The sequence below is a fragment of the Marmota flaviventris genome, chromosome 18, assembly GCF_047511675.1.
Source record: "Marmota flaviventris isolate mMarFla1 chromosome 18, mMarFla1.hap1, whole genome shotgun sequence".
NCBI lineage: Eukaryota > Metazoa > Chordata > Mammalia > Rodentia > Sciuridae > Marmota > Marmota flaviventris.
The window spans coordinates 22036516-22108324 of NC_092515.1; the positions used below are offsets into that span (position 1 = coordinate 22036516).

General features: G+C 44.5%; 1 protein-coding gene and 1 long non-coding RNA gene across 3 annotated transcripts; one reads left to right on the forward strand and one right to left on the reverse strand.

Moving 5' to 3' along the window:
- The first annotated feature begins 35452 nt into the window (after nt 1–35452).
- Nucleotides 35453–38911, forward strand: LOC114097501 (uncharacterized). The gene is made up of 4 exons (XR_003583593.3): nt 35453–35529; nt 37033–37797; nt 38555–38658; nt 38749–38911. It is a non-coding gene; the product is annotated as an uncharacterized lncRNA (long non-coding RNA).
- A 6462-nt stretch (nt 38912–45373) lies between these two features.
- Ccne1 (cyclin E1) lies at nt 45374–55354 on the reverse strand. Of its 2 annotated transcripts, none has more exons than XM_027941398.2 (12): nt 55190–55354; nt 54654–54710; nt 54458–54545; nt 54168–54227; nt 50614–50759; nt 50363–50498; nt 47797–47943; nt 47128–47223; nt 46825–46959; nt 46606–46717; nt 46351–46508; nt 45374–46046 (listed from the first exon to the last, which is right to left on the reverse strand). In XM_027941398.2, the coding sequence occupies exons 2-12, from the start codon at nt 54674–54676 to the stop codon at nt 45924–45926; spliced, it is 1224 nt and encodes a 407-aa protein (XP_027797199.1). In that variant the 5' UTR covers nt 54677–54710; nt 55190–55354; the 3' UTR covers nt 45374–45923. The 2 variants fall into 2 exon arrangements, with proteins under 2 accessions (XP_027797199.1, XP_027797198.1); XM_027941397.2 differs by having other exon boundaries at nt 54168–54236.
- Nucleotides 55355–71809: the final 16455 nt, after the last annotated feature.

Consider the following 71809-nt stretch of genomic DNA (forward strand, 5'->3'; position numbering starts at 1 on the left):
CAGACTGCAGGCCCCTGTGCCCAGGGTAAGGGGACTGTTGCCTTTTCTGGAGCTTCCTCAGCCAGAGGCAGTGCACGGTTTAGGAACGGAGTGAGCGGAAAGTTCCACAGCTCCTTAGGGGGGTGACTTAGGTCAGCAGAGAAGTGGACCCAGGGACTCCAACCGTGACATTAAAACTCATTGTCATGATCGGCTCGGTTGTCCTCAAATTTGGTTTCTTTCCCAATTTTCCCCCAGTTGTGTCAAAGATGACGGTAGCTCCAGGCTTGAGGAAGACTTCCCACAAGGAGAGATCCTCATTAAGTAGTTCCCTTCGGATTCGTTCAGCTTATCCTACTGCCCAATCCAGAGCCAATCAGGGTGGCCAGCCCACGGTTCTCGCCTCTCATTGGCCAGACACATGCCCCCTCCTCCACTGAGGCACAGGGTACCTCTATCCAAATCACTTGGTTTGCCACTGAACGGTGAGTCCCCCAAAGGAAAAACAGGTGTGGAGGAAAAAGGAAAGAACAAGACCATCCAGTATAGTAAGGAGGAGAGACGTATAAGGGAGAAAACCAAAATTGCAATGGAAAGGAAGTATCAGAAGGGAAGTGTTAAAGTTCAAAAATGGATCCTTCACCAACTGATCTGGAAGGATGTCACCAAAGGGGTGACATCTGGATGGTTTTAAAGACTTAGTTCTTGTGAATGGTACCACTAGCCCGTTTTCTACTCTATTCTTTTGCTCTTCTGCAGGTGCCTTTTTCTTAATTACACCCAGAGAGCATAGGAAAGTGGATGCCAGCGATATTTATTTTCTGCTCTGAGCCCAGCACAGGTAACTCACCAGGGGCATCTTTCTTAATGAGGGAAGAAAAATGTCAGAACAGCGATCAGCCACGTTGCACCCAATGGACTTAAAAATAAGCAAAAATAACATGAAAATTCATTTTGCATTAGCTGGCTGTATATATCATTCCAAGATTAGGAGAGTAAGATTTTCTTTGTATCATGATGAGATCTGTTATTACGGGTTCCCTCACAAATGGACGTTCTTCACAGAAGAGATATTCATTCTGTGGATTATCTTATTCAATTTTCAAACTAGAGCTGAAGCTGGAGGTCCAAGACCCTGTCTGTTCCAGGGGATGTGCCCGAGCCCCCTGGTGTCTCCAGTCTATACCCTCACCCCTTCTCTGTGTTGCCTTCTCACTCCACCCTCAAAAAGTTAGACCTTTTGTGTATGTTGGGTAAGGAGGAAGGGCCAAAGTCCATGTCACTTAATAATATCAGCAATGCTCTGTGAGCTTTATTACCCTTATGCAATCATGTGAGATATGAATTGCCATCTCTGTGTAATGGAAGGGGAAATTGAGGCTTATCCACTCAAATGGCTTCTCCCTTATGTAACACAGCCTTCCTGTCTGCTTTGTCAAGAGATGAGACTGGGCCCTTCATTGCTGTAAACATACCTGGTTATGCCCTGGCTGGCATGGATCCTGCATGAATCCTGTCCAACAACCGACTGAATAGGGGACTAAGTGAATTGGTTACTGAGTGAATGGGTTGTGGGAACACCCCTCCTGCCTCCTTCTTGACTGTGTGCTAGCACCCTTAAATCATTTCTGCGGCTGGGCACACAGTAGGAGCTCTGGATAAGGGCTTGACAGTGGCCAGAGGAGCTGCCAGGAGCAGGGAACTAACTCCTCCTTGCTAATTCCAGGCCAAAGCAGGGTTAGGGATGAAAGGAGGTGGATGAGGAAGTCCTTGAAGTAATGAAAAGAAAGTAATCCTGATTGGCTTCATTTAGAGCAGCTCAGAGACAGAAGAGCCCAGAATCAAATGAAGTCATCCCCAGGGCTTCGCAGCTCCCCCTCTCTGGCAGTGGCAGGCAACACCAGAGAGTCCTTTTGAGCTCCAATGTGACCAGGTCACCTGGGAAAGGGGGATGACACCCACCCCCAGCTCCTTTGCAGCACAGAGAAGTGGGAAGGAGGTCACTAGGGAGAAAGAGGGAAGTGAGGCAGTGAGAGACAGAGATGGGGAGACAGAAAGAGAACAGTGAGGGCACAGAGACACAGGAGTCGAAGGTAGTGGGGAGGAGCTGAGAGAAGGAGCTGTCCATCTCCCCTCCACCCTGTACACCCCTCTGCACCCTTCTCCACCTGCTCTGTGTACCTTGCCCCGACAGAAAAGATATTCCCCATGTGGAAGTTTCATTCTGCTTTGTGAGTGGGTTAACCCTGACAGGAGATGGGATAGGGAAACAGGAGTGTAGTTGGGGTGGCCAAATCGCAGGTCCCTATTCCAGAGGTCACTGTTCCTCTGCAGCCACCTAAGACCTACAGATTCAGGTAACCATGCCTCACCTGGTCTGCAGCCCCAGAATGAGAACAGCCCTACTGCTTCTAGACCTAGAGATTCTGCCCTTCCTCCCAGTGTCCCTCTTTGTAAATAATCCCTTAAATCCTGCTAGATCCTGGATAATACAGGAACTTCCTGGGCTTCTAATGCTGAGGGGAAAGGACCCATAGGTGGAGAAGAGAGGCCTTTACCTGTATACTATAAGCTCAAAGCTCAAAGCTCAAAGGGCATACTTGGGAGCAGAGCACAGCTTCCCCAGCTCTTTCACATTTTTAATTTTGAGACAGGATCTTGTTTACTTGCTGGGGTCTTGGTCTCTAAGTTGCTGAAGCTGGCGTCGAACTTTTGATCCTCCTGCCTCAGCCTCCCCAATTGCTGGGATTACAAGCATGCCCACTCCACCCAGCCATGTTCTCTTTTGGAATGCAGCAGCCAGCACAGACTTCCCAGCTTTCTCTACGCACCTGAACACCCACAACTGGCTGTTTGATGAGTGTATCTTCAGGCTCCATTGCAGCTGTCCCCAGAGGACGGCTCTCAAGATAAATAAATAAAGCCTTTGCTGACTGTACATGCCAGTGTCCGGGCTTCACATCCTATTTTTAGAATGTAGGACAACTTTCTCCCAGAATAGACAAGACAGCTAATCCAGGAGGGAGGCCTGAGAGAGATGAAGACGTCGAGTCTAGATATGAATTAGTAGTGAGTATATTATTTGAAGAAATGTTGAACAGCTAGGCAAATATTTGATACCTTTGAATTGGAGCCTACGTTTTTCACAGGCAGAGCAGTGTCAGCAGCTGCTTGAGACATCTCGCTTCCTCGAGAATGTACCTGGCTGTCACACCCAGTTCTGTAGGCCACCTCTTGCTGCATACTCAGAGGTAATTAAAGTTGCATGCCTCCTAAAATTAAGAGCCATTCTGGGTCTCAGGGACAGTAGATCCAAATAAATTCTTCTTTTCAAAGGGGTATTTATTTTCCTTAAATCTACCATCATCTTATAAAAGGGATAGGATCTCTGTTTGAAAAGTTTCAGAGAAACAATTCCTGATTGGACTTTTAGTCTGTGACTCTGTAGAGAAGTTTCCCAAAAAAACAGCTACTCAGGCCCCTGTAACCCAGAAGGTGAGCCTTGCCCATAAAACTTGAGGCCAGGGGCAGAGCTTCCAGATTTGGGCTTAGCTTCCAGATTTGGGCTTAGTCTTTGCAGGAGGGCATCTTCTGGGAGCCTGCGGGTGGAAGGCCCTGGAGACCCACGATGCCAGGTAGATTTGTCCACAGAGTGGCTGAGTCATCTTTTTACCTCATCTAGTAATGGAGGCAAGCCCATTGGCATCTCCTAATTTACAGACGGGAAAACAGAAAATCCATGATATCGCCCGCGTTTTGCCCTGGTGAGAGTCTGAGGCGGTCCCCATGGGGTTTTTACGGGAGCAACAGCTAAGTATTAGGCGTGCACATGCCATGTGCTTAGAGCTTCGCATGCATACACCCAGGCAATCATTGCAAACCCTCCAGGAATGCACTTCCACTAATCCCACTTTACAGATGAGAAAAATGGGATTCCGAAAAGAAAAAGGCCCTGCCGCAAACCACCCAAGTGGGGTGTGGCGAGCCTGACCCAAGCGCTAACCACTGTGTATGTTCCTTGGCGACATGTATTACTCGCGTTCTGCTTGGAAAATACCAAACAGCACCGGAGGTGGAGGCGCTGAGCTTCCTGTCGCTCGGGTCTGCGAGGCTCTAGGTGGGGGATCTGCAAACCCTGGTCCAGGGCCCTGGGCCGGGCCTCCCCGCGCTGTGCCGCAGCTGCTCGAGAGCCGCCACCAGATGGCAGCAGACGCCTTGCGATCGGGCCGCTGGGAGGGAGCCAGGCCAGGGCACCGGCCTGTGGAGGCCACCCGCGGCGCGTCCCTGGGAGCAGGATTGCCGCCTACCGGACCTGAGGTGCCCGCAGCCTGGAACTCTGGACACCAGAGTCGGCCCAGAAGCCCCCGCCGCTTCCCGGGGCCTGCCGCCTCATGCTGTTCCCGGCGCTAGCATGCTGATTGGCTTGGGCTGAAGCCGGGGGAGCCCGACGAGCAATCAACCCCCGCGGGGACCGGGCGCGGGGCGGGGGGGCCCCCGGGAGCTGCCGGAGGAGAGGCTCGCCTGCCCGCCAGCCGCCCCTGGGAGCGCTCCCCCGACCCCTGGCCAGCCCATCTCATACGCCTCTAGTTTCACGCCTGAGAGGGAGGGCGGGGGATCTGTCACCTCACTCGACCTCCAAGGAAATTGGCTCAGACGAGTGGCAGATGGCAGAGCGCGACCCTGCCTGAGGTTTCCCTGCTCCAAGGCTCAAGTTGGGCCCCCACCAAACCCCATACCCGATGGCGCCCAGACCCGGCCCGGCGTGCTGGAAATGATGCGCTTGGCTAAGAGTGGGTGCAGGCCTCAGGCAGTTACGGGCACAGTATGAGCTAATTTGGGGTGGATTCTGTGGAAGTCTGGGATGCAGAGAAAGGAACGGAGAGCCAGGCTTCCACCTCGAGCAGCTGGAGGCCTCGTCAGGCCATTTGCTATCCAGAGCAATGCACTGCTGGGGCCAGAACTTACCTGGGGCTAAGGCGAAATGATCCTTTGCAACAGGAAACTGGGGCCAAGAAGTCAGGGGTGCCCGGGACCCTCTAGCCTGACTTCATTCTACAGACCAGGAAACTGAAGCCCCGGGAGTCACAGGCACTCCAGGAGTTCAAGCGGAAGATGGAGGAAGAGCCAGAGAAAGTGAGGAGGGCGGTTCCTGCTGTAGCCTTTAAGGAGCTAAAGCATAAAGTGCCTCAAGGTTAACGGTACAAAAACTGCTAATAAGAAGACAGCCTCGGTCATGCCATAGAAAGCCCACCTGGCCTTGTGCACTTGTGCCCAGTCCTTGCTTCCCTTTGCTGCCCTCAGCCTGCAGCCAACACAGGGATAGGTTGGAGGACCCCACAGCTGCATGTGCAGCTCCAGGGGCTGCCACATGCCACCAGACTTCAGGGCGTGTCAGCCAGGCCCAAAGGCCTAGGATCAGAAGCTAGGGCTTCACTGGTAGCCCACACCTATTGTGTGAAATCTGCAGTTGAACACATTTATTCTCCAGTGCTTAGGAAAGAATCAACAATGAAGTAAAACAATGCTTTGGGCTCTCAGTATCTTTTAGTTCACCCATGGATTCAACCAACTGCAGATGGAAAATATTCCCACCCCCACTTCATCTGCACTGAACATATACTCTTTTCCTTGTCATCCCCCCCCCAAATACAATACAGCAACCATTTACATTGCATTTGCATTGTATTAGGTATCAGAAGTAATCTAGAGATGATTTAAAGTATGGGGAGGAGGTACAAAAGTTATATGCAGATACTGTACCATTATATAAGGAATTTGGGGGGGTTATTTAAGGGATTTTGACACCTCAGGATGGTCCTGGAACCAACCCTCCACATTATACCACTGTATAATGAAGGAAAAGAATACATAAGACAGTGACGTGGAGTCATTCCTGGCTCTGTCACTCCTCCTTCTCCACTGGATAACTTTGCCTCTCTTGGTTTCCCTGGACCACTGGTTAAACAGGAATATTAATGCACACTCACAGGACTGCTGTGGGCTGGAAAGGGAGGAAGCACAGGACAGGGTGTGGAAACATGAAACGTTTTACCCCAGGACATGGTGCCTTTGTCTTATATTTTCTCAATTCATTAGTATTTTACTTTTTATTGTATTTTATTGCACTAATTTCATTGTTTACTTTCTTTTTCTGAGCACCCAACCATAATGCTGACCTGCCCCCCATCTTGCACAGTCCTCCTCTCTCCCATCCCCAAATCTTGAACCATCCTTAGGTTGTGGGATCCTGAGCCCTTGGGTCTTTCAGTCAATCTGATCTGCCCCTTGCTTCAGGAAGAACCCAAAAGCTCAGCCCTTTGTGATCTATCCCTATTCATTTGCTCAGCCTCACTTACCAGGCCTTCTTGACCTCTAATAAACAAAGGGCCACCTACAAATTGAAAATAAACATGCAAAACCCTAATAGAAAAAAAAAATGGACCTACATAGGACCAGAAATTCATACAAGGTGAGCTGCAAATGTCCTATAAGTATGTGAAAAAACCTGTGCTGGGAATATTCAAATGAAGACAGCATCCACAACTGTAATAAAAATTCAAAAGAGCAGCAACATTCAGAGCTAGTGGGGATATGGGGCAGTAGACACCTACCCCAGTCACTGTTGATGGGAGGATAAATTGCTACATATTTTGCAGAGTAACTGAACATTATTTATTACAATTAAAAATGTGACAGGAGAGTTTTACATACTAACCCATGTTTTTCCCCCCACCTGTTATTTTCCCATCCCCATCCTCTCCTACCCTCCCCCAATGCAGGCAGCTAAGCCATTCCTTGATCATTATCATCTCAGTAAAGAAGCCAGAGAAGGGAAGGCTGCAAGTATTTTTCCAGCTTTGGAAAATACAATCCCTTAAGAGAGAAAATGGTTTGAGGAAGGAAGCTCCTTCCCAACCTTCAGAGATTTCCCTGGGTTGGGGAACTACATGAGTGGCCTGCAGGGGGAGAGGAATATGCCATAAGATATATCAGGGGCCATGACACTGGCCCAGGGAGGACAAGGAAGGGATGCTGGGTGCCCATGCCTTCCTGTAGTAGGCATCCCTTCTCCTAGAAATGCTGGACTGTGGCTGTGGGGTGGCAAGAAGACCTCTGACCATCTCCCCAACCCACTCCCAAACCTCTCCATCCCCCAATCACACAGAGCCAAGGCTGAAGTACCAATTAGCTGGCTGCACTGCTGAAGCCCCAAGAACCAATGACAGAGAAACACACATTCTCACTACACCACAATGCCTGGGCATTTTTGAGGACCTGAGTGATTGGAATTGTATTGGTCTCCTTTTTCACATAAGCCACTTGTTTCATTTTCTTCTCTTATTGCATTGGCAGGTTCTCTGAAACAATGTGGAATAAGCCGTCCTTCTAAGGGCAGATCATCTATTGCCATTTCAACTCTTTTATGGTTCTTTATCTGCTAACACGTTTCTACCTATTATTGAGACAACCTGGGTAATGTATATTTTTCTAGAAATTATCCTTTTTATTTTTTGGTTCTGAGGATTGAACCATGGTATTACACTTCTCACATGCTCTTTCATTGATCTATACTCCTGGCCCCTGTAACTACTTTCTTATTTCTAATAATGTTTTTGCTTTTTTCCTTTCCTTTGAAAAAGGAAGGACTCCCTTGAGGGGAGTCCATGTAATTAATTTTTTTTAATAAAGCATCATATTTGGGTTTATTTATATTATTTTGTTTTCTTTCTCATTATTTTCAACATTTACCTTTATTAATTCCCTTCTACTGTGTGTCCTTTTGTATTATTTTAATTTCCTAAGTTAAATACATAAGTGGAATTTTCGCATTTTATTTTTAATGACAAAATAATTTATGTACTGTAAATTTTCCTCTGATTGCAGCTTTATCTATGTCCCTTAGGTTTTGATGTAGTTCCTTTTGTGATTCCTTAATGATTTGGGGGGAAGATCATTTTTTTCTTAAACTCTTGACTTCTGTTTTGCTGAGATATGATCAGAGACTGTGACATGTAGAATCTTGATTTCACTGAGACTGTCTAAAGTTTTGCTTGTGGACAAGAACATGCTTGATGTTGGGGAACATAAGAGAAGAAGGGATATTCTCTGCTTACAGAGTAAAACCTATAACAATTAAACTAAGCTCCTAACTCAATTGTTCAAATCTTGTCTACTAAGATCTTCTATTTTCTGGAAGACATAGGACATCATCATAACCCAAGAACACTTGTACTAGAAGAAAACTCTCTATAGTGAATCTACTGAGGGAAGGGCAAAATTTCATTCATAAGGCAAAAAGACTTTATTGCTATTATATACTGAGAAGTAAAACTAAATATTGTAAAAATGTAATTATCCAATATTACTGAAATTTAGATTAAAATGTAAAAATGTAACAATTTTTAAAACAAATATAAATTCAGTGTACTTTTTCATATGTATCCTATACTTGTTATACTTCTTATTTTTAAGTTTTTGCTTTGCATAAAAGCAATAAACCTCAGCTGAAAACAGTGGCACACATCTGTAAGCTCAGCAACTCAGGAGCCTGAGGCAGGAGGATCACAAGTTCGAGGCCAACCTCAGTAACTCAGTGAGGCCCTAAACAATGTAGGGAGACTCTGTCTCAAAGTAAAAATAAAAAGGGTTGAAGATGTGGCTCAGTGTTTATGCACCCCTGGGTTCCATCCCCAGTATCAAAACAACAACAACAAAACAATAAACCTCATAATGACTTTCTGAAGTATAATGTATCTTATAAAATTGTGTGATAACATGACAAGACAACCTTCGGTTCACATTTGACTTTGGCAATACTATTATGTTTTACAAAAGGGAATTTATGGTTTTAGCTATTGTCCTAAGGGCCTCTCAATCCTTTGCAGTCAGGATTGCACTCCACAGAAACCCAATTTAGAAACTTAAACAAGATAGGCACTTATTTTTCTCGTATGAAAAAAAAAAAAAAAATCCAAAGGCAAACAGATGAGCCAGTGCTGTCGCTTATGGAAAGAACTGCAAATTCAGTTCCTCTAGGTCCTGGCTCTGCTCTCTTTAAGTTGCTTCTTTCTCCTTGCCTTCTCATGATGGCTGCTACATCTCCAGACATCATACCCACATTCTGATTCAAAGAAGCAGGCAGGACCCGAGGGGAAAGAAAAAGTTCAAGACAGCTTACTCTCCTCCTTACTTATCAGGAAAAGTTTCACAGAAGCCCCACAACCAGACCAAAACATGGCCAAAACATGATCCCATGGTTATCCTAACTGCAAAAAGAGTATGGGAGGTGAGAATTTTTAACTGAGCACATCATCACTCTGAGCAAAAATTGGTTCCAGTCAGAAAGAGAGAATGAATTTTGGATAGCAATTACAACTTCTGACATAATAATAAAACCATTTAAAAATATTTCCTTTATATTTCTGGTAAGACTTCTCTGTTGCTTACTAATCTCTGTTGGTCAGTGGTTTTGCATGTAACCTAGCAATTCTCCAATATATCTTCTTAAAACATCCTAAAATACTACTATTTTCAAAACTCATGGTTTCATTTGCAATTAACTTGGATTATTATGTATTATGTGGTTATTTCTACAATCATTGAGAGGCTGATCATCAAAAATATTGATGCATTTGCTTGGGATAGACAAGTAACCTGAAGGGATGTTTGAGCAGACAATAATTTTGTAGAAGCTCAGTTTATTGGTACCTGAATTCAAACTGTGGCTAAATCTCTTACTAGCTATGAAAATTTGGGCAACTTTTTCAACCCTTCTATGTCTGTCTGTTTCTTCATTTGCAAAATGGGGAGGGTTTATCAATCATCTATTTCTGCAAAAGAAATCACTCCCAAAACTTTAAACAACCACCATTTTATTTTCTCATGATTCTATGAATGAACAATTTGGACTAGGCTCTGCTGATCTTCATGCAGCCATGGTCATCTGGAACTCAACCAGGGCTGGCTGATCTAAGACAGCTCACTCACACATCTGGTGATTGGTGTTGGATCACAAGTCTTCAAAAGGCTGAACTTACCTTTTTAACATGATGGTGGAAATGTTTAAGTGTTCTAAGCAAGAATGCAAGATGCAAAGTCTCTTGAGACCTAGCTCAGAAGTCACAAAAAGTAACTTATACTACATTCCATCATCGAAGCAAGTCACAAAGCCAGATCAGATTCACGGGGTGAAAAAAAATAGATTTCTCCGCTTAAGAGGAGAAACGGTAAAGTCACATTGAAAAGGTTGTGTGTACAAAGGTGGAAAGAATGATGATTACAGTCACTTTGTCAAAGAGAAGGTAATAATCATGACACACAGTTTGTGGGAAGGACTGAAAGAATTAAGACCTAAGGTCTTAGAACCTTGACAAGCACATATTAAGTGCTCAATGTGTGGTTTTTTTTATTATCATCATCATTGTCATTGTTATTGTACTAGAAGTACTCTTGTTTCCCAAAGCAACCTCTTAATTGAAGAGACTTGAATAACAGAATGTCAGATCATTCGCCCTTTGTATCAAAACATCCTATTGTAATTGTATTTTCCCTGAAGAGTCCTATGCTTTATGTGTTTGCTTACCAAATTATTTGGTACATATGTGTTTATGAAGGTTTTTAGTTTCTCAGTGAATAGTCCTTCCAAGTTTCACAATTTCCTTCTCTGTCGTGTTCAATACTTTACCCCTTGAATTCCATATTGATGGATAATCGAACTGTCACCTTACTTGCTTTTTGTCTGAATTTTTCTGGTATCTCTTTGCTCAACAATTAATTTGTATCTTTATTTTTGATGCATCTTCTGTAAACAGAATCTACTTGAATTTTCTTTTTTTCTAATTTCATAGGAAAATTTGTAATTTTATTTATTTATTTATTTCACTACTGGAGATTAAACCCAGATGCACTCTACCACTAAGCTACAACCCTTTTTATTTTTTATTTTGGGACAGGGTTTCACTAAGGTGCTAGGGCTGGTCTTGAACTTGCAATCCTCCTGCCTCAGCCTCCAGAGTTGCTACGTTACTGGCATATGCCACAATACCAGTCAGAAAATTCCCAATTTATTATGGTAGATGATATATATTAGGTTAAACTACCTGAATTTTATTTTATGTTTACTAATTTTAGTATATACTTTATATATTATGCTTATTAAATTATTGTCATTTTTCTCTTTCCTCTTTACCGTCTTCTGCTGGCTGCCTAAGGTTTATCACCACTTTTTAAAAAATCCCATGATACTTTCATCCCCAGAACAGTTACCTTGCTCTCCCTAACAATTGTAGAAAGCTCTATTTATATAAAGAAATGTCTATTTTAATTGTTTATTTGTTCTTTTTAATTATATATGACAGTAGAAAGTATTTCATCATATTATACATAAATGGAGTATAGCTTCCCATTCTTGTGGCTGTACATGATCTGGAGTTATACAGTTCATATATTCATATATGAACACAGGAAATTTGTGTCTTCCCTTCATTTCCCCTTTGTCTCATCCAAAGAACTTCTATTCTTCCCTCCACCCCTGACAGTATCTGCATATCAGATACTGTGAGTCAGTATCTGCATATCAGAGAGAAATTTTGGCTTTTGGATTGGCTTTTGGATTTTGAGGATTGGCTTATTTCACTTAGCATGATAGTCTCCAGTTCCATCCATTTACCAGTAAATGCTATAATTTCATTCTTCTCTATGGCTGAGTACATATTATGTATTTCTGTGTAACAAAGTACTCCAAAATATAGCTGCTTAAAATAATAGTCATTAGTTACCGGATAATTTCAGGAGTCCTGGAGCAGCTCAGCTGAAGAGTCCTGGCTCAGGGTCTTTCATTAGCCTCTATCAAGTGTCCACCAAGGATGCAGTCATCTGGGCTTGACTGGGACTGGAGGGTCCTTTCCAAGCTCACTCATGTGGCGGTTGGCAAGAGGCTACAGTTCCTTGTCTCAAGGACCTCCCTCCATGGGGCTGCTCACAACATGGATCAAGTGATGTGAGAGAGAGACAGAGAGAGGTATTGGTGACTTTTATACCTACTCTTGTTCACACTTAATTGCTGTTTTAGGTTCTCTTGATTAAAGTGGGTCCCTAGGTTCCCCCCCAAATTCCTAAGAAAAAGAAATTAAGGTCTATCTCTTGAATAGAAGATCATCAAAGAATTCGTGGACATATTTCCTAAGCTATCACATAGATATACCAATTTCAAATAACCACCCTCCCATCTAGATGTTTTTCTTGCGGTTCACTAAGATAGAAAGAAGCCCTACCTTGCCCTCTTCCCTATACCATGCTCCACCCCTCCTTCATCCCAGTGTCTAGCCTCATTCCAAATTCCACTTCCAGGTCATTTCTTGGTTTTTCTTATTGTGCCCCAATTCATCTGATTTGGGGGTATGGTATTTCTCCAGTTTTTTACTTAGACAGGGTACAAGACTTTGCCTGCTCTTCAATCCCTTGCCATTGCCCTGATATGTGAATGATGACTTATGTGGAAATAGGATTCTTGGGTCCCTGTCCTTGTCCTTCAAGAGTGAAATCAGTGCCCACTCTCAGGTCTTCCATTTTCCAAGGCAGCAGACAAGAAAGCCTATATTAACCTGTTTTTTTTTCCCCCTTTGTAAGGAACCCTCCTTTTTGTCTGGAAGTTTATAATTCAGGAATTACACCAGGGTCTGTCTATGTCTTTTTTTAATTAATCCTTCTTGGAACTCTATCAGCCTCTTTAATCAAGGCTTTCTTCAGCTCAGAAAATGTTCTTTAATTAATTGTTCAATTATTGTCTTTCCTTTATATGTTCTTCTTTTTCCCTCCTTTTTTCTTTTTCTAAAAGCCCCTCTCCTTTGAATGTTAGATCCCTGGATTTGTCCTCCAAATCTCTTTCTGGTTTTGCACTGTGGTGAGATTTTTCGTGCACTTTAACTCTCAGGACATTGACTTATTTCCTGCAATGATCATTCTCTTTCTGAGTTCATTGGCTGAATTTTTAAACTGAGAAAAGCTTTCTCAGGTCCTGACAATCCTCTCCCACCATCAGTTCATCTCCCTGAGAATTTTTTTTTTTTTTTTTTTGCTATAGTTCTCTTCTCTCCTCAGTAGTGCCCACTCTTCTGGTTTGTCAGTTTGGACTTCCTCCCTTGGGTTCCTGGATTCTCAGATCGGATGCTAGTTTACCTAGCTGGGGGTACCTTGACACCCATGCACGGTAGGCTGCAGGTATTCTCTGGGCAGCAACAAACCAGCATGCAGTTTCAGGCAGTTTGAAATCTTATCTGAGCAACGAGCAAACTGGTACATGTCCCCCTTCTGCCGAGGGCTGGTGGTATCCTGAGATTTCCTGAGGCCAGCAGTGATCCACTGACTGCCAAATTCCTTTTTCCAGGGGTGAAAGACACAGGACAGAGAGAGGTCCCTGCATGATAGGAAGAAATCCTGCTCGTTCTCCAGCACTCCCCTGCAAATTGGCCTCACTGCACTTTGCAGGCAGAGGGGCATTTAGGAGAGGAAATCAAGGAGAAAGGCTGCATTCTCCATTTCAGGGTGTGCGGGGGGGGGTGGAACCAAGAGAAGACCAGGAATTCTTCAGGGGCTGGAAATCTGAACCAGAAGGCTTGGGGCATATTAGAATTGCCTGCAAGCTTCTAAAATAGATTAAACACAGGCCACATTCCAGACCAATTAAATCGGAATCTCTAGAGATGGGCGCTTCAGCATCAGCATTTTAAAAGCTCTACAGCAGGTGGATTCTACTGGACAGCCAGGCTAGAACCACTGGTCTAAGATTGTTTGAATCAGTCTTACCTAAATCTTGAAGGTGGCGTGTTCCACCCCCTCCCAATGTGCTGATTGCATTTACCTGTTGCCATGGTTTTAAGATGGTTTGCCTCCACCAAAAACTCTTGTTGAGACTTAAGTCCTCAATGCAGCAGGGTTAGAATGTGGAGTATCACGGAAGGTGTTCTGGTCAGGAGACAAAATCCTCATTACTAGATTAAATTCCTCTGGTGGGAGAGATATCCTGCTTTGTAGAACTGGAATGGTTACCTCAAGAGCAGATTCTTGTATAGCAAGAGTACCCCTTATGCTTTGGCTCTTCTGCACATGCCCGTTTGCCCTTCCACTTTTCTGCCATGCATGAAGCAGCTTTCACCAGAAGCTTTCATCAGAAACTTTCACCAGAAGCCAATCAGATGCAACTGAACTTGGACTTTACAAGCCTTCAGAACCATGAACCATATGAGTCCTTTTTTTTTTTTTTTTTTTTTTAGTGACTCAGTGACTCAGTTTCAGGCATTCTGTTAATAGCAACAGAAAATGGACTAAGCCACCTGTTTGCGTAGCTGTGAAGGTACTATTTCTTCCTGTGTCCCAGAACCTGGCACAGTGCCTGACACGTGACATCAAATGTAAAAAATCAATGACTAAATCTGTAAAAATCTGTAACTTAACATGACTGTAAAACTAAATCACTAAAAAGGCACTTCCAGCCCATTCAGTCAACAAGACCCATGTAAAAAGTTTACAGTTAGAAAAATTAAGGCCAAGGGAGAAGCCAGAATTCCCACAGCACAGCATGCAGGCCTAGAGGTCTCCAGGAAGCCCATCTTTGCTTCTCTTATTTTTGGTTTCTTTCATGTTCTCTAGAAGGCTGTGTATATGTGTGGAGAGGTTGGGAAGTATAGTTACCACTTTGCTTTCCCTCTCTACAAATTCAGTTTCATGCCTGTGTTCCGGGAATGAGTCTAAATTTATATTAAATTAGCCTCATCTATTCAACAAATATTTATCAAATGCATGCTATGTGCCAGGAACTGTTCCAGTATCAATTGTTGTTTTTCCTTTATATGTTCTTTTTTTCCTCCTTTTTTCTTTTGTGATACATCAATGAATAAAGAAGAATAAAAAAATCCTTACCCTCATGGGGATGCACGCTAGTACGGTGTGGTAGATGGTCTCCAAAGATGGCAGCCAACAACTCTACCACACCTGCCTGTATATGATGCTCCTTCCATCAAGAGGTGGAGTCTAATTTCCCTCCCTTTGAATATGAGCTGACTTTGATTAATAGAATATTACAGAAGTGAGGCTGTGCCAGTTTGGGGCCTAGCCCTTGAGAGAACTGGCTGCTTTTGATTTGGGTCTCTTGAAGACCACACTACAATATGAGAAGTACAAAACCTGCCCAGAAAGAGACCTACACAGTGGTCAACCAGTCAGCCTCCCCAGCAAAGGCACTGACACAAGAGTAATATGAACTTGATATTCCAGCTCAGCCAAGCCCCAAGTTGAACGCAGCCATCTGAGTGACCCCAGCCGACATTATGTGGAATAGAACTGCCCAGGGAAGTTCAGCCATCCACAGAGTCATTAGAAATAATAAATCACTGTTGCTTGAAGCTACTAACTTATGGGATGGTTGCACCAATAGAAAACTGAAACATTACGATATTCAGACAATAATAAGCATAGTAGGTATTATTTACTATAACCCATTTGATTTGTTATCAATTATCAGTGACTCACAATTCTTTGGCTTGAGATCCATGAATATTTTCCTTCGCTTCTCTTTGAGGTAAACCTCCCCATACTCAGAACCTTCCTCACAAATCTCCTTTTGGGGGGCATGGTCAGGTGGATGAATAGTCAGCCCAGGAGGTCTCCCCCAAATCTCACAAGTGTGTCTGCCTGGTACATTGTAGGTGCTTTCTCAATAAATTGGGCTGGTTCTGTCAGAAACCCTCCATTGCCTCCTCTCAGTCCACATCATGTAACTGCCCCGATAGAAGCGCCTGCCATCAAGGGAAGAAATAAATAACCAAATCCCAATGTTTCTCTAGTCTGGAATACATAATTTGTCCAAGCTTTCTCCCTTCCTGAGGCAGCCTCACCCCCTACTTCCCTCGCTTGGAGGGGACCCTCTGGGTAAAACTTCCAGGGTGGGAAGGTTTTTAGGCTGTGTCACTATGGTCACTTGCTTCTCCTTTCTGCTCCCATCCACTCAATATCCCTGTGAGAAGAACACTGTGGCCTTGCTTGGGGAAACTTCCTCTATCCAGTGCACTTACTCCACATCCCTCATCCCGAGTGCACACACCTCAACTGAGCCTATGTACATATTCCAACCACTGCCAGTGATTGGTTCAGGAACAGCATATAACTAAAGTTCATCCAATCAGAGCTGATGCTAGAACTTCTGTGCTTCCAATAGGAAGAAAACTTCCTTCTTTCACTGGAATATCTTTTTTGTAAGAATAATGTAAACTTGAAGCCGCTGGGGCTGCAACAAAAGGAAGCTTTGTTGGGGGAATGAAATCAACATAGAAAAAGCAGAGCCAAAGTTCAGACAGTGACATCATTTGGGCCCCTGGATCCAGCAGTTCCAGGAGCATGCAGATCTCATCAGCAGGAGTAAGAGATGTCAGAGGGACTCATTCTTTCAGGCTCAGATGCCTTCTTTCATTCTGAAAGACAGAGGGCATATTCAAGGAACCTAAACATAGTTTGCTGGCAAGTCTCTAAGCTACTCATAAGTATCGTGTCCAGTTAAATAATTAAGTTATTTTTATCAGCATATAAGCTAGATGACTGCAATCGGGGTGTGTGTATTGATCAAACCTCTTTGGTTGCAAGTGACAGGAAACTGATTCCAATTGGTGTAAACACACAGGGAACTTATTGACTCACCTATCCTAACACAGAAAAAAACAGGGTAGTTCTGTCTTTGGGAACAGCTGGATGCAGAGATCAGAGCACTGTGGGACTGTCTTGAGCTTTCTCTTTTCTCTTTGTGTGTCAGATTCACTGTATTTTAAGACTGGTTTCTCTTAGTGGCAGGGAACATGGCCTCAGGCAGTCTTAGCATACTTCCTCAGACAGAGCCAGAGAGAACAATCAGAGCTGATGGCTATCCCTCTAACTTCAGTTACAAAAATCCTGGGGAAGGTTTCTGATTGGCCCAGTCTGGGTCACATATCTACCTGTGTAGCTAGGGCCAAAATACGTCATCACAGGCAGGAAGACTGGTGCAGATCTGGCTTCCAAGGGGGCCCAGCAGCAAGTCTTGCTTGTGTCAACTTGAAGAGGAGAGGGAAAGAGAAAAAAAAGACAGGAGAGCTCTTTGGGTGGCCACGGAGGGAACTCTGTCTACAGCACAGTCAGTCTGACATCTAATCAAACAACAGTGTCCAGGACATGGGATATCCTGAGTCTCAGAATTCAGAGTGAGTTTCCTTCTTGCCAGCCAGGAGGACTGATAGTTCTGTTAGGAGGAGGGTTAGGAGCATAGAGAGAAGGCTGGCTTGCCTTTGAATTATGCAAAGTGGAGTGTCATGGTAGCTTTGATGGTGTTTAATTAAATATTTGGCACATTTAATTAATTAAATATTTAAACATTAAATACAGAATCGGATGTGACTTAGTGGACATTATATCTCAATAGCCATTAGTCATTCAACAGCTCTCTGAATGGAGCCTCTGTGGCCTTAGCCTCCCTCTCCTGCATGAAGAAGGACTCCGGGAGACACCTGGGGAGCATCATTAATTAATTAATGATTGCGACTGCACTGGGCTCTGCTGTTTTTAGAATATCATGTGTCACACAGGCAAGTGCCTCTCCTGTTGGGTCTCAGGGCCAGATACAGGAAGGTGGAATAGGCCAGGAGCCTAGGGGTGGCAAATGAGCCCATGCCTCTGGGCGGAAAAATCTATGCCCAATTTACACATACATCTGTCCCCTCATCCATCCAGAACAGCCTAGATTCGCCAAGTACAGACTGTTTCCTTGGTTCCAGGCCATCTCCCCTTCCCTTGACCTGCCACCTACTAAGGAGGGACTGTGGGCTCCTTAATAGTCACAAAAGAGGAAATGCTGCCCCCATGTGGGGGAACATGCTCCCTCCACATGGCCCAGGATGAAGTGAGAAGTCTTCAATTTCCCCTTTGTATAATGCTCCAGGATCCTCTGAGGTACCTATGACCACCCACCAAAGCAATGGGAGTGGTTCTGCAGTGTCTTCTGGAAACTTCCTTGGGAATGGCAAAGTTATCTATACTTTGCTGTCCTTGGAACCGAAGGACATGCAGCTCCTCTCTGCCCGTGTCAGGTGGGAGGAGGCATGGATGTGTCAGTGGGTGGAGGATGGGGGGATAATGAGATGACAGGTCAGTGATCTTTCCAAAGAGTAAAAAAATACTGCCCTTGAGACAAAGTCCAGACTCCACGGAGGTGGCCCTGGTCCAGCTGCTCCTAGGAGCATCAGGCATCATCTTGACTCCCAGTCCCTCTCCTATCCCAATATTCTACATTCCAGACTCAGTAGCACCATGTCAATTCTGGAAAGAACCAGGGTCTGGGTTCTCTGGATCCTAGTATATTCTGTTCCCTTTGACTGAAATACTTTGTCGTCTTTCAGGTCTCACTTAAGATGGAATGCTGAAGGGACCCTGAAACCTGGGTCCACATCCTCCTTGTACAGATTTAAGATGCCAATTTCTCCAGGAAATTGCCTTTAGCATGGAAACAGGGACGGGAGGGGTAGGGAAGACAGTCTAGAGAAGGGGCAGATAGATGGCCAATAGTTTCCAGACACATCCCAGGGACTGGATGTCAGGAGCTTCCCGCAAGCACCTGAGACTCAGTGGCAGTGACTTGAGGGGATGGGTGACTTGAGTGAAAGCAGGGTGGCCAAGTGGAAAGCTCAGAACTGCCACCTACTGGCCACTGAGAGAAAGGGTCTGAAAATGCTCTAGAAACAGCAGACCTAAATAATCCCTGGATCCCCCAGGGGCATGGGAAAGGAGAAGCCCATCCACACTGAGGTTTCCAGGATATGTAAAAAGAGTGGGGGCGGGGGGTGGGTGGTGCCAAAACAGGGTCACAAAAACCATAGCCTATTTAAAATGGAAAATTTAACAGTTTTTACACCAAAATATATACAGCACAATGCAAGTAGGATTTTCACTAAATAAATGAAGGATTTAATCTAAGAAATATTTGCTCATGAACCAGTACAGGTGTTCTGGAAAGGCAGTCACACCTCTAAAGTAATTGGATGGATGCCAGCTTCTCTCCCTCCTTTTCCTCTGACAATGTGTAACTCCATTTGGAGCTGGCAGTCCCTTTGGGACCCTGAAACCTGAGTCCACATGCTCCTTGTGCAGATTTGAAAACCAAGGCTCAGAACAGGGAGACTCCTAGAATATTCTAGCCCAAATGGGGCCTCGCAGAGCAGCCTGTCCCCCACCCCAGCAATTCTTTCCAGGCTCCACAGAACTCTGCACCCCACTCTGAGCTTGCAGCCCCGGCACAAACATGACTTTCCAGGATCCGGGGGTCTGGCCACGCTGCCCACCTCCCCAGGCGCTTCACCATCCAGTGTCCTCTGCCTCGTTTCCCTACCCTTTATAAATATGCATTGGGTCTGAGAGATGGGGGGAGGACTCTTTTTGAGGGAAAATTAGGCACAATGACAAACTTAGTTATTCATGCAAACCATCAGCCTGTTATCCCTGATTATGCAGGATGCAAACTGTGAGTATCTGAGTGACTGAGCGCGCTCATCAAAGGCGCCACCGGGCAGCAGGGCTGCTCCCAGCCCAGCCCACCTTGCCCGCCGCCTGCCTTTGTACTCTCTTCTCAGCCCCAGCGCAGGCCAACGGGCCGCCTCCCTCTGACAGCGCGCGTTCCTGACGCAGGGACCCCTCCGCGCTCTATTTTAAAGGATTAATTAACCTTGTGAGATTGGCGGGGAAAACTCCACCTGGCTATCTACTGCATGAAAGCATCCGCTCACCAGAGTATTTTAAGCTCACAGTGCAGACCATATGGTATTTCAAAGAACAGAAGTTGAAAGTACAGTACATATTTATTCCTTCCACAGAGAGCATTAAAGGGGTTTAAGTATTTTATTAAAGCTTATATGTGCGGGCATGTGTGTGTGCGTCTGTGTGAACATGTATGTGCGTGTGCGTGTGCGTGTGTGGGTGCGTGTGTGTGTGAAGCGAGCGGAAATATATTTGACGCATGGAAAAAATAAATTACACAGATTTATTTTCATCTCTCTGCCAACCCACCCCATAGCAACAGTGAAAACTTGGTCTATGTAAACTTGAGAAAACAAGAAATATTTTATCAAGTCGTCTCAACTCACGGCTATTGCCAATTTTTCCTCGTTTTTGAAACACCAGCAGTCTGCTAGTGTCAGCATGGAAGGCAGAGGGAAAGAAGCGGGGGTGGCGGGTGGGAGACCCTAAAAGAAGTCATGGGCTAGGTCAGGCCCTTTCTTCAGGAAGAAGGGAGTTCAAAACCAGGACCGCCAGACTCATGACTAGATACTAATCTCTCTGAACCTCAGTGCCCTTATCTTATGCAACACTGATCTCACAGGGTTCTTGTGAGAATAAAATTAGAACTACGTATAAAGGTGCTGAGAGCAGTATCTGACCGGCCTATGTCTAAAATGTAAGAGTCTGATGATTGTATTCTCTCTCCCTTCTCTTGATTACAAGAGCCCCACCACTGTCCTTGAGGAAGTCCCTTTTTGTCCAAGTGATAGGTTGGAAACAACTCCATTCCCTAAGAGGGAAGCTATGACCAGAATAGGCCCGCCAGAGCCCTGCATCTCCCTGATTGGTTCAGGGCTGAGCTCATCATTCAAGTCAGACCAAAGAGGCTCAGTGCTGAGACTCTCACTAGAATTGAGAAACAGGTTCCCTTTCCCCAACAGACTTGCTAAACTGGAAGCTTAGAACTCAATGCTATCCTAGTCCAGAGGGAAAAAAGTATTGGTAGGAGAATCTAGGACAGAAATTTTAAAGGGGGCTGGGGATGTGGCTCAAGCAGTAGCGCTCTCGCCTGGCATGCGTGCTCCCGGGGTTGATCCTCAGCACCACATACAAACAAAGATGTTGTGTCTGCCGAAAACTAAAAAATAAATATTAAAAAATAATAATAATAATTTTTAAAAAAAGAAATTTTAAAGGAAAAAAATAAGGTAGGGTAGGCAAGCTGGTCAAGTTCAACAGCCCAGGACTGATGTTTTCTTCTAACAAAGTCACAGGCTGTTCCAGTTCTCTGCGGAGTACCAAGCTGCTCTACCCTCCACAGCCAGGGTTCTGCCTGAAAACCCCCAAAATGACTCTGATGGGGAAGTAGCCAATGGGACCAGAGACCTGAGAGAGGTAGGGCCTCCAGAGCAGGCGCCTGAGGAGGGGTGTACAGTTTAGGATGGAATTTCAGGCTGTGGACTTCCTGATATACACCCCTTTTCACTCTGTCAAGGAAGAGTTTGTGGCCTCAGAAGTTCATTAAAAGCACACAGTAGCTGGGCACAATTGCACATGCCTGTAATCCCAGCTATTTAGGAGGCCAGACAGGAGAATCACAAGTTCAAGGCCAGACTTGGCAATTTAGCAAGACCCTGTCTCAAAAAAATAAAAATAAAAAGGGCAGGGGATATAAATTAGTTGTAGAGCACCTGGGGGCTCAACCTCAGTAGAGGGGGAAAATTATAAAGGGACTCAGCAGAACTTTCACTTTTGTTTCTGGAGTTATTTTCCAACTTTATAAAAAGGCAGACATGTCAGGCATGGTAGAGCATGTGGGTCATCCCAGCAACTCAAAAGGCTGAGGCAGAAGGACTGTGATGGAGGCCAACCTCTCCAATTCAGTGAGACCCTATCTTAAAAAATAAAAAAGGTTGGGTATATGGCTCAGTGGTAAGGCGTCCCTGAGTTGAATCCCCAGTAACAAACAAACAAAAACAAGCCAAAAAAGACTCGATGTAGCATAGATGTCAGAGCTTGAACTTTGAAATATTCCAGATCTTCCCTCCCCCTATCATTCTACTGAAGGGGAAAAAAAAAAAAAAAAAAAAGACCAGTGGTAAAAGTCTCTCCTGAACTCTACACTTATCATCTTCTTTGCCTTCCTATGTTGTAGGAGAGAAAGTATGTTCAGAACACAAGATATAGATGGAAAATGCAATTCTCTTTATTATGCTACAAATAAAAGTTGAACCTCCATTTTATATGGTGGCAGAAGTTAACCTAATCAGTTCCAGGTTTTCTCCGACACTTTGCTCTTTGTTCAGGCATGTCAGATTTAAGCTCAGTCAGTTCAGAATTTCCTTTACTCCCCTTATTCCTTCTGTGTTTCAGAGGCATTGGTGACACTGGCACAGGGAAGTTGTTCTTAGTCATCCAGAGTCATTCCTTGGAGGTCCTGCTCTAGGAATGGCCAAGTAACTCACATCTAATCAACTCTTCTGTAGACAACCATGAATTCTAACACCAAGAAGGCACCTAACAGTGGCTGAAAGGAAGATTCTGGAGGACAGTCAATGACTTTAAGGAAAAGAACACTAGGGCAGTTTCCCTTTTTATGGGCTTAAGCCTGAGAGCAGGTTCCAGACTGCTCCACAGAGAACCCTGACAGAAAACCTTAGTAATGAACTATAGAAATGATTCCTGAAAGTAAAGTCTTCTTAGGCAGAAAACGTTAATTAGAAAAGTCTTAGTAGCTTGAAGAACTGAGGTCAGGGTAATTGTAGCAACTGAAAAGTGACTGGAGAAATGCAAAAAGAGAGAAAGACATAGAAGAGGAGTCCTAAAACCTATGTATAAAAATGCTGAAATCTCTGGCTGACCTCAGAATCTTGCATGAGTGAGGCAATCACCAAGCAGTGCAGCTAAAGCTAAAATAATTTAATTGAAATTTCAACTACAATACTCTGCAGGGGAGACAGAGTCTACAGTTTTGAGTTCAGCTGAGTTTATTATCTACTTAAATAAAAACCAATACTCTTCATACTTGCAAATTTCTAAAAGACAACATCTTAAACGTTCTTAACATAGACATACAATAAGTATAGAGGCAATTATACATTGGTTAGCTTGATTTAATCGTTTCATAAAGTATACATATGCCAAAACATTATTTTATTCATTGTAAATAAATACAATTTTTTCTCAATTATTTCTTAATAAAGCTTGGGGAGGGAAATCAGTACTCTTAAAAGGAATATAAAGAATTCAGTGTCAGCCAGGCGTGGTGGGGCATACCTTTAGTCCCAGCAGCTCAGGAGGCTGAAGCAGGTAGATCACAAGTTCAAAGACAACCTCAGCAACTTAGGGACGGCCCTAAGCAATTCAGTGAGACACTGTCTCTAAATAAAATATAAAAAGAGTTAGGGATATGGCTCATTGATTGGGTTCAATCTCTGGTAACAACAACAAAAAAAATCCAATTGTTGTGGTTTGGATGAGAGGTGACCCCAAAAGCTCATGTTTGACAATGCAAGGTTTAGAGAAGAAATGATGGGGTCATGACAGCCTTAATCCAATCAGGGAATTAATCCCCTGATGGGATTAACTGAGTGGTGGGCAGGGTGTGGCTGGAGGAGGTGGCATGGCTTTGTGGTATATATTGGCTATCTGGTGAGTGTAATCTCTCTTTGCTTTCTGATCATCCTGTGAATTACTTGCCTCTACCATTCTCTCCACCATGATGTTCTGCCTCACCTCGAGCCCTGAGGAATAGAACCTGCTGTCTATGGATTGTGTCCTGTGAAACTGTGAGCCCTCAAATAAACTTTTCTTCTTCTACAGTTGTTCTGGTTAGGTCTTTTAGTCACAGCAGTGAGAAAGCTAACTAAAACACCAGTGTCTCTATAACATATTATCACAACATCTAGGATAAAATCCAAAATAACCTGACATGTGTAAAAAGAAAAACACGACCCAAACTCTAGAGAAAAAACACTCAATGGCTACAAACATAAAATGACTTTAGATTTTGGAAGTATCCAACAATCACTTTGAGGCAGCTATTCAGGTTAAATACCCCTTATCTGAAATACTTGGGGCAGATATGTTTGGAATTTTTAAAATTATTTGCATATATATAATGAAGATATCTTGGAGATATCTTCATTATATATATATTCTCTCCTTAGTCCCTGCTTTATAGTCTAGAAAGGCCAGTGTTCCTGAGCTGAACACAAAATTCATTTGTGTTTCATATACCTTATAAATATAGCCTGAAGGTAATTGTACATGATATTTTTAATGTCTGTGTTCTGACTGCCAACTCTCACATGTGGTCAGGTGTGGAACTTTTCACTTGTCGCATCATGTCACTGCTCAATATTTCAGATATTGGAGCATTTCAGATTTCAGGTTAGGCGTGTTCCATTTGCATAAGTATGCATATGAACATAAAGGAAAATCTGATCGTTATAATTTTAAAGATAAATGTTCTCAGAGAAATAGAAATGATAGGCAATTTCACAATGATGTCACTCTGCTAGTGAAATCCACTGGTTGTTGCTGAGGCATCTACATTTGCAGATATCAGCTTCTAAGAAAGAAGAAAGATTTCTCCATCTAGCTCAGAGTTATCTGGGTTAGACCATACTACTCCCTGTTCAGTCTCTTCTTTCAGAATAGGAGGCACCAAACAATCTACAAATCTTCTCTTGAGAAACACCTTAACTCTCTTTTAGGCTCAGGAAAATGTGACTGCTGCCCACAAAACCTGAGACCAAAGAAAAAAACCCAGAGCTTCTTCAGCTAGAACCCTACATACAATGTCCACTCAATTGCAACCATGACACAGTGACAAGGGAAACTTCCTCTGGACTGAATCTTTCAACACCACTGTTATGGATGGGATCTTTGATGCCCCCTCAAAAAAGTCAATGTTGGGCAATGTAAGAATGTTCAGAGGTAAAAATGAGTCTGAGAGCTATAACCTTGCCAGTGGATAGGCCACTGATGGATTAACAATTTGAACAGACCACCACAGGCAAACAAGGCATGGCTGTAGAAAGTAGGACTTTGGGGACATGCCCTTCGGGATTATGTCTTGTCCCTGGCTCCTCTAGCATATTCTCATTCTCTCTCTCTCTCTCTCTCTCTCTCTCTCTCTCTCTCTCTCTCTCTCTCTCTCTCTCTCTCTCCTCTTTGCTTCCCAGTGAGCTAAAAGCTTTCCTATGACATGCCCTTCCACACGATGTTCTGCCTTACCTGGGGCCCAAGCAATGGAGTCAGCCAATAATGGACTAGACCTCTGAAACTATAAGCCCTAAATATAGTTTTGGTTTTTTTTACCTGAATAGCTTTCTTTAATACTTCTCCTCTGAGGTAGCTCTTGTCAGGCATTTTGATTACAGAATGAAACGCAACCACACAGCCCAAGATTCTAAGAAGATGTAGGTCTTATAAAAGAGCCTTGTTAGAACTGTTCAGCTTAATTTCCATAAGTTCTTTATGTCAAATAAAGACCTCTATTTCCATTCATAATGGAGTAAACATTAACAACTAGAAATTTGGACAAAACATATGAAACAATGCTTTTCATACCGACAATAGACATCAAAGGACTGACCTCCAAGAGAAGGGTAAAAGAGAAAATGAGCCTCAGGATCACTGGACTTTCTAGACTATAAAGTAGGGACTAAGGAGAGAACAGCTGGGGCTGGGGTTGTGGCCCAGTGGTAGAGCACTTGCCTAGCACGCGTGAGGCACTGGGTTTGATTCTTCTCAACACATACAAATAAATAAAATAAAGGTCCATCAACAACTAACAACAACAACAACAAAAAAGAACAGCAGACCTACTGAGTTGAGGAAAAAGGGATCAGGGTTCAGGAAGCTTGGAATAGCTGGAATTTTCAAGACAGAAAACCACAGAGGAAGGAGAGGTACAGAGAGGAGCTCCAGCAATCTGCTTAGGAGTCCTCACACGTCAGCTGTTGAATATTAAGTTGTGCCTGCCTAGAGTGAAGCTCTACAAGGTCAGGCCAAAAAGAGAAGGGGGCTGGAAGCTAGAATATGAACAATGTTGTAGCTGGCACCAGGCTGGGAAACATTTTAATTATGATCAGCCACAAGTAAATAAGTAAAAAAAAGTCTTTAAAGCATCCAAGAAAAATATGTAGTACATACAGGGAAAAAAAGTAGGAATAAGTGTTAACATTCTGTTAGAAACATGATGTCTCAGAAGACAATTAAAAACTACAGTAACTGGCAACCTAGGATTTTATACCTAGCAAAATGATCCTTCAAAAACTAAAGATGAGATGACGATTTTTGAGACAAACAAAACCTGAGAGAATGTATTACCAGCATACTTACACTATAAGAAGTATTAAAGAAAGCTATTCAGGTAAAAAAATATATATATCATCAGGTGGATACTGAGAAAGTAAAAAAATGATAAGTATGTGGGTAAGTATAATAAAAAATTTATTTAAAAAAATTAAGTGGTAATTAAGACAAAAATAAAACTGGGAAAAATAGCAAAAGAATGGGAGGGAAAAGAGAAAACATCTTGTTCTAAGGTTGTTACATTATTTGCCAAGTAGTACAATATCCTCTGAAAGTAGATTGTGAAAATATGTATTGTAAGCCATGGAACAATCACTAAAAATAATAAGCCAACAGTGGAAATTAAATATTTTTAAATCCTTACTTAAAGAAAGAAAAAAGAAAAAGATAAAAGAGGAACCAAAAATGCATGGGACGAACAAAACAAACAGCAAGATAGTAAATTTTAACTCACACTCGTCAGGAGTTATACTACATATAAATAATCTAAACTCTCCCATTAAAGAGCAGAGATTGTCATACTGAATAGAAAGGCAAAATCCAGAGCTGGGGTTATAGCTCAGCAGTGGAGTGCTTGCCTCTCACGGGCAAGACCCTGGGTTCGATCCTCAGCACCACATAAAAATAAATAAGTGAAATAAAGGTATTGTGTCCAACTACAACTAAAAAATAAACAATTAAAAAAAAGAAAGGCAAAATCCAAATAAATGCTACCTAGAAAAAATTTATATCAATCATACTTGTTTTAAAAAGTATAAGAATTAAAAAAATACATATCACATAAACACTAATAATAAGAAAAATGGTTAGTGTACACCTGTAATTCCAGCTACTAGGCAGGTTGAGGGAGGAGGATAACAGGTTCAAAGCCAGCCTAAACAAAACAGTGATACTGCTGCAAAATAAAAAATACAAAGGGCTGGGATGTAGCTCTGTGATAGAGGGCTTTCCTTGTATGTGGAAGCCCCTAGGTCCATTACCCAGTTCTACAAAAATAAATTAATAAACAAACAAACATCAAGCTGGAAACTCAGGATAAGTAACAGTGCCAGTGAAAAAAGATACACTTGGGCTGGGTGTGATGATGCATGCCTGTAATCTCAGCTACCCGAGAGGCTGAGATAGAGGGATCACAAGTTTGAGGCCAGCCCGGCAACTTAGTGAGACCCTGTCTCAAAATAAAAATAAAAAGGGCTGGGAATGTAGCTCAGTGGTAGAGCATTCCTAAGTTCAATTTCTACTACCACAAAAGAAAAACAAAAGGTGGGAGGAATGGGGATATATCTCAATGGTAGAGTGTTTGCCTAGTGTGCACAAGCCCCTGGGTTCAATCCTCAGTACTATGGGGACAGGTAGGTACACTTGCTTATCATAAAAGGGTCATGTGATCAAGAGGATACAAAATTATTAGTGCTTACACATACAAAAGAAGTGTCAAAATACATGAAACCATCAAGACCAAAAAACTAAAAAGGAAAACATAAAAATCCATATTTATAGTTGGGGATTTCAATGTTCCTCTCTCAGTAATTAACAGAATAAGTAGAAAGTAAGAGTACAGAGCACTTAAACAAAATCACCAAATAACTCAAGTTAACTGACATTTATAGAACACTACATTGAGTAACAACAGAATAACACATTTCTTTCAGTTGTATATGGAATGTGTAATAAGTCAATGTGATAGGCCATAACCAAAGCTCAATGAACTTAAGAGAATATACTCGCTAACTATAATGAAATTAATTTAGAAATCAGTAACAAAATCATAACTAGAAAATCTCCAAAATATTGAAAATCTCCAAATATTGAAAGTTAAGTGACATACTTCTAATTAAATAGACTTCTAATAGATCAATATGAAATGATAAAGGATACTGAAAAATATTTTGAAATGAATGGAAAGGAAAAAAGAACATATCAAAATTTGTGGGATGCAGCTAAATCAGTACTTCCAAAGAAACTTTTGGTTTTTGAATACTCACAGAAGAAAATAAAGGTCTAAAATCAATTCTAAAAGTTGCTAGTCCAAGAGGTTAGAAAAATAAGAGAAATTTTAACTTAAAGCAAGTAAAATAACGAGTGAAAATAAATAAAACAAAAAACAGGTAATTTATTTAAATGCATGAAACTAGTCTTTTTCTTTGTAGATATGAAACTTTTTGGAGAATTTCACTACCTGATTTCAAGACTTGTTATAAAGCTATAGTAATCAAAATAGTATGGTATTGGTGAATGGATGCATATAAGATTAATGGAACAGAAAAGAGTAAAAAAAAAAAGCCCACACAAACATGGTCAATTTATTTTTAATAAATATGCCAAGGTATTCAAAGGGGAACAGATAGTCTCTTTAAAAAAATGATGTTAAAACAGTTGGAGATCCAGGTGGGAAAACACTGCACTCTTGACTCTTAATTCAAACCATACAGAAATTTACCTTAAAGTAGTTCATAGACCTAAACTTATTTAAAAAAACAACATAAAACTACTAGAAAAACATACCTAAGACTTTGGAGTACACAATATTTTAAAAATAGGTCACAAAAATCAAACCATTAAATTAAAGAAAAAATGATCAATTTGGATGTCAAAATTAAAACTGCTCTTCAAAACCTATGGTTAAAAAAAATGAACAGGCAAACCATGGTGCAAAGAAAATAATGTGTGTGTGTGTGTGTGTGTGTGTGTATCTGATGAAGGACTTATATATTATCTCTGACCATCAGTGAAAAATTTTCCAAACTGCACAACTTGGCAGTTCTTATTTCTTTTTCTGTAAATAGCCTTTATCATTAATTTTTTAAAATTTTTTTAATAGTCAATGCACCTTTATTTTTTTATATGCGGTGCTGAAAATGGAACCCAGTGTCTCGCACATGCTAGGCAAGCACTCTTCCACTAAGCTACAACCCCAGCCCTTTATCATTAATTTTTAAATTAGATTTCCTTTCTTTTTTTGAGCTGATTTCAGCAGTTCCTTAATTTTTCTAGATATAGAAAAATCAAGATGTGATTTAAGATGTGAAAAAAAATTCTTTCAGTTTATTGCTTATTTATTAATTTTGTCTATAGTAAACATTTTTTCATTTTAGTGCCATCAAAACTCATCATTTCTCTGGGGCTGGGGTTGTGGCTCAGCAGTAGAGCACTCCCCTAGCACATGCAAGGCAAAGCACCAGGTTCAATCCTCAGCATCACATAAAAAATAATAAATAAAAGTATTAAAAAACCCTCATGATTTCTCATCTTGTGGATTATGGTTTGGAGGTGTTGAGAAATCCTTTCCTATCGCAGATGTATTATTATCTATGCTAATTTATCAGCTTTATACTTTCACCTTTAATAACTATATATTTAATCTACTTGAAGTACATGGTATGAGGTAGGAATCCAATTTTACTTTTTATCCATTACAGAAAGTCAACACTCCCAGTGCCACTTACTAAATAATCTGGGCTTTCTCTAATGATATATGATTTTATCTCACATCACAATATTTTATAATGTCACATACATAATTGAGTTGTTTCTGGATTCTCCAAACTATTCCACTTATCTGTTTCTGTATCAATATCATATTATTTTAATTACTATGCTTTTGAAATTTGCTTTTATGCTGGTAGAGTAAGACATCCCCTTTGTTCTTCTTTTTCAAAATTACCTTAAAAGACTGTAGATATTTATTCTTTGATAAATATTGTAGAACCAGTTTCTCAAGTTCCAGTACAATTGGGCTGGAATTTTTACTGGAATTGCATTGAATACACAGATCATTTGATGGAAAAGTTACATTCTTTCAAAGTTAAGATATTATCCCATTAATTGTGTATTCAAGTCTTTTGAGGTCTACACATTAGAGTTCTAGATTTTTATCCTTAAAGATCTTATACATTTTTGTTAGTTGAATCCATGAACACCTCATCATTGTATAAGATAGCTTATTTTATAAATTTTCAAGAAATGTATTATTATTGCAGAGGATAACTCTCTTATTAGGTTACTTAATTTGTCAATTATCTTGTTTTCTATAATGAGGAACACTAGACAATAATAATGATGTTGACTTTTTGCTTCCAATCTTCACATCACTCAATTTTCTCACCTTCTTGCATTGGTCAGGACTTCAAATGGTTGTCCCTCCATATTTGCAGGCTCCACATCTGGGGGTTCAATCAACCTCAAATCAAAAGTGCTTCGGGGGGGGAAAAAAAACCAGGCAATTTCATAGGTATCAAACAACACATGCATGATATAGTAAAATAACTACATAACATTTACATTGTATTGGTAATACAGAGATTAAAGTAAGGAGGAGGATGTTCATAGGTTATAAGTAAATAATATGCCATTCTCTATAAAGGACTTGAGTATTTTCAGATTTGGGTCACTTTGGGAGGATCCTGGACTCAAGATACCAAGAAATGATTGTATCATCATGGCCAGAGGCCGAGCCAAAGGGCATCTTTATCTTCCTTCTGACTTAAAAGGATGAAAAAGTTTGAATTTTGGCCTAGTGCTTATAAAAAAATGAATGCAAGCATTCAGATATCTGCTAATCTTTGAGAAAAATCCCTGAAATTGGACAATGTAGGCTGGATTTGAGAGTAAGACACTGGGTTGAAATGGCTCTTTTACTAGTTCAGGTAAAACATGATGCGTGAAACATAATGTAGTGTAATAGATATTAGGGTAGCAGAGAACTGGGTGTCATGGAGATGAGCGTAGCTCATCATGAGTTCAGCAGAGAATTGGGGGTTGAGGGAGAAAATGATGTGATTTGGCGATAGATCAGATTCCCAAAAGTGAGTTAAGACTGATGCTCCATTTGAGGCTTGGCGGCTGCTTGGCTAGGTGGATGGCAAGGCCATTCACTGAAGACATCAAGAGAGAAACAATTTGGGGGGAAGGAATGGGGGTTCCGAACTTCACATACGTTGGCCTAGAGATGCTTGTGGAACATCCAGAGAGGAATCTAGTAGTAGTATGGATGGAAGAACATGGAGTTAAGAGCAGGGGGTCTGGGTGAGAGGATGGAGACTAGGTGTGGTGATGAGTCCAGATGATATCAGTTAATGTTCACAAAGCATTTGGAAAAGTGCCTGGCATGAAGATACATGGGCTAGCTGCTGTTAGAATACCAAGATCATTCGCACACAGATAAGAGTTAAAACAAGAATGGAGACCTTCCAGAAATAGCCCAGAAGTCAAAGGTGACGAGGCATAAAGCATGGCCCACGCTAATCCAGGCTGGGCAGAAGAAAAATAGCAGGAAGGGTGGGTGCCAAGAAACCAAAGAACGAGTACCAAGGAGGAGTGCGTGGCTGTGCTTCACAACGAACAACATGAAATGTGGGAGTCAATGCATCCTTCCGAGTTTTATATAGTTCTGTCTCCTCAGGGCATAAGCAGCACAGGAAACCCGCGCACCTAGAGCTACTTCAGGACACGACAGACCTCAAAGACACCGAAGCGCCTGCGCACGCCCGGCCCCGCCCCTTCGCGGTGCGCAACCCGAAGAGGCCCAGAATAAGGCATGACTCCGCCCCTACCGCTCTGGCCACGCCCATTCACGGTGAGCATCGCGCAGACTCTTTGCACACTGACCAGCTGGTCCTATCTCAGCACTGTGGAGTGCCCGCGACCAACTTGCCCGGGAAGTAAGCGACCAGCTCCAGTGTACCCGACGGGCGTCTGGGTGGCACAATTCCGTACTCCGTACGCCAGCGCTGTACAACCGGGACAGCCAGCTCGCAACTGCGCAGCCGCAGCCGACGTGGGGCGGGACGGGGGCGGGACCTACATGGAGGCGGGGATTGTGGGCGGGTCCGTGTCACGTGGGTAAACACACCGCACGTGGAGGGCAGCCTGAGCGTCGAGGGCGGAGCTGGCTGGTTGCTCTGGGGAGGAGGCGGGCGGGCTGCGGAGTGCGTCCGCGCTGGGAGGCCCTGGGCAGGCGGCTGGGCGGGGGCGGTCAGGCTCTGGCCGGAGCCTCAGTTTTCTGAAAACATGGCAAATACTGACTTTGGCTAAGTCGGGCCAGGCCCTACCCTAGGGAACTTAATGAACTGGGGATAACCGAATAAAGTGTGCGCTTTCCCATTTCACAGATGGGGTTAAGAAACTTGCCCAAAGCCACGTGGCTAGCAAGTGGGGCAACCAAAATCCGACCTCGGGCATCCAGCACCTTCAGAGCTTGGACTGTGGCTTACATTATAGGACTTCTGGGTCCTACTTCAAGCATTTTGCGCTGACCCCTCGGGACCGAGCGTAGTCTGGGTCCCTTGGTGAAGCCTGTTTTCCTGTTTGTGCAATGAGGTAACAAAGATACCCATTCCAGAAGAGACTTAGAGGAGGCTCTTTCCAAACCGTCGCGATAGTTTCCGTTCGGGTGTGGCGGGGACAGAGTCGGCAGGGACCTCTGGCCCCACATTGCCTCTCGCTGGACAGCCCCTCCTCCAGCACATTCCCTCCACGCTGTCTTCTCCTGAATCCGAGCAGAGGCAGCGCCCTCTGCAGGGGCAGCACCCATGGCACTGAGGCTCCTTCCCTAAGCTGACTTCTACCCAAGCCGGCCTCCTTTCTCTCCCCTCCTCCTCCTCCTCCACCGTCCTCTCCGCGTGACCAGGGGAAGGCGCAGCACACGGAGTCGGCCCGGCCTGGGGCCCAGCCAAGCTGTCAGCCCAGATTGGCGGGGGTTGCTGGAGGCCTCGGAGGGGGACAGGAGTGCTTAGGATTGGAAGGAAGAAAATGTTCCAGGCAGAAGAGCTGAGCTGCAGCCTCCAGGGGAGTTCAGAACACCTTTCCAGGCCCAGCAGCCAGAGCCACCCTAGGGATCCCCTACCCAAAAGGTGATACCTGTGAGCTGGTTAATTGGATGTCTCCTTAAAACAGACCAAGCTTCCCATGCAGTGCAGTGTGGCAGGGGACCCTGAAAATCTCTTCGTGTCTCAGCCTCCCCCACTGTTTTTTTTGTTTGTTTGTTTTGTTTTGTTTTTTAAACAGGGCTAATGTTATACCCACCCATAGAATTGCAGGAGAATTAAATGAGTAAACAGGAGTCAAGCATTCACAGCAGTGCCCTGCCCTTTGAGGAGCACTCATTACTGGGGAGGAGTCCCGTGTGGATGGTAACTGTGTACTTTCCTGCTGTCCAATCCAAGTCCCCTGGTCCTAATTCTTTCCTCAAAGTTTATTTTATGAAACTTCCCATACAAACTTTTTCACACAGCAGCTTGCTAATGCAGTCACTGTGACACATCAGAACAGTGACATAAGATTGCATAGTGACCCACAAGCTGAATCCCCCTGCGTGCCTCCTGCCAGTTCACTTAAATACTGGCTAGCCTCAGCATGGCCCTCTCTGATAATGCTCCTTTCTTTGCCCACCCCCACCCCTTGCATCCCCAGGACCATCAGCTACCTGTTTGACTGACTATTCTGTTCCATGCCTTCCTGAACTACAATGTAATATCGGGCTAGGCACACTCCCTCTGCTTCAAGGGGGCAAGACTACCCTGCGTGGGTTTCTGGGTGGCAGACAGAAGCAGGAAAAGCCCTGCCTAAGGCTTTGGTTAATGAAAACCCTGCTGTTTCTCTCCTGCAGATCAGGTTGGGGGTTCTTTTGGGTATTGTCCCAAGGAAAAGGAAGGTGGAAGCACAGAGACCTAGGGCATGCCAGAAAAGGAAAATTGGGGAACTTAGGGATCAGGGAGACCTCAATTGTGATCATTCCCTGCTAGGATGAGCTCTCTCCTGAAGTCAGATGGTGGTCAGGCTTCTCCACAGGGATGTCCAGAATCTTCCTTATATCCCATGCCTGGCATAGAGACTGGTACTGTGGAATTAGGAAATCCAAGAGGATAAATGACGGTTGTCACACAACTGCAGCAAGAGGAATCCTGCTGTTGGAAGCAGAGTGTTTGCAGCTGTTTCAGAGCATGCTCACATCTCTGCTGTCACTCATTATTTAGGAGGGTCTTTGTTGTTGTTTCTGTATTTACTGCTTTTGACAAACCAGTATCCCTTTCTTTTTGTGGTGGAGCCAGGTAGTTCACATGGTCTGACTGCAGTCCTGCCCAGAGAGTGACACATGCCACATGCCTAACCAGTCAGAGTTCTGCATTCCTCTGGCCACAGCAATTAGTGATCCAGACTGGACCAAAGAGAATCATCCCCAGAACTTTGCTAGAGGTCCTGAGAAAGAGGTATTTTCTGGCAGAAATGTCAACTTGGAGATACTAGCAAGTATACTACATGAAGTCAGCACATGACAGACAAAGCAGAGTTGAGCAAAGTCAAGAGCCAGATTCCTGAGGGTAGCATGTAAACACCCAGATCCAGCCATGCCTGAATCTAGCTAGATCTACACCTTAGTTATTTGTCTGAATCCAAAAGCTCATATGAATCTATAAATTCTTTTTTTTCTCTTGGCAATTTGAATCATATTTCTCTTTCAACTGAACTTTTTCGTATCTGACCCTCTGTTGTACCAAAGACCATAATCACAATATTTGATTGAGAGTTGGGGCTTCATGTCATATCAGAAGTGGAGCTTACCTGTAAGTGCCCCTGTCAGGGGCTTTGGCCTGCTCTGGCCTATCCCCTGGAACTGCTCTTGCCTCCTGACCATTGAGTTGGTGGCCACCCAAACTATTGGCCTTGATTGTGTGTTCTAGGGCATCTGCTTTCTGGGTCAGTCTTGTCCATAACTATATCCTTAGGACCTGAAATAGAGGTTTTCAGAAAACATTAGTGGAAAGAGTTCATGAGACATTGAGGCTTATGTGGTTGGTTGGGATTTGTGAGAGGTTCAAAAAATCAGGATCCCCTATTGCTGCTTCCCTCCCCCACCCCGCCACCTGCCCTTGGTACGTGCTGGCCCTAGTATCCCATCCCCTTGCCTCTCACTTCTGCTGATCACTTTACTCACTCACAAGTATTCAACCCTTACCTGGAGCCATCTCACAGATGACGGTATGGCCAGTAGAGTGAGGAATGAGTTTTCAACATTAACATACCCCTCTGGATTGCCCTACCACACTCTAAAGGCTTGGGTACTCTGGACACTTCCAAGAACACACTCCAAAAGACCACAGCTGCTACCCACCAGGAAGCCAGAAGGGGGGCATGAAAACCGCACAGGAGGAGAGAGGTTGCTGCTGGGACCCAGACTGTGCGCCTCCCAAAATGTGCAGTCGGCACATCTGCCTAGAGAAAAAGGGAGGCCCAGAATCACAAGCTTTGTTATTTTTACTTTTTGGTGTGAGGGGCCATCTGTGCAGGTTTGAGCTTGTCTGGAAGAAACCAGGATTTGTAGATGAAATTCAAATGCAGGATTTCTTTGCAGGCTGTCGTGCTGAGACTTTCTCCAGGAGCTGGGGTGGCAGTGCTGATATTTTTATAGCAGCAGAGCATGCCAGAGTCCAGCAGCTGTTCAGGGTAAGTGTGCACACAGGGCCTTCTACCAGAGTGCTGTCAATGCCTCAGTAATGGTCTTCTCAGTGTTGGCTCCACCAAGGATGCCAGGATGGAACTGAACCACCAGCTGTGTAAACTGACCCCAACTGCCTGGAAGGAGGAGGTCTGGAGAACAGAAAATCCAGTGGGGAGAGGAGGTTGGCAGTTTCTAGAGATAAGGGTTAGGGAGGCTCTGACACCCTCCATTATTGCTGTGGGTCCCTCCAAAACTACCTCAATAAGCATGCAATTGTAGACCCATGCCTAGGATATGGCCATTGCCCCCATTTTCAATTATAGGTCACCCTCCTGCTCCCTGCATGGAAATTCAATTACTGCCCTGTTTGAGCTGAAGGTGGAGATGTCCAAGTTGGAGACCCCCTCTAGCATCTTCTCACAAACCAGGCTTCCTGGGGGAAGGGAGGACACTGTAATGTGGGGTCGGGAAAGGCCATCCAATCTCCTTTTGACATCATCAGTGAGAGTCCTATATAGGGCCCTCCTTGTAACAGCTGCTGCTGCCTGGGTACCAACCCACACATCACATGCTGATGAAGTTTGCATTCAAATAATAACATAGGTGTTATCTGTGAAAACTTGTCTCTAATTTGTAGCACAAAACATTGGATGTAGGCTGGATGCTTTCCTCGGCACTTCTCTCCCGGGCCAGATGTGTCACATCTCCTTCTTAAGGTGTCTACCAGGACGAAGGGGAGAGGACATGAGATTTAGCGCATATAAGTTTAGAAACTCTTTGATGCTGTTCCTGATAACTTGTTCCAGGTCCTGGGGGTGGTATGGTGGTGAGAGAAGAGGGCAAATGATTTGTGACTCATCCAGTCATTGCTGTGCCCCTTAACAGTCCTGCCTTTTTCTATTTTATCCCAAATAATTCAATCTAATAATAGGCAGGGGCTGTAGCCAAAAGTGATCCATAACTATTCACTTTTTTTTTTCTTCCAGAAGATCCCTTAATTGAAGAATGGGATTTGAAGTACACCAAGAGGGGTCTTTAGCTCAGAAATACTGCCCCCAAAACACATGTACGCACACATTGTCATTGCACCCAGAGAGAACCCCATCCCAATGTGTGGGATCATAGCAAAGCAGAGTAGAGGAAGATGAGACAGGGACTAGGAACATAATGACAGACACTGCCAGGCAGGACCACTTTACCAGGGAGAGTAAGGTTCAAAACTGACAAGGAGCTCAGATAAGGGCTTCCAAGGCCTCACTGGACTCCAGGCTGTGCTGAGGCTGACTAGCTTGGGCGGACAGACTTCTGTGTTTTTTTGTTTTGTTTTGTTTTTTCCCCACAGAAACAAAAGGATGAAATCATTAGCATCAATTGGGCACATTCAGTGTAGATTACTGACATGCCATTGTTATGAGGATAAAAGAAATATAATTAATAAACCCCACCCTGCCCGCCTTTTATGCTTCCACGAATTCAGTATTGACATCTGCATCTATCTCATCCCACAGATGAGCCATCCCTTTCAGCTGGCCTGGACATCGCTAAAATGAACAGTGCCGAAAATCACTCCTGGGATCTGTAAGCCCATCTTTCTCAGAGGCAGTTTGTCTTCTGGCACAGTTTTTTCCATCAACGAGGCTGAAGCAAGAGAGGGTTTCCCAGCAGCCCAGTTCAGGTTCCATTCTAGGAGGAACAAAGCCTGCGGGCCCATGGCAGAGGAACCCCAAGTTTCCTCCCACCTAGAATTTTTCTTCAGGGCCACCCCGCAGGGCAGTCCGTGACCTTTTGGGCATCAGTCCTTGATAGGTATGGAGAGACCATTTTCAGGCAACAGCCTTGGAATCTCACCTGCCTCACCTCTGGCCTTGACATGCCTTAGATGGAATGAGGGCTAAAGGTCACCCTGGAGATCTCTGAGAGGCCAGGGGATTTCGGGGCCCACTTGCTTACCAGTTTGACTTCTGCCCTGTGTACCAGTCACCCTCACCTCCACCCCACTGTGGTAACTAGAAAAAAAAACGAAACCTTTGCATGAAAGGAAGCAGGGGAAGTCTCTGAAGTGTGACTGCAAACCTGAAAACAGAAAACTAGTCTTGCATCACCATCTGGAAGACAAGAGTTTGAGGAGAAACAGAAAGCAACTTTTAACCCCTGAGAGGCTGCACTTAGTCACTGAGAGAACATCCTGTTGCCTCCTTGCTTCTGAACAGGACTGCTGGCTGGAGGGCTTGCACTGTCCCTTGGGCCCAGGAGGAAACAGAGGCCCAGAGTAGGTAAGTAACGAGCTAATGTTGTTAGAGCCAAGACACTCACTAAGTATGGGAATCATGAACTCAGATGTCTTTGGAAACCAGGCAGGTGAAAGAATATGTTTCTGGATACTGAGACATGGCCAAATAGTCTGGTCTTCCAAGGAGAAATATGCTTCCTTTGCCATTTTTTCTTGAAGTACTCTACCTTCTTGATCTATACTGTTTTCTCCCATTCGATGGCTACAGATACAAGAAATATTTGTCTGTTCCAAGAAGATGTGCAGCGTGTATGTAAAGATAAACAGCTATGGAGTCAGAGACATCAGCATGAGGTACTATAGGGATTGGTAGGGATTTGGGCACATTGCAGATAGACTTTACTCTGCCTGTAGGACAGTCAAGAGTTGGGGAGCCCTATCTGAATGGGAATGCTCCTAAGTTTTAAATGTTGGTTGAAAGGTGATTTAAAACCCTTTGGCAGTCTAAATACAACAAAAACTCATGGGTGCACCTGACTACATACAGGTCCTCATGCACAACTTCTGCATTAGCCTCTGCTTTGGCCTCACAGTCTGGAGGAGGAATAGAGGATCGAGAACTTCAGAGGAGTGCTTCAGATCAAGTCACCATCTTTGCAGAGATTGAGTACTCATCTCTTGTCTATAACAAGAGAACCATTGGTTAGGTGCTCAGCAAGAGGGATGCAGAGAAGGTTCTTGAAGGCTCAGGTTGTGACTGCTGGAATAGATTTAACTTTGGACTTTGTTTCTTTTAAAAGGATGGTATCACTGGGAGGGTTCATCACCATTCTTTCCACAAATGAAGCTGGATTCCTGTATGTCATCTCATCCTTGCAGCTCTCCTGGGAACTGGAAGGCACTGGTATGTGGCTCCTTTGCTCAGAATAGGACTGGGGCAGGGACTTGATTCCTTCCTGTTAATGTCTTGCTTTTCAATCTTATTTTCTTCCAGAGGAACCTTTGGAAGTAGAGGATAGTGGCTATCTATGTAAGAATCCATTCATTCATTCTTGGAGCAAGTATTTAATGAACACCTGTTTTGTGCCAGGCCCCATGCGAGTCAATGAAATCAATTGGTAGGTAATCACTTAAAAATAAAAAAACAAAAAGAGTGACTTTGTGTGCCTATTTTATTTTACTTGCTTTTTATTTTTCCAGATGGAATCTCATTGTCCAGAATAGCCTTGACTATCTGGGCTCAGGTGATCCTCCTCCCTCAGCTTCTTCCAAGTAGCTGGGACTACAGGTGCCCTGTACCATACCCTAACCCTAACCCTAAACTACTTAGAGATAATACAATGAAAAGAAACAGCCATATAGGGAAAAAAAGCAAATATTTTCATTAATTTATATGTGTGAAAAAATTTCAGGAGCAAGGTACACATTATTAATACCAATATTGTTAAGAATAGATCTCTGAGGGATTTTTGCTTACTATGTTGTGTGATTTTGAAGTATTCTAACTTATTATACCTAAAAAGCTCTACTTTCATAACTAGAGTAAAACTAGTAAAGTTAAATAATAGCAATTTTAATGGAAAGAAAAGTCAGCAATACCGAGTGCTGGAACAGATGTGAGGAGGTGGGAACTCTTCATCCTCCCTGGCTGGGAGTGTAAATTGGTGCAATTTGGGAGAGGAGATGATTACCTTTAGAAAGATGCAAAGGCGCATGCCCTTTGACATGGCATTTCCATGTCTAGCAGTGTGCCCTGCAGGAGTTTGCATGGGTGATACACATGTGCGCAAGATGTCAATTAAAGCACCATTTGTGATGGTGAAAAAAGAAATTGGAAATCTATTTGTGCACCAGGGTAGGAGGGACTATAAATATATACCACAGTTAAAAATGAATGAATGTGACTATTGGTATCAACATGGACAAACTTAAAAGTAACGTGGAAAGAAAATAGCAAGTGACATGATGTAAAAGGTTTGGTGCCGTTGATGTTATTTTTAAAAAACCCAGAGTGGTGTTTGCTATATTTATTGCTAATGGAGCCACATGTAAATGATAAAAGTCTAAACATAAATGGAGTAATCATACAATCCACCCCTGGTAATTGTTTCCTCTGAGGAGAAAAGAACCATGAGATTGGGAAGGGACACTAGGGAACTTCACTTGTGCCTGCCATATTGTATTTCTTTATTTTAAAAAGTATGTGGCCCACATAGTGGCACATGCCTGCAGTCACAGCTACTTAGGACGTTAAGGTAAAAGGATCATAATTTTGAGACCAGTCTGGGCAACTTCGTGAGACCTTGTCTCATAATAAAGAATAAAAAGGGCTGGGGATATAGTTCAGTAGTAAAGTACCCCTATGTTTAATCCCCACTACCTTTAAAAAAAAAAAAAGGAGAAGGAGAAGGAGCAGCTCATATGGCAAATCTGGGTAATGGGTCCACAGATGTCATTTGTGTTATTCTTTGCACTTTAAAATCTTTGCCAACCTGGTGGTATAAACTGATCTTGTTGTTTTATTTTTCATTTCTCTGATGATTTGTGCTTTGAATAGTTTTCTTGCCAGTTCCCATTTTTGACAACTGTATTAATGGTGAACGGTGAAGTGAGTGTTGCAGTGGTGAGAGGGAAGGTGGAAGTACCCTTTGGGCAGGTGACCATTCAGGTTTAAGCCAGGTGGAGGCTGACTGGGGGGGTAGAGATGCAACCAGGAGGTGTCATAAGTTGGAGTGGTGAACTTGCCCAGGGACAAATGTCAAGGGGCAGTGGTGGCCCTGAAGGGCCCTATGACTCCTTCAGCTTTTGTTGGAACAGAGAGGAGGGATTTGGGAGGAATGGTATCAGGCATGTAATTGGGAGGTGTGCAGCCACAGAAGCTGAAGGACGATGGAATGTTTCTAGAGGGCAGGTGGAGTCAGCAAAGCTAAATGTGGCAGGGATGAGGCTGGAGAGCACTGTGAGATTTGTCACCTGGAGATTGTGTTAGTCAGCTTTCCATTACTGTAACAAATCCCTGAAATAATCAATATATGCAGAGGAAAGGTTTGGTTTGATTCAGTTTTGGAGTTTCTGGCCCATGCTTGGATGGGCACATTGTTTTTAGGCCTCTGGTAGAGTGGTAGCACACTGTGGCAGCAATGTGTATAGAGCACAACTGCTGCCCTCATGGACAGGTAGTAAAGGAAAGGCAGAGGAAGGGGCTAGGGTCCCACTGTTCTCTTCCCAGGCATGCTCTTCATGACTCAAAACCTCACACTGGGCTCTATCCTCCCAATAGTGTCACACTGAGGGCCAAGCCTTTAACACATGAGCCTTTGGGGATCTTCCAGATCCAAACTAGAGCAGGTGTCTTAGATGGCCTGCGTATATGCCCAGCTGGAGGGTGCTGCAGAAGTGACGGTGGTATAGATAACACTTTCAAAGGGGCTTCTTAGGATGGGAGGAAGATGGGGTTAATGACCAGGGAAGAGGAAGCAGGCTGGAGGGAGGAGAGCACATCAGAGCAAACTGCTAAGTGCTCCTGGGGTCCCCCTGCTCTCAAGTGGGCTGTGTGGGACACACAGGGAATCCAGCCAGTCTCACCCTCAGCACTGTCCCCCAGAGATGCAGGGTGAAGACATGTCCTCAGCTCTAAACCACTCACGGGAGTTTATTATGAATCAGAGATCATATCACACCACCACATCCAGCAGTGGTAGATTCAGGGATGGTGACCACCATTTTTTTAATGTGCTAAGCACTGGGATAAACATTTCCTATGCATTTTCTCATTTCATTTCCCCTCAGTTCTATGGGATAAAAAAACATTGTTGTCATCCTTAATCCTTATTTCATAACTGAGGGACACTGAGCTTGGAGAGGTTAAGCCCAGATCACACTAGGAAGTGGCAAAGCTGAGTCCCAGTTCAAGGTGAATGCATGCAGAGTCCAATGAAGAAATGACACCAGTGTGGGCCGAAGACAGGGTCAGACTCATTCAGGAAGTGAGATTCAAGCCGGCATTGGGCAGGTTGGCAGGCAAATGCCTGCACAAAGGTACAGGGGCAGAAACTTGAGGGAGATGGAGGCAGTCATTCAGGCAGGGCCATTTAGAAATTAGTGTTGGTGTCGCTGATTTTTACAGACATTCCATTGCCTTCCTGCTTGTCCCCCGTATGCAGCATAGCCTCTTTCTTATGGTGCAGAGAGGCCTAACTCTGGGTTGTTTCCTCATCCTCTGCCTCCAGACTGGCTCTGAACAGGTCACTGTCACTACTTTCCTCTTTATCAAACCCAACTTCCTGTTGCTGGGGAGACTACACCCATCTTTTATTTGATGTACAAAAGCTCCTCGTGACATGTTCTCTGTCATCTCTTCTGCCTCATCTTCTCCTTCCTCCTGATACACCTCTATCCTCTGACTCCTACTTGTGCCCAATTGTGAGCACTTTTTGCAAACTGCTGAGGAGTGTTCAACAGCTGCACCTCTAAAGCACAGCGAAAGTGCTATTCCTGCCCTCTGCTCCCAGAGGCCCCCTGCTCAAACTAGGACCCTCATGAGATAACAGTTGTTTATATGTCTCACCTGCAGGCTCACCTGAGTCCCTTGGCCACACTGTATCTTTGTCTCCCATATTGGTAGTGCTTAGCACACAATAGGGGATCAATAGGAGGACATCTCACACATCACGCTGGAAAAAGCATTAGACTTAACTTTTTGGATAAAGATGCTACAGTTTTTGGAATTGGCTTTGATCAGGACAGTGATTTAAAGAGGGGGAGAACGGGTGGGGAAGGTTTATTTAATAAAGAATAACATTGCACTTCCATCTGAGGCTCTTGGGAAATAGTACCTGGTAACCAGTGAAACTGAGCACATTAGAGTCTTCTGGAGTTAAATTTGGAATTAGGACGAGGTAGGGAAAATCTATGCTCATTGAATACAAAATGCAATTGTCTGTCAGTGCAGGAACTGAAGTATCTGCAGCAAATTATATTTAAGACTCTATTGTCACAGGCAGATTAGCTAATGCTTGATTTTAAGTATAGGCTTCTAATGCTATTACTCCTGGTTAACTCTGCCTGGCAGGTAACCTTGTGGAACAAATGACTGCATTGCTTGAATAACATATTTGATCAAATAGGACAATTCTTTCAAAAATTGAGTTCTCTGTGGCAATTTGAGACCTGTAATCAGCAAATTAGATGATTACAGCAGGGATAAAAATAGTCTTCTAACAATGTCCAAGGTATAAATGTGATTTGAATTTCAAAATGCTGAACATGTGGTAGGAAAATGCACGGTTGGGTAAATATGACTAGACATTATCAGATTTGATTTCTCTTTCCGTCCCTGCTCTGAGCTAGAGCCTAATTTTGCCGGAATAAACTCCAATCTTGTTTGTGTTGGAGTTAGAGGATAGAGGTGTATCAGGCACTAGGCTGCAAATCTTTGACGGCTCCCAGCTTTCCCTATCTGCTGCAGGTACTTGCCGTCCATGTGAATATTAGCACCACTGATTTACCCACTTGGTATTTAATAGCCTCCATGAAACAATAAGCTGTCCAAGTTTCATGCGGGGAAGATGACACTGGAAAACCTTCAAAACCCCCCATACAGGAACCTGTTGTCTTTTTCCTCAGGCACAGTGGGCAGAGAAATGATAGCAACTCTGAGATATAGCAAGTGAGCAGGGGAAAAATATGAGGGTGTGGTATTTTGTGCCACAATCCAGTCTTCAAGGTTGGTCAATAGGTTGGTTTCTCCAACATAGAGCTAGCTTTCTGTCACTGTGACAATATACCTGAGATAATTAATTTATAAGGAGGAAAGATTTATTTTGTCTCAGTTTGTCTGAGGTTCCAATACACAGTTGCTTGGCTCCATTGCTGTGGTCCTGTGGTGAGGCAGAGAGAACTCACTTTTATAACAGAGCCTCTCCCTCAAAACCCTTTAAAGCATGAATCCATAAATGGATTAATCCATTCATGCTGTCAGTTCTTGTGACCCATCACTTCCCCAAGGCTCCATCTCTGAACACTGTCACACTGGGGACCAAGCCTTTGACCCATGAGCTTCTGAGCCACATCTTGGCCTCATAGCATCTGCTTCCTTAGGTTGGCCTGCCATTTCACCTCTGATGTGTAGCTGGCATTCCCTCACCTCAGTTGGTTTTAGTTGAATAGCAGAAATGACCTGGCAAATAAGTATATAGAGCCAATCAGAGAAAGCTCAAAGTAGCCACCAACTGATTACCATCAAATGGAAGCTCCTCTCAAGAGGGGAGACTTGATTTTTACTTACTGGTGGCTCTTAGAGTTTCTGACACAGCCACAGAAATTGATCACTGTGGATTTTATTTACCCATCCAGGATTTACCCTTTGTTAGCACAGATGATTCAGAGCTCCCTGTGGCAATGTTGCCATTTGAAAAAAAATCCCGATTTCCAGAAGAGCACCATTTATATATAAGGCATTCTCATTTCAGTGTTTTCAATAACATCCTTTGTAGTGTAAGGGCTTGCTTTATGAGCTATAAATTAAAATTTACCTCAGATATGCTTTCAGATCCGTTACCTCACATTTGTCAAGCTCTCAATTTTATAATAAAACTTTGCAAATAGAAACGTATTTCAGTGCCAATTTTACAGATAAATGCCAAACTAAGTAACCACTTTTAGGATTTTGCCAACTAGTCACAAATGGTCACTGTTCAAAGCTCACTTCTTTTAAGACAAAAGCACCTGAGATGAAGAAATAACTAGCAAGGGGTGGTCATTGTTTGACTAGATATCATTATATATGGCTTTCTAATGTGCTTATTAGGAAAACTGTATTAAAATTTGCCAGAACCACATCAATGTAAAAAAGTAGGGTCTCCTTCCAACTTGGAATAAATCGAAGATTTAAAATGGCTGGTTTTCTTTCTACATTAAATTTTTGCAAAATAAGATAAAACCGGCTGAAAATAAGTAGTATTTATTTGCTCATTCACCTTTCCTTGAGTGCATGCCCCTTCCCCCAACACATCGAAGCATAGTTAGAAAGTGAAACAAGACTTGAGAATATCAACAAGTGATGTGGGCAGCACACATCAGGCCTTCAGGTGGACAGTGACCATCAGCAAAGTACTTGGTCAGTTCCTCAGTCAAGGAGCAGTTTTATATCCTGACCTTCAGCCATATATTATACTTTGCATTTTCTTCTTAGAAGCACAGTTTCAGGCTACTATGTTAAGTTCTCCAAGTAAAATTCATTTATTCTTTCGGTTAAGATCTGGGTAAGGGTATAGTATTAATTACAGATTTCTTTACAACCTTCAAACAGCCCCAGGGAGGAAATTATACTTATGAATCCTTCTAGATGTGGAAACGACTTTAGCACCATTGCCACTGATGGCTAATGAACCTGATGTGAGTGGCCACCTGTGCAGGAAACTGCAGAAGTGCCAAATCAAAAGTCTCACTCCCAGCTCCAAAGGCCTCAAGAGGTAGACAAGGCTATGTTTGAAGCTTACTCCCTATTTTAAATGTTTTCTCTAGAAAGATTCAAGCTTCAAGAAGCATGAAGTCAAAAAGAGAACTTGACATAGCCACACTGAGTTGACTTCTAACTTCTAATTACCAGACACTGCTCATAAAACCAGCTGTCTCAAAGACAGTATTATCTTTATTAAAAACGGATAGACATAGCAGCACTTACAAAACAAAAGTTCATAAGAGGCATGGTACACTGTCAACTGATGTGTAAAGGGCAGGCCCTGCTGGTTGAGGCTGTGCATCACAATGCTTGCTCACAACCACCTGTTCCACCGAACACGAGGCAACCCAGAACACCCGAGGGGAGACCAACAGCAACAGCGGCACTCCTCAACTTCAAGCCTTTGTTATTTGTGTGAACAGTCAATCAAGTCAAGTATCACCCTCCTTAGCAGCATGTGGAGCACTCATTGGTGTTCTGGAGGTGGCTGGTGTACTTGACCCACTTATTTAAAAAAATCTAAGTATTCAATAAAAAACACTTCTCCCTGTCCAATGCCAATCACAGAAATACTTCTGTTGCAGAAGAGAGATACTCTTCACTTAAATATCTGTAAAAGCTAGTACACGCCTCCACTGCAGTAGACAGGAGAGAACTATGAGCAGGCACTTCCGCACAACTGTCTTTGGTGGAGAATGCTGGGGTGGTCACACTGTTTCCTGCTCACTGCTCTGCTTCTTACTGCTCTGTGGTGGGGTGAGGACCCCCGAGGGGGGAGGAGAAATCCTGTTTTGTTCGGACAATATGGCTTTCTTTGCTTGGGCTTTGTCCTATTGATAAGAAAAAAAGGGAAAACTGTTAAGGTGGAAGAACATATCCTTTGTTTCACTTACTATACGTTATTGGTAAGGAGGCGAGTGAGGGGAAAAACAGCAAAAAACCACTTAAAAGTTTATGGTCTACATGATAACTGACATACAGCATCTATAAACCAGAAATTTTCTTCAAGGAATTAAGAGAATTGGGAATTTTTCTAGGATGTCTGAAGGCTGCATGAAGTGAAGTGAATAGGTTATCCAGGAAGCTTTAAGGTTCTCTCTGGTCAAGAAGGATTGGAGCAAAAACATTACTAACCAGCAAATCCAAGCTGTTGACGTGGGTCTGTATGTTATGGGCATCTTCAGCAGGAACCCCCCTGAAATGCTTTAGTTTGGAACTTCCTGTCTCTCTTATAATCATGGCAAATGGAACCATCCACTTGACACACTTCTCTATATCACACCATTGGTACCCTGTGATGAAAAGAAACCATAGGCTCAACCAGATGTTGATAATTGGTGTCTAAGTTTAATACACTTTGTTTGTGAATTCACCAGAAAACTAACGTACCTGAAACCTTTTGCATCAATTCAGATGAAGAGAAATGATACAAGGCAGAAGCAGCAAGTACACCGTAGGGAAATTCTAAGCAGCCAACATCAAGGACGCAGAGATCTAGAAGCTATGAGAAGAAAAGAACGCTGAAACAGAGGGGCACACACATCACTTCTAGAGTTCTTCACTCTAGCTGTGGGGTTAGGAGCCCCTAGAGGCAATGGAGCTACTTACCTCTGCAATCTGTATAAAGATTTGCTGGGGATACTGCGGTAGTAGCACTTCATATACGTCATTTAGATATGCAACCTGCATGTATACATTCAGCCAGGACACAATGGTCAAGGGACTTAAACGCCACTTAAGGGCCTAAGGAAAACAGGAAAGAGACCAATGGTTGTGAAAAGAAGTTCAAGATGTAGCCATTTTCCACACCACAATGTGCCCATCTAAAGACCTACCAGATGTGCTCAAACTTCATGTGAGAAATACTTATGTGTGTGTTTTAAAAATGACTGGAAATAACTTGTAACCTACCTTCATTATCACTAATTCCATGGTAAGAATTTCATCTCCTGAACAAGCACCATCTGTAACATAAGCAAATTGGTGCAACTTTGGAGGATAGATTTCCTAAAAGCAAATAAAAGATACCATTAGCAAACATCCAGTATCATAATAATTTCACCTTATAATGTGCATCTGAAATTATTTTTTAGTACCCTGGCATGGAAAAATGATACACTGATGTGATTACTACAGGAGCTACTTTAACAGTTCAGTATGTGTTAATTGTAAAAAAAAATGAAACTCCAACCTCCACTAAATAAATGAATGAATACATATGGTGATTAATAGAACTTTACTCAATGTATTTTTAAAATTTTCACCTTCTCAATATCTTTAACATGTCTGGAAGTTGGGCTCAAACACTCTTCTATTGTCACACCAAAATTTTTATCTTCTTAGTTCAAGGTTCAATTTTTTTGCTTAAAGTAACTAAACTAACCAAACATTTTATACATTATACATTTATTCCTCTCTTCTCTTCATTAGTCCTCAGTCTTTCTGTTATGTCTTAACTTTAGAAGACTTCAAATTAGAAAAACTTAGGATATGCATTACAGACAAATAGCTGACCTCTTCTCCTAATCTTAGTGGAACTCAAGAAATGAAATATTATATAAAATATTTGAAATTATTTACCTCAAGTTTGGCAGCAATAAATAAAGCTGAAATCCCAATAAGCTGTAAAAGTGTTTTTACAATATTTTCTTGCGTTGCCATATACCGATCAAAGAAATCTTGGGCCAAGTAAAACGTCTCCCTGTGAAGTTTATAGACTTCACACACCTGAAAAAATATTTAGTAAATTTTATAACAGTTACTCAAGGGAAAAAAAAAATCTTGCTCTGAGTTTTGGTAAAAGACAACATAATCAGACCAAGAGTGATAAGAATAACTTTGTTTTTCTGAAAGGACTGTTACCTTGTTTGTGCCTAAGCACATGTACAAAGACAAACTTGGGCGCAGATATAAGGATTAAGTTTCTGTGATCTATGTAGTAGTAAAAGCAAGTGTTTGTAGGCCAGAGAAGGAAGACAGGTTTAAAGCCTGGTGAGAGCAGGCATTTTTTCTTTTTGTAGTACTAGGGATTGAACCCAAGGGTGCCCTACCACTGAGCCACATCCCCAGCCATTTTTAAAGAGAGGGTCTCACTTAGTTGGCCAGCTGGCCTTGAGCTTGCAATCCTCCTGTCTCAGCCTCCTGAGTCACTGGGATTACAGGTGTGTACCACTACACCTGGCTGAAAGCAGAATTCTCATGAAATAAGACAAAAAAATCAAATTTATGAATTTTCTCAAAAATGTTGTCCCCTTTTATAAGTTTCATGATAAGTCAATTTAAGGAAAGAACTGCAATAGTTCTTTATAACTAAATGATACCAATAAAAAAGTTTAAAAGCTGGAACTCAAATTTATTTAAAGACTACAACATGCCCCAAACACTATAAATCACAAGAGGCAAAAACTTTGTTAAAAGCATTAAAAAGATTCAGAGACCTAGGTTATAATTTAGGCTCTACCTTAAACAAACACATTTATTTCACTATAAAATTAGGACAATACCTGTTCTGCCTACCTCTCAGAATTGAGTATCCGGTGAAACAGTATACAAGATGGGATTAAAAAGGGACCAAGAAAATATTAGTCTTCAACTCAGTACCAACACCAAAAGTATGATTATGCACGTAAAACTCCAACACCACCACTGCCACTCACCAACAGGCTATCTCCTGTAACTGCAACTGTTGGGGTTAACATGTAGAAAGGTGCCAGAGAAAAACACACAAAATTCTGCTAGAAAATTCTATCAATCACCATAGATGATTTCTAAAGGTCATTGTGACATGGTAAGTCCATAGTGGGCAACTGCAAGACCTGTACTTTAAAAAAGTAGGCCTTCTAAAGAATCTACTACAAAAAAAAAAAAAAAAAAAAAAATGTTGACATTCTTAGGGGCCAATGAAGAAACACAAATTAAGAATGATTATAAAAAACCTTTCTGTACATCATTTCTAATCTGCACAAACTCTGCAAGAAAATATTGCTAGAAAATATTACAGATGAGAAAACTGAGACTCAGGTGACTTGCTGGACTTAAGCACCTAGATGGTAAGTGGCAGCAGGGAATTTCATTCTAGGACTAACACAACTGTGTTTTGCATACCCTGGAGAATGCTGACCTTCTACAGGATATACAGTATGACAGTGTTATCACATTTATAGGGAATAGTTAGACACTCAACTTCTACATGTTCTCTTTCATGAAGTAGATGTGCCTGAGAGGGTCCTCCCATTTCTCAGAAGAAAAACACTTCTCATCTACCCAAGTATTTGAGTAGCCATCAAGCTTCCCTTAAGCAAGGAAGTTATTTGCAGTGCATCCCAGTAAGAGGTGCACTGCCAATAAAATTTCACTTTTTATATTAAACGATTATCTTGCTGATTTGTAATACTTGTTGTTTTGACCAGTTGTTGCAGAAGTATGACAGTGTGATCAATTAGAACAGTATGGTCTGTTAGGAAATTGTTCTGTGAGGAAAGAAAAATGGACTTCTGGAATTTAAAAGGGAACAATGTGAAATTTGACTATTAAAGATAAGCTTGTTCATATATTTTTACAAGTTATGATAGTGGCTATCAAATAGCTGATACCTGCATTCCAGTAGATATATTTAAAAGCAATTTAATGAACAGAGCTCAAATATCAATATTTACAATTTATTGGAAAATAAAGTCTTTGCAACTATTTAACTTTGATGGAAAAAATTTGATGCCAACTTTAAAATACCTGCAGGATAAAGAGATCTTAGAAATTCTTATAAGAATACGAGTAAAGCCAGGTGCAGTGGCTCATGCCTGTAATCCCAGAGACTCGAGAGACTGAAGCAGGAGGATCTCAAGTTCAAAGCTAGCCTCAGCAACTTAGTGAGGCCTTAAGCAACTCGGCAAGACCCTGTCTCTAATAATATATAAAAAAGGACTGGGGATGTGGCTCAATGGTTAAGCGCTGCAGGGTTCAATCCCCTCCCCCCATACCAAAAAAATAAAAAGCAAGTAAAAAGTTTAGACTGCTATACTAAATATACCAGGAAAGCTTCTGAGATATCGAATATATCAATGGAATCAAGCACACACAGATAGCTTAACAGCAAAGAAGGATCTAGAAATGGCCAATGAGTCCAGTGAATGGGAAGACCTAAGCTCACCTCCATTAACCAATCCAGAAGAATTGCTCGCATTTTAGGCTGCAGAAGAGGGTGTCGCTGCAAAAAGTGCTCATCCCTTAAATACATCTTTTCCTTGTTTAGCATGATTTTCCAAACCTCCTCTCTATTTGCCCAGCTACAGAAAAAAAAACAAAAACAAAACCCCACACAAGTGTCAGTATGCATCCATACTAAGGAGGACTAATAAGTGGAGTAGAGGTTGGAAGTCATGTAGCAAAGTCAGCACTTACTTCAGTAAAGGAAGTGGTGAGGCTCTGGATGGTGTAGATCTCTGAGGCCCAAATGTAGAATTTGTGTATACCAGCTCATCCTCCTCTTTGTCAGGTGTAGGGATCAAGGAGCAGGGATTTGCACATACTGTATTATTGTCCCAAGGCTGTAATTGAAAAACACATTTTAAAATGTTTGATGTAAACCAGCTGTTTTTACATTCATGGATTTGTAGATTAACCAGTACTTCAGAAAACATCACCACACTGAAGAATAATATCCAGGACTAAATATTCTAGGTTAAGATGAATATGGCATGGACAAGTAAAAGAGGGTAATGACTCCCAGCTTTCATTTCACTTCTGTCACTAACTTAGGAGTCCATGCAGTGAATTCCTAAGGAAGCTAAGAAATCAGCAGCATTTTATCCTCTACACTATCACCCCTCAACTGAGGTGCTTGAGCAGCAAAATGGACATGGAAGAGGTAAGATACAGGCAAATAGCTCTGACATTACAAAAAAAGACTAGCCAAATATATCAGAAAAACCTTTTGTTTTCCCCAACTCAAAACAAAAAATAAGCCACCTAGTTAAAACCAAATCAAGCAATGGTCACAGGTAATACGAAGTCCATGGAGAGAGAACCTAGACCTTTGAATCCTACCCTCAGATCCTTGCAGTCAGACTCAAATAGCTGATGAATGAATTATCATTAAGAACCCAAACAGTATGCTTTTATTTGAAAGATTTCAGAAATTTCAGTATTTGGAAAAGACTAAGATCATTTTGTCATTTGGAATATTTTCTTTTTAAGTCACTATTTACCATCCTACTGTAAAAAGAATTATTTTAATTTTTAAAGTTGTAAAATTGTAACTGAAGATATTAGGCAGGTGACAATCCTGCTAGCATGGAAGTACTATCTGAGCCACTTGTCATTTTTTAAAAACAGAGAGATCATTATAACAACTGTAATGAACATGGAAACTCTGCTCTAAGTGCTCCCTTGAAGACAACCCATGTTGTATCTGGGTGGCTGAGAATTATCACCTCTCAGCCACCCAGATATAATGCCACAGTCCTATCATTACAGTTGTTCAATACATGTTCAATACAATGGCTGCCACAACAACAGGCCATCTTCAGAGCAAACCCAAATGCTTTGTCTAGTGAGAAGGGCAAAGCTGGATAAAGCTCTTCCCCACTCAATGCAGAAACAATTGGGCATGCAAATTATCCATGACAGCTCCTGCCAACAGCTGCGAAAGAAAGGCAACTTCCTTTTGGTTCTAGTATCATATGTTGGTAGCATTTCCTTGACTCAAGGTTCACATTACAACTGTTCAAGAATGAATTCTAGTTCTGAAGGCACAAGTTGGGTGTCACCCTCCTAGGCCAGATGGCTGGCACTTCTGAGTGCAGGCTTATGCAGATAAAACTAACCGGTAGCAGTTCCCAACCTGCAGTTCATAGACAAATTAGGTGTACCACAAGCAGACAAATGGCTTCCAAAGCTGGCCTTTTTAAGAGCCAGTGGATGAGTCAGAATAATTAAATCAATGTCCTTCACCTTCAGTGTATACCAAGTTTCAAAGGAAGCAAGATCAGTCTGACTTAAGTTAGGAAAGAATGGGACAACAACAAGAGACCAACTGTGACTACTGCTAACTACTTAACTTTATTTCTGCAAAATTTTCTGAGAAATAACTAATAGTCCAGGATTCTATTTCAAACAAAAAAGTTGGGTCTTATGTGAAAATTAAATAAAATGGACATGTGAAATAGATTTTAGGTAAAAGGGCACTGTTCATTAAGAACGGCCTAAGGTAAGAATCACCAAAAGTTCCATGTGGCCTTGAGGAAGTACAAAGGCACAATGGCTTCTACTAGCTCAAATTTGTTATAGTTGGCTGAGAAAAATCTTCTTAATAGGCAAAAAATCTGTTGAACCCCCCAATTCTAGCTTCATGAAATCTTTACAGAGTAAAAACAAAAATGCTCCATAAATAGGTGGATAATTTTCAAGATACCATCTATTCTCTAAGATGTGCAGAAACCTATTGATTAATTTCTGGACAACCATGAAAATGCCTTCCTGGGAGAAATGACATGGCTGTTCATGCATCACAGTTATCACCTCTCAGCCACCCAGATACAATGCCACAGTCCTATCTGAGGCACTTAAACAATGTTCAAGTTATATGTTGAGAACAGAAATTCCAAGTCAATATATGGATGGGTTTGCTTCATCTTGGAAATTTCTATTCAAAACACAGCTGGAGAAAAGAAGCAATCTTGAATTACACAAAGCAGGGATTCATTTTATAATACCCACAAAAATCAACCTGCTTGATTTGAAGGCTCTTTTAAGGGGAGAAAAAGAAGAAATGACTTTGGATGACTGTCTTATTTCCTTTCCTGCAGAGAAGCATTTCTTTTAACAGAGACGGAAATCAACTCCTTATTCAATATTCAGTGGTCTTTCCCAGAGATGCTTTTAACTAGAGTATTATATATAGTAACAACTGCTATTACAAACAACATGGCCCATCACTTTGAAGCACTTCGCTCTTTCAGACCAGCTACCATGGCTATTGCTCACTGCTTTACAAAGTGATGTGTGTCCACTGCAAACCTTATTGGGACTACTGCCACACTCAGGTCAAGTACTGTTCCTGCTCAGCTTTTTATCTGTGATAGAGGCAGAAGGCCTGACTAGCTAGTTTGGAGATAGTCTGCTTCCCCCATTGGAGCCCTAACTGCAGACTCCAGCCATTTCTGGAGGTAAAGAGATAATACAAGCTCTTTCTGCAAGGAACTTCTGATGTTTACAATGATATCACACTGCATACAGGAAATTTGGCAGGAACTCCATAAGGAGGGGCAATAGAAATGGAGTAGTCAATAAAAAAATGAGTTGACACACAGACCATTACCCAGAATGTCCCACTAATACTCTTGCTGAAGCCAGGTTAAGCTCAACAGAACTGGTCCATGTGGGGGGATTGCTGAATGGGCTGGAGGAACATTCAGGGCCACAAAAGGGGTAAAACTTTGAAACTTGACTTAAAGGAAATGAGAAGTACTAAAGCACCACTACAAAAAACAAATTAAAAAACAAAACAAAACTGCACAGGTGTGAATGGGGAGGAAGAGGACAACACACAGGAGCCCTACCCCACCCAGTTCACTAGCCATTAAAGACAAGATTGTAGGCCCAATTCTGCTTCTCACTTGCTTACAGACTCTGGGTTGCTTTCTTCCTCTAATTGAATCCCAGTTTCCTCATGGGAAAAAGGAGTTATTTGATGTGCACTCTGGTTCTTGTAGGTGTTAGCACATATCTGCAACCTTAGAGAGAGCCATCAAGAACACAAGCCCTTCCTGGAATCTCAAGGCTAGCAAAGGCCAGTGTGCACTGACAGTCACAGTACTCAACCATGTGGACTGTGGCTCTAATTAGAGAAATCAACTCTAAACCAGTATCTTCAACAGGAGACAAGAAAGCCTAAAACCCAGCTGGACCCAGGAGAGCTGGAGGCCCTCCATGAGGCCTAATGGGAGGCCACCTACCTGACTGCCACACTGGTCTCTCACAGTCTTGTCAATTTTGGCAATTTCTTCATCTGGATCCTGCAAAAACTAACATAAAACAATCCACAATCCCCAAAGAAACACAGAATAACCCAAAGACAAAAAAAGAGAGAAGGGGAGGGGGGTTAGATTATGAGTACCATTTCTGGCAGTGACCCTCCCACACGCACCAAGTCCCATCAATAGGTATGTGGGTAGACCCATGTCTGGTACCCAGGTAAGATGAGGGGGGGGGGGAATAATCTCCAATCTGTCCCCTTTGTACTCACAACGGCCACATTTGCCTTCCTTTTCCTGGAGCGAACAGAGAAGTCAGTGCCACCTTCTTCTTTCATAGGGTCCCGTTCGTTCCCATCTCTGCAAAGCCATGGTGGCAAAGAAATTGAGGTGAGTTCTCCCCAAATCTTAACCAGCCCCTCCCCCACGGCTGCACACCCTACCCTTCCCAGCAGCCAGGCCACTCACCTCTCCTTCCTTTCCCTTGGCATGGCGCAGGCTCTGGCTCTGGCTACGACTTCAGACCTGGGGGGCACGAAGCGGGCAGCGGGGTGAAGACCACGGGCGGGCGGAGGGGGCCAGGTCCCGCGGGCCTGCCCCGGGCACCCCTCCCCCCTCCCGCGCGGACGGCGGCGGGAGCCTCCCGGGCCGGTCGGGAAAATGGCCGATGGGCCCGGGGTGGCCTGTCACCCGCGGCGCCGCCAGCAGCCCGGGATTTCGGGTCCGAACCCGTAGTGGAGATGGGGGTCCAGACGACCCCCGAAACCTTTCAGTCCCATCTTCTCCCTTTGGGCCGGGGTTGCCTCAGTCTTTCCTTCAACACCTCTCCTACCCGTCTCTGAGCCACCCTACCCGGGGCACCCCGCGCTGACGCCTCCGGGACCAGAAGACCCGGCGACCCGGCCTCGCCCCACCCCCACTCCCGGCCCGACCCGGCCCGACCCGGGTGCTCTGGGAGTCTCCGCCCGAGGCGCCTGTCTCCGCAGTCCGCAGCGGGGCCTTACCCGAAGCGGTCTCCGCGGTAGGCAGGCGCGCACGAGCCGAGGCAGGAGGCCGGAGGCGAGCGGGAAGCCGGGAGGCGGGAGGCGGCAGGCGGCGGCGGGCCGAGCGCGCGGCGGTGGCGGGATCCGCGCCTGCCCCCTACACCGCTTTGGCTGCCGAGCCGGCTGCTCCTGCGCCCGGCTTAGAGCGGGACATTTAAAAATCCCTGCGCGCGGAACCGGCCCCGGACCGCCCTCGCGCCTCCCAGCCACCTCTGCCCCGCCCCGCCCGGGCTCGGAGCCCCTCAGCGGCAGCCCCAGGGCCAGGGCCCGCCCAGCCACCGCCCTCAGGACCGCCCCCGCCTCGGCGCAGGCCAGCGAGGCGCTCAGGGCCGCTGGGGGCGGGGCCAGATCGGGGGCGGGGCCATCCCAGGGGCGGAGTCTCTGGGGCGGGTCCTACGGCGGAACCCGCGCAGGGGCGGGGTTAAATGACAGGGCCTGCGCGCCGGAGGGACAGGACGCGGGACGTGGTGGGCGGGACTACGAGGCTGTGGCGGGGCCTGCGCGGGGTGGGACGCGGGAGAGCAAGCGGGCCGGCCAGCGCGCGCGGTCGGGGGCGGGGCCGTGCCGGGGCCGGACGCGGGAGAAGTCTGGCGGGAGCTGCGCGGAGGGGCGGGCCGAGGGGCGGAGCCCAGCGGTGCTGTGGCTGCAGAGAGCCGCGTGGCCGGCGCGGGTGGAATGTAAACACCGCTGGCTGCGAGGGTTCGGGACCCGGCTGGGTGGTCCTGGCCGGACTGATGCACGAGAGAACCCCGGAGCGGAGAACCGGTCGTCCGTCTGCCTCACGCGCTCGCGCGCACTGCCCTCCTAGCACGTCCTCCCCGCCCCCGAGACGCAGAGTTCCGGGCCTTGAGTGCGGGGCGTGGATGTCCCCAAGGTCACAGTGTCTGGTGCCTGGGCTTCAGGCCGCTGAGTCTGTGACCTCCTGTGGGCCAGGTGTTATTCCTGGCTGCGTGTCCATTCATCTTATTAATGCATTCATTCATCATTCAAACTATTCATATTCTGCTTCCTTTACATGTCTCTCTTCCGCAACCCCCCCCCCCCACCTTAAGCATCAAAAGACCCTTCTGACAGTAGGATCCTAGTGCAACCATCTCTCGCTTAAAACCTCCCAGTTGTTTCTCATCAACCTTAAGATCAAATACACATGCATCATTCTGGGGTACAAGGCTCCATGGATACTGGCCTCACTCGCCTCAGACCTGGTCTTGAACCCTGCCCTCTCCCCCCCCCCCCCCACCTTCTGTTTTCTCACCTCTGGGCCTTGGAGCTTGTCAGTTCCTTTTTGACCCATTTGAGTTGCTCATCCTGTGAACTTCAAAGTCTTTGGTGACCCCTTCATCTAAAACATGACTCTCCCTAGGAGTTCCTCTCCAAGTTACTGCCCTCTTCACGGCACTTGCCACCATGTTTCTTGCTTTATTTCCTTGTCTCTCGCTCCTTGCCTTGCCTGTCTAGTTCACTGCTGTATTCCTCAGATCTTGACATTTGAGGAGGAAAGGGAACACTTCGATCGTATTTTTTATTTTGGTACCAGCGAGTGAAGCCAGGGGTGCTTAACCACTGAGCCACATTCCCAACCCTTTTTGTATTTTATTTTGAGACAGAGTGTCTTTAAGTTGCTTAGGTCCTTGCTGAGTTTCTGAGTCTGGTATGGAACTTGGGATCCTACTGCCTTAGCCTCCTGAACCACCAGGATTATGGAACAGTCCACCACAACTGGCTACAATGGTATTTGTGAATGAGTGACTGAAAATACTGACCATGCTCCTTGGAGCTTACAAGCTAGTGAGAAGCAGGTATTAATTGATCATCATTTGCAAGTACCTTCTGTACTCAACTTCTAGAGAAAGTATGTAACAGGGCTTTGAAAACCTCCAAGCCTCCTCCTCATTTACAGTCTTGGTCTTGTCTCCTTCCATGACTGTCTTCATTGAATAAGACAGTCATTGCCTAGGGTTTATTGAAGAGAAGCTTGTGTCATCCCCAGAGGTCCTGAATAGGATATTGGCTTAGGTGCCGGCACTCTAAGGTCAAGGCTGCAAAGATGACTTGCTTAAGACATCTTATATAGGCATGAAACCCAAGATCCTGAACTCCCAACCCTGTGCTCCTTGGTAGTAACAATAACAGGTATTAAGTAGCATTTCAAAAATGGCAGCTTTGGATTAAGCCCTTCAAAGTGTCATCTCAGTTAAACTTCACAATAATTATATTACATTGATACCTTGATTCCCATCTCACAGATGACAACTATCTACTTCCTAGTCACTATGAGGATTAAGTGAGATGACTTAAGCACAGTGCCTGGCCCACAATAGATGAGTTATTGTAACTTATTGAAAAGAGAGTCTTCTTTAATACCTGTAGCAATGTATACTCTCATCAGAAAAGAGTGAGAGTTCCAGATACCCCAGATCTGAGCTGACATTTCTATCAATAATAAAGTGGATAAATAAATTTTGTTGTATTCATTTAGTGGAATACTATACAACAATAAAAGACACAAATCACTGAAACACAAATGAATCTCATATAATGTTGAGCACAAGAAGCTAGGCACATGTATATGAAGTTTACATTTATTTGAAGTTTATGAAGAGGAAAATTGGGCTGGGAATGTGTTTCAGTGGTAGAACACATGTTTAACATGCACAAGCCCTGGGTTCAATTCCCATCACCGTGGGAAAGAGAGAGGAAAGAGAAACAACAACAACAAAAAAGAAAAATTATGGTGACTGGTCATTGGAACAGTAGTTGCTTCTGAAGCAAAGTGATAATAACATGGGGGTGCACACGGGAAACTTCTGGGCACTAAACCTGTTTTATGTTTTCACCTGAGTTGTGGTTACTTCCTAATCACTATGAAGATTAAGTGAGATAATGCAGATGAATTAGTACAGTGAAAAGTAAATGTATTAATACCCACAATGCACTTGCAACAGTATCTGGCACATACTTAAATGCTCAATATGTGTTCATTGCCATTCACATAGGAAGTTGGGGGGCCTTCACTTAGCATCTATGTGACCCAAGCCTGATGATGGTGGAGGAATAAGGACAGAAGTAAGGACTGAATATAAAGGTCATGGAGAAGTAAGAGCATGAGTACTTCAAAGGAGAAGTTCTTCCCAGATAGGATTCCTTAACATGGTGCTTCAGGGACCCAGAAAGCTGCCTGCAGACAATGCAGTCCTAACGATGGGCCTGTATGCCCGTTATTGGGCATACTTGCATAACTTTTACCAGCTCTTCAAGGGCATCTTAACAGAAAGTTAAAAGCTCTGCTGCAGAGAAGGCTGAGCATAAAAGGTGAAGACTGTGTCTAATAGTGGGGCTGAGAGGTTTTGCTCTTGGGCAGCCAGGATGAGACAAAGGAAGGGCACCTTGTGAGGCTACACATGGGAAAACTAAAAGAGGGGCCAGTGAGAGCCATCATGTGGGGACCAGGCAGGATAAACAGGATCAGGTTGTCAGAGTAGCTGCAGCCCAGTGCTGGGGAACCCGAGTGTGGGAAAGCCCCAGAGGCTTGGCTCCTGTCCTCCCTCAGCCCAGGAAATCTGTCTGCACAAGCCTGCCAGGCCAGCCAGAGCGAAGGGCCCAAATACGTGCTCTCCCGGGCTTGGTTACTGCTTATATCACGCTCACTGCTGTGTATGGGCTCCGGGGCAGGGAGACTGCAGACCAATGAATGGTTATAGCTCAGGCCTAAATTCCTCTCATACTGGGGAGCAATCTCAGTCAAACTTTCCTTATTCTGAATGCTGTAATCAATAAAAAATGCCAGTGAAAATTAAAATTGGTCTCTAAATTTAGAATTTAATAGAACAACAATGGCAGCTGACATTTATGAATTCTTTGCTAAACTCAGGGTTGCCTGGAACAGAGACTAATTTGAAGACATTTCTAGAAGTAGGGGTGTGTGACCAGGTCAGGGGTATTGGTGGGGCCAGATCTGCAGCAACAAGCTGCTCCCTCAGTATGGGCAAAGGCACAAGAGTGCTTTGTTTTTTGTTCGACCACCATATCCCCAGCTCTAATTTAAATCTCCTCATTTTGGGTTTCTGAAGACAGGCACAGCTGCAAAACAGAGGAGGGGCTTGGAGGGAGAAGGCTCTGGCATCTCCCTTCTGGTCAGGGATCAACATTTTTCTCTAAGCAACACCCTCTGCACTTTGATGGGAGAGGGGGACTTGGCCAATCAGAGCCCCACATTCCTGGCTATATGATTGGTTTAAGCACAGGCATATGGTCCAAGCCAGGCCAATGACAATCCTCAGGAGTTGCTAGGCTGACTGGAAGTGGGCCTGGAGCCATGAGGCCATCTTGCCACATAAGTTGACCTGCTTTAGAGGGAAGTTCTTCCTGGAGAGCAGAGCCAGAGGTGCTGGGAGGCAGGCTTCTGATCTATTGAGGCCCTGTATCCAATCATGCCTAAGACTGGATTACTAGAAACTTTCTGGATACTGGAACCATTGAATTATTTTCATGTACTGATTTATTCAGATGAGATTGGATTTTCTCATAATTTGCAACCAAGAATCCTGGATGTCATGGGTGAGTCAAAAGTTGAGAAACTGTCAAACTTTGTCTAGCCTGGGGAGGCCCATTCGTACTCACCCGTTAGCCTCTTAGTGGCCCCCTAGGCCCCACGTAGGCCCTTGGCTACAAGATCTGTAAAGCCACTGACACATGGTTGTAGGGTTGCCAAGCCTAGGTGTGGGAGTGAACATTAGGTTCCTTGTTTCAATGCCCCAGGAATCCTGACTTCCCTGGAAGCAGCCCTCAGTCACTCATGTGTGTCAGTCACATAGTAATCCACTTTTGAATTGACCTGGCATCCTGAGGAGTACCATGTGGCTTCCCAGGGGTTAAGCACCAGTGGGTCAGGGTGGACCTGCCTGGTCCTGCCCTACAGGGAATTTGAGGAACATTTCATACTAGTTGGGGGCAAATTGAACACTAAACGAGCAGGATTTACCTAAAATACTACTGGGCAGAAGTTTCAAACAGACACTAGCAGCCCTCAGAGAATTAGCAAAAATTTAAATTCCTGTACACAGGAGAGTTTCTGGCTCATTGAACAGTAGTATAATTTGGCAAAGTTGAGCCCACATCTGTGCACAGCCACAGCATGAGGCTGCCCTGTGGGTGAAGCAGCTTCATCCCTTGTCTGTACTAGGTAACAACTTGGCCACTGTGGTAATGTGACCTCGAAACTCCACCTGGGAATTCGGGGCTGACTCAGTGCCTGCAAAGTAGGGTCCTGGATGAGAGAGGATCAGAACAGAAGAAACAAGAGAAGGGGTCAGATTGGAAGTATCCAAGGCCTAGCAGCCTGAGCATTCCCAGAGCCCAGCCCAGGTTCTGGAAAGCCAGATTTGCTAAGTAAATAAATGGATGGATGAACGGATAGGGGGCAAAGGTGAGAACTACAGAAAACCTTTTCCAGGTGGTGGTGATAGGAAGCCAAGGAGTCTGGGTACATGAAGCTGAGCCCAGGGCACATTCTTTTGCTGATATTAGGGACACAAAGGAGATTCCATACTCAGGGCCAGGGCTTCCCTGCCTCTTACCACCACCCTCCCTTCTCATCCGCTCTGAGGGCCTCTCCACCTTCGACCTTGCACTACAAATTATATTTTCCATTTCTATCCATTTGTTTGAAAAGGAAAATCTCCTATCCATACCCTAAATGGAAAACCAGCATTACTAGCCACAAGGAAAAGGAAAATATCAAGATGTTTATATCTAAAGACAGAACAACGTGAGGCAGAGAGTGCTGCTTGCCCCAGCCATGAGCCTGAGGCCTGGTATCTTCCTGTTTAAAAAAAAAAAAAAAGTTGACTATATGATCCCACTTATACAAGGAATCTGGAGTAGTCAGATTCATGGAGACAGAAAATTGAGTAAGGTTCCTGGAGCAGGGGAGGGTAGAGCAGGGAGTCACCATTTAATGACTACCAAGTTTCAGTTGTGCAAGATAAAGAGTTCTTTGGATAAATAGAAATGGTGAACATCATGAACATCCTAAATATACAACTTAAATATGGTGGAGAGAGCCTGGTATGGTGGCACACACCTGTAATTCCAGATACTCAGGAGGCTGAGTTAGGAGAATCTCAAGTTCAAAGCCAGTCTAGGCAACTTAATAAGACCCTTAAAATAAAAAATTTTACAAAAGGTTTGGGGATGTAGCTCAATGCAGAGTGCTTACTTATCATGGGCAAAGCCCTGGGTTAGACCCCTGGGCTAGTACCCCCCACCACACACACAGAGAATAACAAAAAACACCAAATGGTGATAATAAATTTTATGTTCCATATATTTTATGATTTTTATTTCAAAGATAAGCAAACAGAGAGGTCTTAAAGACTTCTCAGCTTCGAATAGGCTTTCTCCTTGATCAAGCTAAATCTTTAAAGGAGAATTGAGAAGCTAGCTACTCACGGTGTGATGTGATATTACCTCAAATTGAGGTATAAAAGTGGGTTTGGTGTAAGGAAAAAGGTCAGAAGTAGCCAGGGGTGTGGGAAAGCTAGAGGAGGGATCACAAGTCTGAAGGGAGGACTTTCGGGAGGGAGTCCTTCAGGAAGAGGCCCTGGGTGGAATGTACCCAGCAACAACCCCGCTATGTTGAAGAGAAGTGCCATAGAACACATAGGTCTTCTGTGACCTTGGGGAATCAATTCACCTCTGGGCCTCTCATCTCTCTCCACTGGCCAGAAGGAGAAAAAAAGAGGCTGGTGTGAGGCTGGGAAGCGTTGGTGAGTTCAGTGTTCCTGGTCTGGGGTAGAGCGTGGCTGTATTTTGGGGATCTGTCCCTTGGCTCTCACAAGGAGTTCCTTCCTAGGTTTGCTCTGATCAGTTTTTGGTGGGGAAGATCAGTGAGCTCGGTTCCTGTGCTTGGGGATAGGTGATCACATTTCCTGCCTTCATGGCCCTCTTTTTTTTAGGGGGAGTGGCATCGGATGGCTTTTATTTCTGCAAATGTCTTTACAACCTTCTTGATGCTGGATAACAGAGGGGAGCTGGTTATGAATGTGCCATTGAACTGGGCCCACAGCTGCCTTGCACACAGTCAGTGCTCATTAAGCACAATGAATTCTGACTTAAGCGTGAAAGCTGGCAGACCTGCTGCCCTCATCACGCTCCCTAGGTGCAGGGGCAAAGGAGCCTACCTGTCAGAACAGAGCAGCCAAAGTACAGAGGAGGGAAGCACCTAGCAGCAGGGCCCCTGGTCCTTCAAGATGCAGAATGGGGCAGGAAGTGGTCACTGAAACTGACTTTGTCAAAGTCACTGCTATGCTGAGTGTATCCCCCCAAAATTTGTTTTTGAAACCCCGAAGGTAATAATGTGAGGAGGGAAGACCTTTTGGAGGTGATTAATGCCCTTAGGAAAGAGGCCTGAGACAGTGCTCAGCCTCTCAGACCTTCCAGCCCCTTGAACGTAGACTGTTCCATCTCAAAAACTGTGAGAATTACATTTTCTAATGTTTATAAGCCATTCAGTTTGTGGCATTTTGTGATAGCAGCCTGGATAAGACCGGCACCAATGTCCTCTATCTTGCCAACTCCAAAGGGCTTTTTCCAGGCTTGGGGTTCGTGGCCTCCCCTCTTTTTTAAGAACATTGCTGCTCGTGGTTCCAGTGACAAGACACCCTCCTGGTTCCTTCCCCCTTCCTGGTTGCTTCTTCTCTGTGTCTTTGCTCCTCCTAGTCTATTTAAATGATGAAATCCCTCACTGGGAGCCTTCTCCATAAACTTCCTCCCCAGGAGCTCCTGCCACTCCCAGTCCACACCTCTGCCCTACCTACAGGACATCCCACTTGTTTGCCTGCCAAGCAATTGCAATATAAATGCTCCAGGGTGAACTCTGGATTCACTACCTGTTGAGGGCCACAGCCGAGTCGGGATGACGCATGGCATTTTGCCAATAGTATTGGTTGAGAGGCAAGCCATTAAGATGATGCTGGATTGATTCGGTTGTATATTAGACCTTTACTGTCCGCCTTGGCCTGCTACTTTGGAGTTCTCGTGCTACTTTGGAGTTCTCGTGGGGATTCCCGGAGAGTTCCCATTGGTTGGGGAAGTGCGGGAGGAGGGATTTCCGGAAGAGGGATTTCCGGTTGTTGGTTCCTGGAGGAGCTGTGTGGTTCGGGGGAGTTCCCAGGAGCGTGTGTGGAGTGTGCTGGTGGAGTTCAGAAATAAAGTTTGTTCCTGCTTCAGTGGCTGGTTGATTTGTGCCCAGCCAGACTGCGGCAACTACCTGCTTCTCCCTTCTTTCAGGAGATGGCACCACCATTCGTTCTCTCAAACCCCAAACCTGGAATTTATCCATGATTTCCCCTTTCCTTGTCCTCTACAATACATAGATCAGCAAACCCCCATGTTTTCAGTTGGCCCCCAAATGTTTCCAATCTGTTCCTTGCCTCTTTCTCTGCTGCCATCCCAGACCAAGCCACTGCCCAGTGCCTGGATGCCATACTCTCTCCTGAATGGGTCTCCCACTGGCACTGCCTCTTCCCTGCTAAAATGCCTTTGTCACTGAATAGAGCCATCTCTTTTAGAAGTCAATTGCATCAGATCTGCCCCGTCTTAAAGGCAAATGACAGCTTCCCACTGATTCTGGAATAACGTCATATCTCTCAGTGGGGAGTACAAGGCCCTGCCTGGCTTGGCCCCTGCCCCAGCCCGTCTCATCCTGGGCCTCTCTCCCACGGCTCCTTCTGCTCCATCCTCTCTGGCTCGCTTCCTCTTTCCCTGACACGCCAGGCCTTTTGCTGCTTTGACGTGTTTGCACCTGTTCTTCACCCGCACCCCCTTGTTCTTCTCCAGCTTTCTCAGAGACTGGCTCCTTCAGTGTCAATATCCTCTCCTCATGCGGGCCTTTCCCAGCCACGCTCTCTAAATTTAGTCATCTCTGTCTCAGGACTGTCATTTTCTATCTCACCTCTTAACCAATTTTCTCCCAGCACCCTGTTTCATTTAGGATTCTTTTAATGAGAAAAAAAAAATTCAAACCTGTACACGAGTAGAAAGATGATAGTACAATGAGTCTTCATGTCCTGATCCTGTTTATTTAATAATTAAAACATTTTGTCATATCTACTTCATTGAGCCAGAGTTGTTGTTTTTTTTTTTTCTTTTGGCTGAAATATTTTAAGGCAAATTCCAAACATGATGTCATTTCACTTTAACATACTAGAGCATGCGTTGCTAAAAATGTTTTCTCACATAACCCTAACACCAGTAAGACACCGAAACAAAATGAAGAATAGTTTTTAGTGTCATTTAGTATTCAGACTAACATCCAATTTCCCAGTTGTCTCAAATAGGTCTTTTTAGCTGTTGGCATGAATCACAGTCCAAACAGTATCCACACACTACATCTGGTTATTGTATCCTTTGGTCTTTTTCACCCTGTAGGAGCCCCTTCTTTTCCATCTTTGCTGTAGAAACCAGGTCAGATTCCTGTAGAATCATTTCACATTCTGGATTTGTCTGTTTGCTTCTTTGTGGAGTCATTTTTAACTCCTTCCTCTCTTCCCTGTATTTCCTGTAGATGGGAACAAGTTCTAGAAGCTCAGTTAGATTCATGTCCATGGGTGATGCTCCATGTTCTTCTATCATCACCTCTAGTGCCCGGCTGTCTCGCTCTCATGTTGATTGGCTGGTGGGGTCAGGTGGCAACAGCCTCATTCCTCCGTGTTAAAGTTCCCCGTCAACTTCACACATCACAGTTTTATCCATTGATAATTGTTTCTCCAATCAGTTATTTGATTACAATTTTCTAAATACTGTGCATTTTCTGTTTCCTTTATTTATTCCAAATTAGAAGCATATCCCGGGGGGGGGGGGGGTGGACAGTGTATGGGAACGGTCACCCTGAAGCAGTCAAGGGAGGTCACCCCGATGCAGTCAAGGGACGAGGTGCATAGTCTGTAGAGAACTTAGACACAATCATAAAATGGACTAAGAGTCCTCTGCTTCTTATCGTTTCTATGTCCTTGTGATTCTGAACCGTGTTAGTCATGAAACACTCCTCTCCACTGGACACACTATTCCCTGCCCCTGTTCCCACCCCCACCTGGACACACTACTCTTTATTCACTAAAGTCTTCTGGAAAGAAATTTTCCAGGCTATTTGGTTGCCTTGAAGTACAGCTCATATGGTGGAATAAACGCTTCATTCTTTTAATTAAGCTCCATATTTTTATTCTTCATAGCACTTGAGACATTTTGTAATTAGACATTTGTTTACTTGTTTGGGGCCCTTTTCCTGTCAGAAGGAAGCTGCCCACGAGCATATGGGAGGCACTCCATATTTCAAACATTCGAGTGAAAAATAAGTGAACGAAGTCCAGGAAGGGTGAGTGGGCAGGGTCCAAGGTGGGGGTGGGTGGGGAGAGCATTCCTGGGAGAAGACTCAGAGCAGGTGACGGTTCTCAGGTGGGTCTGCTCCCAGCCTGAGGTGGGAGGGGAGATGACTGGGGCTGATGGAGCCCCAGAGCCACCCTCCAACTGTGAGGAGCTGGACTCTCTTCTGGGGGAGCCGGGGCAGAAGGTCCACCTCCCGCCCACTGCCTTCTGGGATATGACCTCCTGTCTGGAGCTTACTCTCCAGGAAGCACACTCTGTACCTGAGCAGAGATTTGGCCAGTTCTCAGCCAGCACTCCCCTTGCTCTCCCCACCTCTCTCTCTCTCTCTCTCTCTCTCTCTCTCTCTCTAATTGCTCTGTTTTCCTTCCACTTCACAAGTGGGTTGGCTAGTCACACTGAAGTCTGTTTTATATACATATAGAGAGTTAGCAAACACAAAATATGTGGTAAGCTGTGTTCCATCTTTATGTTATTAACACACAAAAGCAAGAAGCTCCAAGTTAGAGTATCTTGCCACCAGCCATACGGTGCGAACGTGAAGTGGAAGACAGCAGAAGCTCACCAACCTGCCTCATCAGCGAGCTGGGGCCACAGGCTCCTCCCACCCTGCTGTCCGGCCCAGGCTGGCCCATCTCCATCAGCTCATTCATTCATTTTTTCATTCATTCATTCATTCACTGAACTCCTGTCACATGCTCAGACTGTTCCTCTACCAGAGAGAAATGGGACCAAGATAAGCAGAGACCTGTCCCCAGGGTGGGACAGGGGTCAAATCATAAGTCAGTCAATCAACACATGAAAAAGGGATGTTTCCTATTGTCATAAGAAACCTCAAGAAAGTGGCTGGGCCATGTGATAGAGTGTAAACAAAGCCAGGGCGGACTGCCGCAGATAAGGTGGCTCAGGAAGGCCTTTCACAAGAGGATACATTTGACCTGCAACCTGAGGCACGAGAAAAATCCAGCAAGAAGAGTTATGGGGAAAATATCCCGGGCACAGGGAATAGTGTCTGCAAAGGCCCAGCGGTGGGAATTACTTTAGTGACTAAAGGAACAGCAGGCAGGCTGGAGTTGAAGGGAGTAAGGGACAGTAGGGAGGGAAGGCGAGAGAGAAAGAAAGAGAGAGGCAGGTGGGGTCTCATGGGCTGTCCTAGGGAGTTTGAATTTTAGCCTATTGCTTTTAGATGCCCTTGGAGGCTTTTAAGTTGGAAAGTGACTCATGTGCTTTACATGTTTAAAGGTCACTCTGCTATTGGAAGCTTGGATTGTGGGGTACAAGGGAGATTAGAAACAGGGAGGCCAGTGGTCCGAGCCAGGCAAGATGGCGGCTAGGTCAAGTGGCAGCATGTGGGGTGGACACAGGGACAGATGGATTTATAATAGAGAGAAGGCAGACTGCCCATTGCTAGCAGACTTGGATCCTTCAAAGAGACTCTGGGTTGGATCCTCCTCCAGGGCTTCAGAACTTGGGTGTTCTCTGCTCCTGACCAGGTGAGGCTACAATAAGCAAGTGTTTATCCTGGCAGGGATGTGGCCACCCTCTGCCCAGGGACCCCAATCTCCCAGCCCACCCCTGCACCTACCTTATGCTTCTGGGGAGCCAGCTGACTCTGAAGACTCTAGCTACCTTCTTTCTTCTTTCTGTTTTCTTTCCTGGCTTGTGTGCATCTGTCCATCTTAGAATCCATTAGATTCAAGGCCTGCCTCCTCCAGGGAGCCCTCCTTCTTGTTCCCTCTTGTCGTGGCCGTATCTCCTGTACTTCCCTTAGACACTGACCTAGTGCTCTCTGTCCAGGTGACCTGACTTGCAACTTTAGTCCTAGATAACAAGGGTTCTCATAAAGGACAGAACTCAAATCCTGCTCACCCCTTTATGGATTCTGTCAGAATTGTTTTCATGATCAGTAACAGAATCTCAAACTGGCCTAAGGAACAAAGGGATTTACTGGCACATTATGTTGAACATCTGGGGTTTTCAGGTATAGCTGGGTCCAGGGCTCCAGTCACCAGGACTGTGTCCACCGCTTGATCCTGCTGTCTTACAGGCCCTCTTCAGGTGGTGGCGTGAATGGTCAGCTCTGCTATCCGTACAGAAGTTCTGGACTTCGTGTCCGTTAGTCCAGCTTGGATCCTGTGTCTACCCTAGGAGTCGCCTGCTCTGCTTGGTCAGGATTAAATCACATGCTCACCAAGAGTCAGGGAAGAGGTGCTTCTCAAGGGAGATCCTGGACACTGATCAGGCAAAACCACAAAACCCCTGGAGATGGACCTTCCTGGTTCTTTCCTTCCTCGCAAGTCCCGTGTTCAAGGATCTGCAGATTCTCTCTCTCTCTCTCTCTCTCTCTCCTCCCCCCCCCTCTCGTTCTGTCTTTAATGTCTACCTGTCCTTCATGCTCTAGAGGTCATCCTTTTTTGCCAGAGCACAGTGACAGCTTCATGATTATTGACCCCACCCCACCCCTCCCAATCCCCCACTGTCCATCTTCCTTGCAGCAGCCTAAAGTGGAGCTTCCTAAAACATAAGAGGATTATGGCCTCTGCAAAGCCTTTGATGGGTCCCCATTGCCCCCTGGATGAAGTCTACTCTTTTTGTGAAAGTATGGCTACCCCTTGGTGATCTGGCCTTGTTCTTCCTCCAGGACCTCCAGCCTCGGCTCCTTTTTCCTTCCGGGACTCGTGCTCCAGCCTCCCCAAACCGCCTCACGTTGCCCCGTGCCTTGGCCTAGAAGGCCCCTTCCCAGCTTGTCTAACTGGCATACTTCTCTTCAACGCCTGCTCCAGCCTCGCTCCTCCAGGAGGGCCTCGGACTCCTCAGGTAGTTAAGGACACCCTTTGTTGGGGGTGGGCCTGCTGAGCTGGGCCCACTCTGGGGATCATACTCTCTGGCCCCAGTTTGCCCGTCAGGTACCCATGCTTCTTCCCGTCCTCCTTACAGTTGCTTAGATGGTGTCAGGCCCCGCCATGGAACCTGGGCAGTGTCTGTTGCCAGGTCTTGCCTTGGGTGGGCCCCGCCTGCCCTGGGAAGGCAGAACTGCAAGCCTCCCTCCTGCCTGGGCCTCTTTGGCTCTCAGTTCAGTTGCCTCCTCCACGTACCTCTCCCTGATCACCCTCTGAAACGTCGCCCTCAGTCACCTTCTCACATCACTAGTTTTATTTTCTTCATAACTTTTAGCCCAGCTGTCATTGTCTCTGCTTGTTCACTTTGTGGCTTTGTTTCAACAGCCTGCACCCACCACCCTGGCAGCTCCATGAGAGCAGAGTTCAGTTCCTGCCACAGCCCAGTGCTTGGCACTGTGCCTTCAACCAAAGGGGCCAATAGATAACGGTTCAGGGAATGAACTTCAGGACTGTCCCCATTTGACCCACCTTTGGGACAAGTTGTCATAGTCCCCGAGGCTGGTACAGGGGTGGGAGAGGGTGAGTGTTCCTCTCCAGTTCAAGGCCCCTGTCCACCCCAGGGCTCTGATTTTAGGCAGCAGAGGCCATTCTAGAGAGACAAGAAATAGCTCATTTCACATTGGGCATCTCAAGACCTAATTCACATTGAAATACCAATAACCCCAAGGCAAAAGAATCTGCAGGTGGCGGTGGAGAGAGCTGAGCCTTCTGACCTGCCCTCCCTCCCAGTCGCCCTCCTTCCCTTCGTTCGTTTATTCATTCGTTCCTTCATTTATTCCTTCCTTCCTTCCTTTCTGCTGCTGGGGATTGAACCCCAAATCTTGTATCTGCCATGCAAGCACTCAACTCCAGACTCATGCTGCTCTCTCTTTTTAACTGAACTTCTAGGTTGCCTGAAGGGACCCCAACCTCATTATCCTGTCTGTACAGACTTTAACCCCATCTCTTTTCTTTCTCCTCCTCTCTCTCTCTTTCTTTCTTTCTCTTTCTCCCATGGTCCTCTTCTTCTACTACAGTGTGTGGCACAGGGTAGGTGCATAAATCTATCTGTTGGCTGACTTGATCTATAACATTTTCCTTATTGGGAAAGGGGAGATGCTCTTTTACCCCCAATTCTTCCTCATCCTCTTCTTCCATTTTCAAGTTTCCTAGTGCACAGTAGCTTGATACCTGGGTATCATCAGCCCCTTCATTTGGCCTATCCATCCACCCATCCACTCATCCATCTATCCACCTACACATTCATCTATCTATCAATCTGCTCATCCATCTATTCATCTTTTTGTTTACTCATCCATCCCTCCATATATCCATTCACTCATCCATCTGTTCATCTATTTATCTACTTATTCAACTATTCATCTTCCCATCCATATATCCATTCATCTATTCATTCTACTATTCCATCTATCCTTCTACCTATTTACTCATCCATCTGTCCATCTATTTATCTCCTTATCCATCTATCAGTCTTCCTATCCATCTCTCCATCTACGCATCCATTTATCCATCAGCTCATCTACCCATCCATCCACCCATCTATTCATCCACTGAGTATGGACTGGCTCTGGATAAATGCCACAGAGTAGGAAGTGATGGGAGTAAGGGAACAAAGTGAAGGCATAGCTAGCTATACTGTGAAGTGGGGCCTACAAACCCAGGTGCTGGCTGAAAGCAAAGCTGACTGGGTATAGACAGCAAAGCATGGTGCCTGCATCCATATGGAACCTCTTAACCCACCAGGCTAACATAGAAAAATACTCCCTCAGCCTGCTCATTGATTCCTACTTGGATCTACTAGTAGAACGACATTATGGCACATCTTCATTGTAAGAACAATTCATAGGTTACATATAAGACAAAAACTTCCCCCTACCACCAGCTTCAAACCCATTTCTCACACTAGAGGTGAGCACAGTTAATGGTGTGCAGGGTTCCTTTCCATAGCAGTTCTCTATACATTTCTCATATTTGCATATGGATGGGTGCGTATGAGTGTGCATTTGCATGGAGATGTGCCCGATTATGATGAAGGAATTCTTTTCTAAGATTTAAACAAAAAAATCAGTGGAGGTCAGGCACAGGAGCACACACCTGTATTCCCAGGGAATCGGGAGGTTGAAGCAAGAGGATCAAAAGTTGGAGGTCAGCCTCAGCCACTTAGTGAGGCCTCAAGCAACTTAGTGAGATCCTGTCTCAAAACAAGCAATTAAAAGGGCTGAGGACGTAGCTCAGTAGTAAAGCACCCCTGGGTTCAATCCTCAGTACCAAAAAAAAAAAAAAAGAAAGAAAAAAAGTGGGCTCACCTTTTGTGTAGGGGCGGATGCATGTAACTGATTTTATTTTATACTTTCTTTCTCAAGATCAATGCTTTCTGTGGCTTCCTCTACTTAAGAACATGCCCCATTCTTTTTCATTGCTGCTGTGGTAGGCCAAGCTTGCATGGTTCATCTGGCCACCATTCTAATATTGTCAGTTTAGTATTTGTCCCCAAATCCTCTGGTGGATCTTCTCCTGCCCACCTACTTCCTCAGGTCCTCGCTGGATCACAGATTGGCATGACTACCACTTTCTGCCAAGGGGCCTCGTTTGCACCCAGCCAATAAGGAGGGCCTGACCCCCAGAGCTGGGCCCTCTGATGGGCCATGCCTCTCTCTGGACATACTGCACCAGAACCTTCTGTGAACCAGACCTGGGACAAGGCACCGAGGCCCGTTGGCAGCCTCAGCGCTGCCTCATGGGGCTCCTTGTCCATGTGGACCACGTAAAACAAGCTGCCCACCACCTGTTCATGTCAGTGCTGGGCTGGAAGCCCGAGGCGAGGACTGAGCGGGGTGGCTGCCAACCAGGACCTAGAATGAGTGATGCTGTTGGAACACAAGACCAGGCGGGCCAGGGGACCCGAGTGAGGCCTGCGTGCTCCAGACCCATCACCTCTGCAGCCCAAGGCTTGGCTCTCACAACCCTAGGATAGTCCCAGGGTCTGCCCCACCAGAGCCCTCTGCCCCTTCTCTGTCCTCTGCCCCACCCCCTGAATCCTGCACTGGAAAGCATCCCTAATTCCAGTGGGCACCACAGTTTGCAGCTCCTCGGGCATGCTCGGCACAGGTGCCAACTGTTATTTCACTCTCCCAGCTTCCATTTCCACGGCTCGGCACCTGCAAAGCCCCCCATTAGAGTCATGCCAATGAGAGGGGGCTGCGGCTGTGTGTGTGTGTGCGTGCCCGCGTGCGGGACCACGTGCCCGTCTGCCGGTGCCTGCAGGAAGCCGCGAGGGAAATTTCCAGCACAAAAGACCGTA

What these genes read in the sequence shown, in the direction of transcription:
- Ccne1 (XM_027941397.2), bottom strand. Translation starts at nt 54,676, where the DNA reads ATGCCAAGGGAAAGGAAGGAGAG. An exon ending in TCACCACTTCCTTTACTGAA is followed by an intron (nt 50,499 to 50,613) that starts GTAAGTGCTGAC and finishes TTTTTTCTGTAG; the next exon opens with CTGGGCAAATAGAGAGGAGG. An exon ending in TCAACAGCTTGGATTTGCTG is followed by an intron (nt 46,047 to 46,350) that starts GTTAGTAATGTT and finishes TCTTATCAATAG; the next exon opens with GACAAAGCCCAAGCAAAGAA.